The following is a 72,089-nucleotide window of genomic DNA, read 5'->3' as shown; positions in this document are numbered from 1 at the left end:
AAAACGAATGCTTTAGGAAGTGGACTTAAAACCCCACACCACCTTGAAGATTGTGTGCTCTGCTGAGCGTCTGGGTCCCCCCCCCCCTCACCCTCACGCCTCGGCTCCACCTAAACACGCTTACAGTGATTGTGGTGATGTGGCGACCGCTGCGTGAACTGAGAAAAAAGACATCTTGTTATTTTCTGTATTCCGCTCGTCTTTTATGACTTTATTATTGTTATTTTTAATGTTATTTGCCATAGTTTTAACTTTCGGGTTTTGGTGAAGCTTTGGTTTGATGGCGGATGGATGTTACTGGTTAGCATTTTATTTCCATGACTTTCATTTGGTTTATTTGTTGTTGTTGTTGTTTTTAAATGTGCTTTTTTTTTTTTCCTCTTCGCTATTGTCCAAATGAGCAATCAGGGATGGGTTGAGAAGAAACGGGCAAAGGGAGTTTATTATAGTTACAAACATGTAGCAGCTTTTATTTCCTTTTTTTTAATTGAGATTCCATTAATGTTGGATTTTGATGACGTTTCCTCTCGTGTGGATTTTCTTTAATTCTCCCTTTCTGGTACTTTTCAGCACCCAAAAAGCGTCGAAAGCAGCACCTAGTATTTTGTTTGACATAAAAAGGTATAACTATATATAAATACACATATATATGAACATATAGATATATGAATATTTGTAGCGTATGGCTAAATGCGATTGTGGCTGGTCCCATTTTTGCAGCAGCACCATGAATGAAAGAGACACGAAAAAGGAGCAGAAATCATTTTTGGAGTGAGGAAGCTGACGTCGGTGTCTACTCTGTATTATCCCATCGTCTAGTAATGAAACAGCGAAGGTCACTGCTACATATTAATATAAATACACATACTATGATTACATATCCGTCAATTCTATGATATTGTTCGTAGTATGTAGAGATTGATCGGAACATGGTTTTGATATATATGTATTTGCTGTCATGCACATATGTGTATATGCATAATCCTGTGTGTGTATATGCATAGTGTGTGTGTGTGTGTGTGGTCACGCATTACACAGCGGCATACTTGATCGATGCTACTTCGTTTGCACGTTGCTGAGGCAGGTGCTTCGTCTCGGTTTGGAGGCGAAAATATTTTTTTTTTTACGGCATCCAAAGACGTGAAAGTTTTGCTTTGATTTCTCCAGATTTCGTTTTCCTCTCAGCTTTTGGACCGATCTTTGAATGCAAGGCGGTCTCAGATTCCTCGCTGCTATCCACAAGCTCCCACTCTTGTCCTGACGTGTGTCTGAACCGTGTTGGATTTACTTTTTTTACTTTTTTTTTGCCTCTAAACCGAATGAATTTCGTGCCTCTTCAAAACATGAACGCCCCCCCCCCCCTTCTTTATTTTCTTTCTGTTGTGCAGTGCATAACTTGGAAAACCTTCGTGTGAACCGATGCGTCTTCCCTTGTTCCGGTTCAACGCGGCCCTCAAAATCCTCAGACAACTCTGCCCTTTTTTTTTGTCTATATATACATATATATATATTTTCTACAATAACATTTAGAGGTGCACAAATAAACGGATATTGAAGATATTATTTCTCAAAGTAAACATAGAGGAAAAGGCTGTAACATTGTGAGATGCCCGGGGCTTTTCTTTTTTTTTTTTTTTTTTGTTTCTTTTTACCCGCTGAGAACTGGCCGCACGTTGTTGGTTTAAACTTTAAAGGATGGCAGTTTAAAAAATCAGCAGTGATTGATTACTTTGCCGGCAAGGTCAGTCAGATCACACCGACCTTTTACTCAAAGAAAAATACAAAAAAAAAACACAAAAAAAAAAACAAAGCCGCTGACAATGCAAACCCTTAATAGATAGCAATGATACCTACTTGAAAATTTAAATACAGAAACCGCTGAGATATTGGCCCGTGCTAGTTTTTGTACATAAAGTAACATATTTAAGGTTTTATACGTATTTCTACTGGGTTAGTTCTTTTACTTCCCCAACTTGAAGCACTTTTGTTCACTGTACCTCTGTCTGAGAGTGTGTGAATGTGAATGTGTGTGTGTGTGTGCACACCTGCATGGGTTTCAGCCCACATGCATGGCTGCACAAGAAAGTGAATGTTTACTTTCTCTCCTGTTTTTTTTTTCTTTCCTCTATTTCTGTTTGTTCCTGTTAAAGTTTTTTTTCTTTTCTGCAGCTCTCTGGTTTCACTGCTGCTTCTTCTCCTGCCGGTTTTGGTTTTTTGGAAGTGATCTATCCCCATTTTTTTTTGTTTTTTCTCTCCTGTTAGCTTGTTTAATTAGCCTGTGTGGTGAGGGCCCGTTTAGAGGGCCGGTGTTTAGGTCTCTGCTGAGCCGTGTAGACGTCGAGGGCGAGCTGGAATCTCCCACCGTGTCGCAGGGAAAGCCTTTATCGAGACCCGTTCACCACCACAGCTAGTGTCTCCTTTCAGGCGGCGGACATGTTGGAGGTCCTTCGCAGCAACGCTGGCTGTGTTTATCTGATTGTACTTCACAAACATGTTTACTTTTGTTCATAAATGACCTGTTAACTTCTGTCTTCTATTTAATGTGATGTGTTGGGTTGATGTTCCTTTTTGTTTTTGTATTGCCGTTTCCCCCTCAAAAAAACCTACAGCCAGTTGTTGGGCTTGGTCTTTTTTTTTTTAGCAGCTCTGTGCAGTTTAGTCTCTGGGGTGAAGAAATGTTCTACAAAAGGTGACACGTAAATCCACGCAAGCATAGTTTAACAGTTGTGTTCCTCCTTCAAGGTGCATTTAAGCAGTCTTTACTGAATTTAGGTGTTCCAATATGATGTGGCCTAATTTACTTAAAGTCTGTGATTTGTCTGGGAAACATTTAAGATAATATTCTGATCTGGTCTGTTTTGGTGGCTGTCACAGGGGCTCCATGGACGTATAAATCTTCATTCATGCCATGAATTTATCTTTTTCATGAGGAAAAAAAGGAAAAGTCGACAGTAGAAGCGGTTATGCTGAGTTGGAGAAGTTGAATGCACCGATGAAGGAGGAGGTGCAGCCGTCCTGTTGAATGTAGCAGCACTCACAGTATGAGACCAGTATCTTCAAAATTTAGTCTCCAACACAACTGTTTAAGTTTGGAAGATGATTTGCTTCTTCCCACTATTCATACCAGCTTAAATTGGAACCAGCTTAATCCCCCCCCCCCCCCCCCCCCCCCGTTACTCTTAAGCAGCCAGTTTGTCCGAAGGGTCCTCCGGGATGCCGCCAGCAGTTTGTCGATCTAACCGAAGAGCTCGGAGGAGTGGAGCCAAACAAAAAGCAGCTGCCAGCGTCACCACTGTGTACCAAATGAGAACCAGGTTCTGTTGAGCGTGTCGGCTCCAGGAGATTCATCGTCTATACCAAATTTAAAGGCTGGAAAGCGTGTCGCTTGTAGCGCCGCCGTCCTGCAGAATGTTTAGACTCCTAACGGTTGAAGGTCGTAGGTATTTGCTGCTGAAAACTGTTTACTTTTCATCGTTTTTCTGTTTTTCTGTGACGCTGGCCGCCCGCTTTTTGTTTTTAGCTCCGTCACCTGAAAGGATGTCGATGAAAGGCGGGGATGTGTGTAGCGGGGAAACGACTGCACACGATCTTTTCTTAGGACTGTTAAAACTCCAGTTTAAGGTCTACAGCATGTTGTATTTATAATGGCTTTATGTCGTGCCTGTTTTTATTATTTGTTTTCCCCTCTAAATTTAAAGACAAGTATATGCTTTTATTTGACTACATTGCTTTGCATTCTGTCTTAGTGAAGCCATTTCACGTCTGTTTTCACTCTAATGTAAACTATCAGATATCACAATAAATTTTCAATGGCATTAAATGGTGGACTTCAGTGGGCTTTTCTTCATTATTTTTTTTTTTTTAAGTTTCAGTTCAATTTCACTTCATATACAAACGTGTTATTAAATGTTTCCTTTGATGACTTCCGCCTCAGGGCAGCTGTGGCCACAGTGTAGCTCACCACCGTCAGCCTGTGAGCGTGTGCATGAATGAATGAATGAATTAATTAATTCATTAATTAATGTAGTGTGAAGCGCTTTGTGGTCCTCCGGACATCAAAATGCGCCATTTTCTTTGCTCTACACTCTGAATGCCAATAATCAGGGGAAACAAAAACATGTACAGAGAAAAGAAGTGACAGGAAATCTGATGGCACACCAGTGATGCACACATATCTGAAATATGTCCCTCTATTCTCCTCTTAGCTGGTTTTATCTCCTACTTTTCAAAAGCATTATACAAGCTCTAAACTGACTACTTTACAGTGTATCAAAGTGTCATATTTTCAGGGTTGTCCCATGAAAAGATAAAATATATTTACAAATATCTGAGGGGTGTACTTTCTGCTGGAAGGATCCTTGGCCTGCATGCCACAGCGGGTTTGACATGACAGCATTTGATAAAAGTACATGTCGTACATTGGTTGTACAGCCTAGAGTTGCTGTGGTAGTGCATGTCCAGATAAACATTCTCTGCACAGCCTTCTCTTTTCCATCTTTCTTGTGACGCTGATTCCCACACAGCCTCATGTTTTGATGTCCTTGAGGTGGCTGGCTTTACTTCAAGTACAAAAACAGTCTGCCAGCTTCCAGTTAATCTCACGCTCTCTGCCTTTTTTTCCCCCCTGCAACATTTTTCCCATACAGGTGATGAAGTCCCACATTTTCAATCCATCACTGCTACCTTGACAAAATATCTGGTGAAGAAATCTGGACAGAAACGGTCTCATCGATGCTAAAAGCAGCTTTTTAATCATTCACTCCTGTTATTGTGTTTTTTGGAACTCCTCAGATGGAGAACCAAGTATCTTGGTTTCTTCATTAGGAGTACATTAAAGCTAAGGTTGTCGATTTTTCCGTAAGTTTCCCTTTTTCGATCACTATGCATGCGCAGAGCTGTCTTGATCTGCTCTTCCACTCTTCAGGAGGATCGCTTGGAAAAAAATCTCCCAGATCCACTCTGGTCTTATTTCTTTCCACTGATTCCTTCCTTTTCTTCTCATAAACATGAATGAGGTTCGCTTCTTGTGACTCTCAGCCATGGTCAAAGTCTACGGTGAGAGCAGCAGGGCTACAATGAACGGCTAGCACCAAAGCTAACAGCTAAGCTAATGGCTAAGCTAACTAATACTTAAACACTAGAAATGCTGCATGCGCAGCCAGGAAGCAGAAACTAGGAAGGAACGAGCACGGACACTGGTGTTATGTGAGCACATCAGAATGATGGCATGTGGAACAACCAATAGATAAGATAATAACCCCAGAACTTTAGGCAGCAGGAACAAAACTCTGACAAATCCCTGCCATTTGGACCGAACTGCAGGGAATGTTTTTTACTGGCCTGCAGCTCCCACAGAGATGCATTTTTTTCCATCCTACTTTTTCTGAATTCATAGTGTATTGACTACTTTCAGGATGCAAGGACCCCGTATGATAAAAAAAAAGTGTTTCTGAACAGGATTACCAACTATAGATTTAAACTGACAGGAGATGACAGGAAGTCTGTTGTGATTAAAAGTAAGAGTGGAGCCAAGCACCAAAGCTCCAAATTTCCACATCCATCGTACGTTCTGACCCTCACTTACCGTCCTGAGTAATGGATCGTGTCCAAAAGAATAAGATCCTGGATTCAACCGGCTGAGCCGAGCTGGCTGAGCATCCTCCACAGAGCGGCTGGACTCGCAGACGAGGTGAGGGACTCGGTCATTAAGGGGCAGCTTGGAGTTGACCAGCTGCTTCTCCACGCTGAAAGGAGTCAGCTGAGGTGGTTTGGGAATCTAATCAGATTCTAGCTGCCTTCCTTTGGAGGTTTTCTTTTCTTTTTCTTCCTCTTTTCAGGAGATACTGGGAAACACTCAGGAGTCAATGGAGATATTATTAAGTCTTCTGGGATGGTAACTCCTATGGATCCTGGAGAAACTAAATATTTTGAAATTTTTTTGTGTCATTAGAGGTCCTCATCTGCCAGGAGGAGGACCAGCATCTAATATCCCAGTCTGGGAGTCTGACCCTGCAGCTGCATGGAGGTCTGTCAGGCTCTGATACACGGGGCACCTGCTCCACCCACACAGCGTCTCAAATTAAATCACATTTGTCAGATGAACAACAGCGTGTGTGCTGGCAACGGTTGCTCACAGGTTTGTCATCATGTTCCCTTTGTCAGCTCATTCTGAAACTAAAAATAAGATACAAACTGATCAGGTAATGGCATCATTAAAGCAGGAGAACGTCACATTTTAAACTTTTCAGTTACTGGAGCGAATCAAACAAAATGCAATGAGTCCTGAATCTGATTTACTGGGAAATTAGAAAAGAAGGTTTGTGTGGCGGCATTCTGGGATTTTTTTGTATCTGTAAAGATACCACAGAAATAAAGTTTTATTTACTTACTGCCTGTATAACATTGCGGCCTGCAAAGACGGATTTGATGTTTAGGACCGATAGAGGCTACAGCAGTCTGAGAGCAGAGTGGGTGCTTTTTACTTTTGCTGCATGCATATTTCAGCGTGTCGGGGCCAGTGTGGAGAAGATCTAACCTTTACTCTGTGAGGGCCCGTGTGCAGAGAGGGGATAAGTTAGTTGCTGGTGTTGTATAGACAGGAAGCAGTTATTCTCACAGTCCTGCTGACCTACTTCTGTGATGATGCTCCTCAGTGAAAGGGGCTCTCAGCTCCTGTGGTGGTGGGTTCGGTTCGGTTTGGCTCGGCTCGGGTGTCCAGGGCGGCCCGTACTGTCTAATTTCTTTAGCTCACACTCTATTAACACAGACAGCTTCACAGCATGAGGCAGGAAGCAGGCCGACAGGGAGAAGTGTTGGAGTGTGAGCGAGGCACGAGGAGTGTGCGGTAAACTGAGAAACCGACGAGGGCTTCCGTACAAACTGGCCTCGTTGCAGGAATTATCAGCAGCAACTCGTCTCACACCTTCAGTATATTCCCCCTTAAACGAAATAATTCAATTCAATTTTATTTATATAGCACAAATTCACGCCACATGTCATCTCAAGGCACTTTACAAAGTTAAATTCAATCAAATCACACAGATTGGTAAAAAAGTTTCCTAAGGAAACCCATAGCACGATCGATCATGGGAAAAATAAGCACAACAAAAAATTATAATAGCAATTGATAAATTAGGGGAAGAAACATGTAAGAAAATATTCCACATTTCATTTGTGCAATAATTTCTGATGTTGCTTGCATGTTGGGAAAACTTTAAGATATGACTAACTTGTGACAGTTACAATTTTAACAAATAAAATTTGTCATTTGTTGCTTTTTTTTAAGTTGAACCAAATATTTATGTTTAAAGTTAAGTTTTACATTTTTCTCACTAAATTACATGGTTGCTTTCCCATAATTCAGAATGTGAACGCTTTTATTGTCATCACACAAGTGGACGATGAAGTTATGGCAGCTGCTACTGCTAGCTGCATCTAAAGAGAGTACAGAAGAAACAAATATGGAAAAATTATAAAAGCTACAAAAACTATAAATATTGCACAAAGGAGAAAAAAGTATTTCACATACATCTAAACAGAGTTTGGGGAGGGGGGGGGGGGGGGGTCTGCCAGCCCACGAATAAAAACTGTTCTTCCGTTAATTGGTCCGACGTTTGAGTGACAAGTCTCGTTTCCTCATAGGAGCAAAGAGCGAAATTTCATTATTTTCCATAAAAAAAATAGTTTTGTGAAGAAATAAAGGTATCTTTAGATGGACCACGGTGTGTCAAACACCAGCCCTCTGTGTTGTTCTCCAGGCTGTTGTTTATGTAGCCGGGCTGGTCATGCGTGCACGTACGTGCATGTGAACAGCTGCCACTCAGGGCTTAGCCACGCCCTCCCCTTAAAATGCTACTGCAGCCGCCGCGTTCACCTGCAGACGATCAGGATCCATTATTACCAGAAAAAGCAACGGTCTTTGGCAAAGAAGTTCTCAGATAAGAAAAGACACAAAACGAGGATTAACATTGGCCTCGTGTTTCCAAGGTGGAGAACATTTTGAGAGCAGAAGCAGCTCCAATTTGGCTCAGGGCTAACTTTTGAAGTCAAATGCTATTTTTTGTTGGAGTTACAGTCTCAACACATAGACTTGTGTTGCTATGGTGATTCAATTTAAAGTAATGGTAATATTGTGTCATGTGGATTAATTCTTGGGAATTTGACCAGCAATGGGCTGGGCGTTATTGTTGTGAGGCGACTAGCCGGTAGCCCAGCTAACACAGTTAGCATTGTTTAATGGAGCCCGGGGGTGGCCACCATGACCCTCGCGTACATTCAGGGCATTCTCTTTTTGACAAAATTTTTTTAAAACTGAAGCAGGTAAATGCTCCGGTGCTTAGGGTTTGGAGGTAGAGAGAGGCATGGCCTGCCACACATCTTGTTTTGGTCTACCTAGTGGTGAAATTTCACTGGCTGCCCCTTTAAGGGGAGCGGGCTGAATAGTGATCAGAGTGGCCTTGCTGATCTCAGAGCAGTTGTGCAGCTCAGTCAGGGAGGTTTGGAGGAGAACCGATTATTTTTGCTGGCCTGGTTTGTGACCCGGGACGGTTTGGAGACAAAGTTGTACCACAATAAAATGTTGAAAGTGATGACAGATTCAACGGGTTATTACAGATTCAACGGGTTATTACCAAACTTATGTTTATAACATGTTCACGATACTGAATCATAGTTTTCCCAGCAGATGGAGATATTAATGGAGTCTGTGTATCTTAAAGACTCCATCTGCTGGGCCTGGATGCCGAGGGGCTGAAAGAGAGATGACCCGGCATCTTTAGCTTTGCTCTTGCAGCACAACTTTTTAGTTTTTGTGACATTTAATTCCATGAAACTGTCACAAAAACCTTTGGCCAAATTGTCAACGGCCTGATGGTACCGGGACAGAGGATGAGAGCCGGTCCTGTGAGCTGCCAGGAGCGTGTAGTCTGCGTACGTGTAGCAAAGTGAGATTTTCAGCTGCTTCCCTTCACTCCCATTAGTTGTTTGTACAACACTATGAATTCAAATGGGAGAAATGGGAGCGCTGATACACAGCTGTGCACATCAGAGTAATATTGTTGATCAGAAGTTATGTTCTTTTGTTCAGATTTCTTTTTTTTTTTTTTTAAAAAGGTAAATCATGGAGCACTTTTCCGTCCCTGGGGACGGTGTTGCTCTGTTGGACCCTCTCAGACAGCATTTCTCCTCGCAGGACAAATCGTCGTATAAACGTCGGGTTCTTGCTGTCACCACTTTCTTCACAGGTGGACACGGCGTTAGGCAGCCATGCTCAGGTTTGGTGTTCAGCATGTAGCGATATTTCTCTTCCCTTCAGAGCCACAAACCCAAACACGACTGAAAGGGAAAAAGCAGTTAAACAATTTAAATCTTTGAAATTACAACAGGTTTGTAACGTAGGTAAGTAAACTGACAGAAATAGATTCAGGGTAAGCAGTTGGAAAGAAGAGTCTAATCTGGATGTAATTTGGTGCTCAGAGTGTTTTGAGGCGTGAGGCTTTTTTGCACCTATTCTGCAGGAGATCCTGTAGCCTCGGACTTGTTGCTCGCCTTACTCCGTCATGCCCTCCACCTTTTCTGGCCTTCCTCCCTGCCGCCCCCCCCAGCTTGAAGTGGCCGCCCGGGGTTGCAGGCCTCTCAGCAGGCTCCCTTTAAGGCCGCTGCTATTTCCAGCCCCATGATGTCATCTGAGGGAGGGGCGGCCCTCATGCCCAGAGCGGTGAGTCACAACCAGCGAGACGCTGAGTGAGGCAGAGCATCCAAACATCCATGGCTCAGTGCTGACTGCCACCAGAGAGATGGTTAAAAAGGGAAGTGTCCACCGACATAACCGCCTAACTGGGCTTTTATTTGCCTCTTAACACATGGAGGTTCCTCCTTTACCCCCTGACGATTTAAAGGTGTTTGAAATATTTTTCTTCATCTTCTGTATTGATTCATGACAACACTACTAGTCACCCGCAGGATTATTTTTATTATCTTAGGAAGTGCTCAGAAACTTTTTGAAATATATCTGTAATCTTTCCTTTCTATTATTAGATGCTGTATGATTCCTGCAAGAACCACTGTTTTCATATCAAACTCTTTTTTTTTTTTTTGCTTTGTGCGTGTATGTGTCCTGTCTGGCAATGTAGCATTAAGATTTGTTTTCTTAATGTCAAAAAGAGCCGAACAGATCTTGTTTTCACAAGTGGAGCCTTACTGCTTTCTCCATAGTTGCTCCGCTTGATTTAGCGCTATATATGCAAGAAGCTTTTTAGATTTTACGCTGGGACTATTTCATGTTAAATAGACACAGAAACAGGAAGGTAAAAGAGGAAAAAAGGAGAGAAACAGATTAGACAAGAGGGAAAAAAAGGTGAAAGAGAAAGAGGAGAGAAAATGGAGAGAGCCATATAACATCCTCAGTGTGATTCTACACCTGCAAAGAGAGATATAAAAAGAACAGAACCAACTATAAGGTATTACAAGTACAAAAAAACCAACGCCTTGATACCATCACTGAAGAATAGATATTTATATATTTATGTCAAATTCTAGGAAAGGTTTTTTGTTGTTTCAAGCATTCTCTTATTACATTTATTTTTATTAAAAGGCTCGTCTTTTACTTGATTTAGAGTATTATTTATTAACTGATTAATGTTAACATATTTATCACAGGATTTTTGGGGAACTAAGTTCTATTTATTATTATTTATAGACTTAATACTATTAAAAGAATGAATAAAACTCTCCAAAATTAAATTATTAGGTTTGTTTGTTTTAAATTATGCTCTTTACTAAGAATGTTGAAGGTTCAATTCTTAATATTCGTAGTAGTAGTAGTTATATTTAATCCAGGTGTGTGAAGAGTTGCTAAAACGATAAATTCTTATGTTATTTATTTAACCTTTAACCAAGTGAGATGTCTCACTAGTTTTCATTTACAACCCCTCATTTATTATTAGTTTTATAAATGATTTTATGATTCTTTTGAACGATATCTGTTTATGATGTTTTTAATTAAAAGTTTTTTTTCATGATTGTATGGGAAATATGTGTTTATACCTGTTTTAGGTGTACCCTAACCATGTTTAAGGTCAGATTTACAGGTGTGTGTCTGGAAAAACGTAATCATAACATCAGACTGCAACAGTTTTCTTTGGTTGTGTTGTTGTTATTTCCTTTCTGAGATGTTGAATTATTATTTTTCTGTCCAGGGTAACAAACGTGTTTCATTTGGCATCTGCCTCCAAGCACCATTTGTTGTGATGAAAACAGGCAAACGGACAGAGGAACTGGAGGAGATGTTGTTTTTCTCCCGTCTCCCTGTGTGATGTCATCCCCCCCCCCCCCCCCCCCTCCTGAATCCAGACTCTGCCCACACAAAGTCGTGGCAGCGCTCAGCATCCACTGTCACCATGGCTCCTGCTCCGCATCACGGCTCCCCCCCTCAGCCGGAACCAGCGGCCGGTCATTGGTCAGCGCGTCACAGTGGCAGAGCCTCGGTCCAATGGGAGCGGCGGGGAGTGACGTCACTGAGAGGATGAGACTGAAAGGGAGACGTTAAAGCAGAGCATCAGAGATCTTCTGTTGATGCATCAACTTAATGTGGGAGGACGTCAGCCGATAGCGGGCTCTGAGATGGCCTTAAGAAAAACCTCCCTGCACACACACACACACACACACACACACACACACACACACACACACACACACACACACACACACACACATATATATATCATTTTTAATTCCTTGCAGCCTTTCATCTCAAACCCAAAACAGCAGAATTCAATGAGGAGTTCTGTTTATTTCCAACCCTTTAATGTTGTCCCTTGAAAGCAATTAAATTTCCTCATTTGTCCAAAATGTTGCTACTGAGAAACAAAAAGAAAAAAAAAAGAACATTTCGACTGTTTGTTTCTGACTTAAAGTTTATGTGGTTTTTGTGATTTATTTATTTGTACACTAGGTCAAATGTAGAGTTTATTAAATTGGGATTTTAAAGCTCATAAGTGAAAGCTAATGTTTTTAAAGATACACACGTCTGCAATTATTTTATGCCTGTGTATCTCTGGGGCCTCATAGTGCACATCATTTTTTATCAGATGTATCCTTCCGGTCTGATTAGCCCCTTTCACTACCACACCACTATTGTGTTGCAATAGTACTTTTCCACATTTTAACCTGTTACAATCACAAGGTTGCATGGATTTTATGGCACAACAATGCAAAAGTCTTTAATTGTCAAGTGGATATGAAGAAAAGATATGAGTTCAAAATTATTTGTCTAAAAAAGTGTGGTGGCATGCATTTAAATTTAGCCTAGAAGGGAATACTTTCCAGCTCTCTACAATCTTTACATATTAAAACTGAAAATGTTGCCCATTCTTTTTTCCAAGCTCTGTCAGATTGGAAGGAGAGTCTGTTTAAACAGTGATGGTCAAATTTTACCTCAGACGCACAATAAGACTCACGTCTGGACTTTGACTAGGCCATTTCACTCTGGACACAGCTCAGTACTGATCCAAGGCAAACAAATCAACACAGAAATGGTCGATGGGGGACAGAATCGCCATTTCTTCGACAGTTAACTAGTCACCAGATGAAAAGTAGAGACAAACTTGAAATCGTGCATAAAGATCCCTTTTTGCAGTATACGCTGCAAGCTTGTGAGCAGTGTTGATTTACTGAAAAGAGGGGGTTGCACAAAATCACTGCGTGTGAAAAATCTGACAGGGACAATTTTTGAATGACCTTTACACTTTGTGCATTTATTCAGCGGGGGGAAAGTCCCAATAAAAGCACCGCTCCTATCAAAACTCTAGAAGCACCTCAATTCAGTGTCTTCACTTTGTAACGTCATGAATATTTCAGATGAAAAAGCCTCTCAGCCCAGATGAATGCGGTGGCTGTGCAGCGGTGCAGAGAGGAAGGGAGTGTTGGGAGGCACGGATGGATCGCCCGCTTCCCCAGGATGACCGATTCATTTCCTGACCCATGAAAAGTTACCAATGATCTGCTCCACGTTACAGCGTCAACACTCTGAGACGGTTGCTGCATGCAGGGAGGGAAATGGTAATTTAGAGCAACAAAATATTTAAAAACACGAGGCGTGAACAGCGGTGGTGACAGCTGACCTTCCCCCCGGGAGCTGGAGACAGAGAGCCATGAAGGTTTGTTTGGTTTCTGAAAGGAAAATCTTAAAAACTCTAAATATCAGGGATGATGGTTGGAGCAGGCACAGCACTGAGAGAGGCTATAGGCCTCAACGAGGTAGTCCTGGGTTCAAATCCCATTCTCCAGCCATGCCTTCTCTTTTCTCTGTCTAATAGATACCAAAATCCATTCAAATCTTTCTGTGTCTCTGCTCTGTCCTCTCTGACCCCCCAGGAGGAGTGAATGCTGCTTGGAGAGACTTGATGCAACCTGCTGGGTTTCCTTAGAGAGGAAACTTTCTCACCAACCTGGAGGATCTGATGGAAGCTGACTTTAGAAAGAGACTTGAGATGATGTGTTTCATGAATTGGAGCTATATAAATAAAACTGAATTGAAATCTGGTTAAAACATTAAATAATCTAAATTAATGCCTCACGTGGGATCAAATCGTGATCCTCGATACGACACACAGCCACACTGAGCTGCTCGTATGACCTGCCCAAGCCCAAACTATTTGTTACGCTAAAAACGTGAAATTTTGCCAAGAAATCATTCACTTTACACAAAGTCTAAACTTCCGGATGCCAGAAGACGGATGGTTCGATTACACGAGCATATCAGAGTTCTGGGTCCGGTTTTAGCTCCCCGTAGAAGAATAATCCTGATCAGCTTTTCAGAAAAGCTGCAGCGGCTTCTTTTACACAGGATTATGGGTAATTTCTGTGACTTTTGTTTTTATTTATGAGCCCTTTTGTTATGCGAAACATAATATTTAAATAAGACTGTCTCCAGTTACTGGTATCAATAAATAAAACCTTAGAAACACAGGTGGGAACAAAGGTGTAGGTCACAGGTGTCCAAAGTCCACAGTAAGTTCTTTTGTGAGATAAAAAGTCTGGACATCCTTTGCGTTTAGGACAAAAAGGCTCCTTGGTTTAAATGTCCATGTGAGCGACTTGCAGTGTAAGAGAACCGTCTTCTGTCTCGGATCAACCATGCAGCACCTACAAGCAGCTCAATTATTCATTCAGGTTGAGAGTTTGGCATCTCGGGGGCCGCTCTGCCAATTGGCCGGCAGGAAAAACAAAGTTTACCACCAGGCCAGAGCTCAGTTTTAGCGTTTCACGCGTGAAAAGGGTCACCGTGTCTGTCAGGAAGATCAGAGAGCTTCCTGTGGATGCCAGCGACACTTAAGGATGCGTTGATTCAGCTGAAGCAACAGCTGCAGAATCAGGAGGCTGGAATGGAGCATCAGGGTCCATGACCAGGCTACCAGTAAACGAGGCGCTATGAGACAGCAGGGAGCCTTCAGACGCAGCAGCCTGTGTGGAGGACCTGCAGAGCAGCGATCCCAGGTAGACACGTTTGTTTGGGAAATATTTACAGGAATCTGCTCTCCAGGAAAAAAAACACTTGTTGCACCACAACCGGACAGATTCGGTCTGCAAAGAAGAAAATATAAACCAGGAGCTTCATAAAACAACAACCTTGAGATGCTTCAGTGGTTCCTTCCTGAAAAACAAACAGCAGGCCTGTAAACGTTTCCAGCAGTGTTGGTGAAAAAAAGGCCGGCACATTTCAATTTGCTCCGACAGAGAGTGTCACTTTTTTATGGCTGTATTTTTTTTTTAAACAAATGTCACTCCTCTCTCTTAAGGAAAAAAAAAAAACTTTTTATTCCCCCAAAGAATAAACAGGTTAAGGTTGATATTAACACATGGGGGAAAAAAAAAAAAAAAAAAAAAAAAAAAAAATTGAACTTTACTCAGAAATCTAGTTTTCCTACGTTTTGAAAAATTATAAACCCCAACTCCACTCACCGCAGAAGAAAGGCATCTTTAGAAAAAAATTTAAAAAAATGGAAGAAAAAGAAGACGGCTGAGGCATGAAAACATGGATACAGTGAGATTTAAAAGTGCTCTTACTTTTTTCGCTTGAAGCACAAACATCAATGTGGAATAATATGTGGTAAGAAACACAAAGATCTTAATTGTGAAGTGGAAGAAAGTGGGCAGTGGAAGGCAGATGAGCGTTCACACTGAGCCTGGTTCTGGTTCTGCTGGAGGTTCTCCTCCCTGTTAAAGGGGAGTTTTCCTCTCCACTGTCGCTTCATGCATGCTCAGTATGAGGGATTGCTGCAAAGCCATCAACAATGCAGACGACTGTCCACTGTGGCTCTACGCTCTTTCAGGAGGAGTGAATGCTGCTTGGAGAGACTTGATGCAACCTGCTGGGTTTCCTTAGAGAGGAAACTTTCTCACCAACCTGGAGGACAGGTTTGTTTTTGGAAATATTTCCACAGTGTTCAGAGGAATGAGCTCAACAGGAAAAAAAATACACTTGTTATAACCTTTGCTTGTAAATAATTTTTTGTTCTCAGCTGAGTAATGATCAGATTGAAAGTGTACCAAAAATAATATATTGGCTGACTTGTTCTGGGTCGCTTCTCGATTGGTTAAAGGCAGGACAAGATGGATCCTTGTGCGTTAATGAACGCACACATATGGAGACGATCCAGTTTACAGGCAAGGTTATCATTATCTCACCTTCTGGACAGTTTTACAGGAGTCCATTTTAAAAAGAAAAGCCCCACGCTGAATACGGATGAGAACCTGGGATGGGAGCAATGCAGCTTAAAACTGAAATGGTTGAATTCCTCCGAAGTGGGAAAAGTTGGTTGTTGGAGAAAGTTTCCCCCGGCTAACGTGAGAGTAATTATTTCCTTCTGAAGGGTTTTTATCGTTTAAATCTGCCTGATTAAATGAGAATAATCAGATGGCTCCTTTAAGAGAAAATCCAAAAACAAGACAATAGTGATGAAAAAGTAACTTTATTGCATATTTTCACAAGATACCAACACAAACCGAGTCTACTTGATACAAAACAGGAGGAAATTAAAAGTTTGACTTGTTATATACAGAATCCTGAAAGCGTCGGAGCTACCAGGAGCTGAAGTCTCCAAAGTTCGTCTTTCCTTTGGACTTCTTGGTGGACGTTCCGCTGGTGGACGGCCCGCTTTCATCCTGAGCAGCTGGACGTTTCCTGGAGGAGAGCAACAACAACAAAAACCTCTGGTGTCATTTCTGAGGACAAGCGCAGCAGAACATTTTGGATTTGTCTTAACATTGCAACCAGTAACTGATCTGAAATGACAGCACTGTGTCGTTTTACACAAGCAGAAGCGACATTAATAACGCATCATCATGTATCAGTTTGTTCTGTTTTATCGATGAGGAGAAAATGAGTTGAACTGCAAGAAAACAAAACTGCAGTAGAAAGGTAAATAAGCATTTCTACAAACTAAAAATGTCAGACATTCATCTGAAGCTTAAAAGCTTTGGATTGCATTAAGTTCTGGATCAAAATGCATGAGGAGAATCTGTATTACTCTTCATTATGGGTTATTTAGCACAAAATTAGTCATAATTGTTTTAAAGACCTCTTTTCCTCTTACAAAAACAAAACTTTAATCCAAATTTGACCAACATGGAGCAAAGATCTTTGACTTGCAGCTCATCCAGCCTGACGCCCGTTCTGCTAAAAATGAGAGGATTGTTGGGTGTGTGCGTACTTACGCCGTGGCCGGGTTGATGTACTTCCCCACACCTTGTTTAAAGGTTTTGGGCGCCTGCTCCTCCTTGGCCTTCTTCAGGGCCACGCTGGCCTGCTGCTTCTCCTCCTCCTGTTTCTGCAGCTCCTTTTCTCTCTCGGCTGCAATCTGAAGAGCACAGGTCATGTAAACCCTCTAATTTAGATATTTAGACGTTAAGAAGCTGTGAAAACTTCAAACAGCTCTAAAGCAGACACTCATTGTAAATAATGACAGAAATAATTTATACTAACGAACCATCTGGAAAGCACTCTGTGAAAAACCGGCCGCTGAATCACTAAAATAAACACGTTTTGGAGTGGCCTAGTCAAAGTCCGGATTAAAATTCAATTAATAAATTAAAACCAGCAGCAGATTCCTGCACAATGATGTTTTGTTGGTAGTTATTGCAAATGTTTGATAAAAACTGATGTGTTTTTACACACAGGCGGGTTGGTTTTCATGGCTGTTTTCATTTAATGAATTAAGTCATTATCTGAAAATTGTATAATTAACATTGCATATTTAGTCAGGGAACATTTTTATAACAATGTTTGATCATCTGATGGTATTTCCTCGGTGGCGTGAAGCCAGACGCTAAATGCACAGATGGAGCCTCATCAGAACAGTTTACTGAACACTTGTTCAGTTAAAGACCGCCATTGTTTCCACTTAGATGCATTAACAGGTATTTATCCTCTAATTATTCAATTGAATAATTAAACTGAATAATTATTATTCAGTTGGATTTAAATTTTCTAGCTTTAACAAGGAACCTGCAGATTTACTTTTGTTTTATGGTCATATGTTCGTCTGCTGAGTTAAAAAGATGTTTTACACAAAATTGTTAAAGGCAACACACTGAAAGGCATAAGAAATTATCAGCTCTCATTAGAGGAAGTTACACCTAGGCAAAACAATTTACAGGTGCTATTCTTAAGCTCTGCTGTTTATGACAAGAGCCAATGTGTGTTGATTACTTTCATCACAAGTTTCCCAATGTGTGTTTTTGCCTTAATAGTCCCTATAAAACAATCCGAATCGGCCGGTCAGACTTTAAAGAAAACCAGAAATCAGGCAGTAAAGGCTGACTGGCCTGATTTCTGGAGTTGTAACATTTCAGGGGGCTTGAAGGTTTTTTCTGCCCCACAAGGCGGCCGTGGCTGAAGAGCGAGACCCAGAGCTCCTCCTGGGAGGATCTGAGGTTGTTCCAGCGTGATGGAGCGTCTCATGAGGCAGACGTGCTGAAGAGCCTTAAAGATTTGACCTCTAGTCACAGCGGAGCAACAAGCCGGTCACCATCGGTCAGAATTTGGTCCAGATGTTGATATCCAGCAGGTCACAGAGAACCGCAGAGGTTCTGAAGATATTTACTGTCCACATGAATCAGTTGTCTAGTTTCTGGGCGTGTCGTCTGTGTGGATAAATGATTGTGAAGTCTGAGGAGGGATTCGTACCTGAATGTCCGCCTCTTCGTACGGGTCCACGAACACGGTGGTACTGATGACCTTGATCTCCGACTGCAAACAGAAACAGACGAGCCGTTAGCGACGGCATCTGGACTATTCCACCTTTCTGCTAATCATCGTTAAAGTTAATTAGCAGGTAAAGGAAACTCCTCAGGAAAGTCCACAGATTTATTTAGACAAGCAGTTTGCACATTTTCAACAGATCCTACTCACTCACACATCTCTTTAATCAGAATCATTTTTAGAACTGTACAGTATTTTTTCACATGTAGTAAATTTCACCCTTACTGTAATGTCATGTTTTTTTTTTTTACATTTCTGTATGCGTCAGTTTTCAGCTGGCTTAGTTGAATTTAGACAAACAATATTTCTACATTTTCTTTTTGCTTTTTTCCAGACCAACTTTAATCTGGATATTAATAATGAAAACATGTTCTGCTTTGCAAAGCCACCAAGTTTAGCTTTTAGGCGACATTTGCAGCTCATCCTTCACTGCTGCTTCATTTCACGTCTTTATACCCAAACTTTACCTCCATGTCTGGGTGGAAATGGAGCCGAGGCTCAGCAGCGAACTCCTTTAAGGTCAGGGATTTGTGGAAAAGTAGCTGGAAACTCACCAACTGTAACCGTCTCTGGACAAGCAGGTCAGCCGCAGTTCAACACTGATAAATTAAACATTTTGACAAACCTGGGAAGGAGGTTTTTTTTTTTTTTTGCTTCTCACACCCGCGAGTCCAGCAGCACGTTTCTAAAAGATAACAAGCGATCTAAAAATCACTTTTAAAACATAATTTGGCACCTTTGGTTTGTCATTTTTGGGATCACTCTCCACTTGCTCCATGGCTGTGAGCGTCTCAAACCCACCAACAACCCTGGAAACGACAAAACACAAAGACACGTTCAGGTTCTGGAGGTTCCCCATCTCCCTCCAGAGCACATGTGACAAACCTAAGGCCCGCGGGCCGAATCTGGCCCGTTAAGGCAATTTATCCGGCCCTTAAGAGCCAACTAAGGCATATCATGTCATAAAGTAGAGGCATATATCCTTTTAAATTGTATAAAGTGGCTGAAACTATGCCTCCTGTAGTGAATGTTGATTTATTTTTTTTACTGTGTAGTAACAGCATCCTGCCACTAGCTGTCGGTTTTCCCACAACACATTAAAAACAACCCAGAAATGTCCAAAAAGAGAAGAAGTGATGCAGAATTATGAGAAATTAAAGTGTAACTCACCCCAATAAACTTTTTTTTTTTTTTTTTGCAGATAAACAGTATTATCTGGGCCTAATGGTGCTACTTTTATGTTACTGTGCATGTTTTATGCTTTTATGTGAACTGAAATTAAATTATGAAATCAAATGTTATCTATTCAGGTGCAACCGCCCCTTTAATGACCTCATGATGCCAAAGTGATGTAGAAATGAGTCTGACAGCGTTGCTCCAGAGGAACTGAGTAAAGGAGAGATTCTGTCACAGCAACTGTTTACGTTTGGCCTGCTGCTTGATTTCACTGTTTTCTGCAGTCAATACAAGAAGCCGACGTGTTAAATCACGAGGTTTAAATCCCTGTGAGGTTAACAGTAACAGAGCTGAACTCTAGCCGACTCTAAGCTGATCCAACGCTGATGCAGGGTGAGGCAATTCCAATTTTACTTCCTGCTCACACTCCTGAGAGGAGCGCTAACAGTCGGGGATGTTGTACACTTCTTTTTCTGGGCGATGGGTAGGAGGCAGGAGCAGGACACGTTTTATACCAGGAATCCACATTTTTACAGTTCTGGTCAGAAGTTTACATACCCTCATCATGAGCAAAAACATCCAATTAACCTGCCTTGTTATAATTATAATTTCATGTGTGACTAAGACCGTCGTCTCAGGATTTGTCAGCTTCAACCGTCTGATTGGAGGTTAAGACTTAGACAAACTTTATGCATACAAAACCAAATCATTGCTTACAGCTTACGACAATGTAATAAAATTGCAATTGAAATAAAATAATAATATTACAATATAAAGTGCAGCAGAGATAAGGATGCAACAGTGCAGGAAATTTTTTTTAAAAAGTGTGCAGAAGAATGTTCAACCGTGTTTGTAGTGCAAAGATAATGGTGCAAAAAGGGCATTAATTTGAAAACTTCAATGTTGGCAGTGCAAAAATAATACGGTGCAAAAATGCAGTAAACGTTCAGTTGTGTACTTTTAAATTTAAATGGATTATAAAAGTTCAGCAACGTTGGCAGTGCAAATAATGATGAAAAATGGCCATAAAGTTCAGTTCTGTGCCATAAAGTTCAGTTCTGTGCACGTGTGGTCCAGTTCGGTTAAGGTGTACGTTAAGTAGGCGGTCCGCCATCTTTATTACTCCAGCTACTTTGAGTAGCATCAGTGTTTTGCACACTGAAAAACAGCCCAGAGCATAACGCTAGCACCGCCATGCTGGACGGCTGCTACTGTTTGTCTTAATGTTTGAAAGTCACATTTAACCATTTTCCTTGGTGCCAACAGTAAAGCTCGTTTAAAGTTGCCTTCTTTCTAACGGTCCTTTAGTCTTTTTAAGGAAAGTCCACCAAGCTTTAATAACGCTGAGGCCAAAGCTGCTTTAGTCAAACCAAAACCAGTTCTGATTATTTCCTGGGATCACAGTTTTGTTGACAGATCCAGGGTTTGCCAAATTTCAGTCATCTGACGCAAACTGTGAGATGATTCATAAGTTTAGGAACAAGACATGTTCAGAAATGTATCGGTTATTAAAAGGTGTGCAAAATATTTTTCACTGCAGATTGTTAAACAGGTATTTTATGCTTTGTTTTTTTTCACCTTGATTATTGCTCTTGTCAAATACATCATCAATTAATGTAAAAAAAAAAAAAAACTACCAGTAATTCAGAATAAAGCTGCATGTGTCGCTCTCATGTGGGTTTAGATCAAATGTTGGCAAAATGCACGACAGCCTTTTATGATTAAAAGTTGTAAAGGTGTATTCAGTAAAGCTATTTTTATGTTATAACAAATAAAACACCTTTCACTTTATATACAAAACTATCCTTTAGTATTGATGCATATCATTATGCAATGAGACACGTAGGAGGTACTTTTAATTTACCTAGAGTTAAAACCAAATCAATTCAAATGTTCAGTTAGGTACAGGGCAATGTGTGAATGGAAATCGCTCCCAAATACGATCAAACAACAAAACAATCTGTACGGTTTCAAAACTTCACTCAATAAATATTACCTTCAGAAAAATGTAGATAGCTAATGTTAATTTAATTAAGGAGATACTGTTGTAGGGTTCTTGTTCTTATTCTTTGATATAGATATATTTGGAGAAGCATTTTATTTTAATTATGTTTATTATTATTTTTTATCATAATTTTGGTGATCAATGGCGTAAATTGTAATATATGTATTAAATGTGTAAAAGTCCTGTGCGCATAGTGTGTAATGTGATGTAATAAGTTGTATTGTATCACATGGAAGATTGGAGGACCCCAGGAAAAATAGCTTTTAGCTTATGCTGAAACTAACAGGAATCCAAATAAAAAAACTTCTGCTGTGTGAGGACGTGCAGTGAGAGACAGGAGAGCGACGTGAAAGACGGATAAAATGAGACATGACCGTTCAGACTTTAAAAAATATCCGATACGCATCTGAATTAGCACCATGTGTGGAAGTGGTACTTTTTTGGGGTGAAATGATCGGACTTAGGTCGTTCACACTGCCAAGAAGAAGACTGATATGGGGAAAAAAAATAATAAAATAAAATAAAGAAATATGGATTTGGGACGCATTTCCCTGCAGTTTGACTGGGACCCAAACAATTTTAATTACTACCATTTCTAGTGGGACCTGTTGTAAGATTGTCAAAGTTCCAAACTGCTGAGATATACTAAAATAACTAAAATGTCAAATAAACTCTTTATACTTAATAAAAAAAAATTAAGTGGTTACAGAACTGCCCTCACCAACTGGGTTTTAGTTGCATAATCCCAGTTGTTGAGAGTTAAGAATGTCTCTAAGAAAAGTACCAATGTGCTATTTTGTTTGAATATTTGTAGGATTTGGAAACAATTTTTACATATATTCTGCTTTTTTTGTTTTGTTTATTTCCTGCGTTATTTGTTGTTGCTTTATTTGCTGTATATTTTTTATCCACATTGTTGGTTACTTGTTTGTATTAGGTGTGTTGGATGTCTGGAGAACCTCAACAGAAATAAGCTGTTAGCTTTCCTCTGCTTTTATCCTCGCTGAAGGTACTAAAGTTGGAGCTCAATTGTGCTTTCATCAAATAAATTAAAGTCAGTAGTTACTGAGGGTGTATGTGTATATTTGAGTCTGTGTATATTGCTTTGACTCCAGGTAAACTCAAGAACATATACACAAAAATTTAAACTAGTTTTGTCCCCCACCCTGGAAAGAGAAAAGATCAGAGCATTCACTAAAAGGCCAAAATTAACACGATATTCATCTTCATAATGAAGGTACACCTCCGACCAGCACTGCAGAGAAAAACTGAATGCACAGGAGAAAAAAAAAAAAAGAAGTGATAAATTGCATGGAAACTGAAAAGAAGAGCTTGTCCAAACATTTCATCCTATTACGTGTCAGTTTTTCTAAGCTGCAATGAATAATTCACCATTTAAGGAATTAATGTACATTTCTTTATAATCTTCAGACAATAACATGAGCATCAAATGAAAAACAAAAGTATATTATATATTTATAGATACACACACACACACACAGCACATAGGGACAGCAGGTTTAAGGTGTAAAAAGCAGGGAAAGTAATCAGGGAGTGTGTGAAACGCCGAGGGGCCAGGAGGCCATCTGGAAGTGACTCCCCAGGTGTGGAGCACTTTCACAAAACTGCTCTCAGTTTGCTCCTTTCGCTGCTAACTCTCTATCCAGGCGCTCCCACAGGAGCCTCCTGTTACCATGAGGGGAGTGAAAACAAAATATAAACACAGCGCTCATAAATAGCCGAGCGCTAGTGACAGGCTAAAGCTTCTCTTCGTCCACATGTTAGGACGGTTAGACGAGCTCTTTCACTTCCCGACTCGCTGCGTCTTTAATTAGCCACCAAAGATTTGCCTTTTTCTGTTTTTCATGCAAAGGATTTGCTTTAACTGATGGACTGGATGCCAAACCTTTCTGCCTTAGTTCAGTTTTTTTTTGTAGGCAGGGTTCTGTCGTGTAGTTATGGGTAGTCAATATCCTACAAGCTCGGTTCTTAAAGAAAGAACATTGTTTTAAACCGGAGAGGAAAGCTAAACTGAGCTCTGACTAGATATTAACTCAACTTTGCAGGTAGATTTTCTTTCTGAGGTTTTCTAAAAAAATAAAATAAAAAACAAATAAGTCTATTTTTTTAAGTGGGGATTCTGTGGAGTGGTTATGAGCAAACAGTATCCAAACAAATAACTGACATGGACGACTCAGAACCAATCCAGAGAACCTCACTTCCAAAAACCTTTCTGCAAAAATGTTTAAATAATGGAAACATCTTACATGTTAAGGTTCCAAGCTGTCGACTGTAGTTTCATAATTTAGCAAGTTTTTTTTTTTTAATCAAACACGGGGAAATCTACTACGGATGAGCAAAAGTAAAAATATTTAATTATTCTACAATTATTTTTTTTTAGAGAAATTATTTGTAAAAATCCATTAAAAAAGTTAGAATATTTGTTTTAGCAAATCTGCTCATACTATAATATCACACAGGATCCTATTTTAACAAGACACTGCAGATTGTTACAAATAGACAAAAAAAAACAACATAAAAAAAACCTTTTCTTTAAAGATAGATGCAGTTTTCAAGCAGAGGCTTTTAGGAGAACAACTTACTCGAAAACAATATAGAGTATACAATATACAGTATATTTTTAGCCAAAAGTCGACATAAGACGTCCTGCAAAGAAAAATTACTTTATGAACTAATTTCACTCAGCAGAGAGCGGCTTGCATCTGCTAACATTTTATCTATTTAGACATGGAGTCAGACTAAAAGAAATCTCATTACAGATTGTCTGCTGCTCTGCTTATGGAAAGGAATCAAACAGGTACTGAGGGGTAATATCAGCCAGAAAAAAGAAAATAAAGACCTATTTGCATCAGACTGACATGTGTGTCAGAACTGTTATCTTTAAAAGCCGACTGACTTGGCGGTCGCAAAATCTGTAGTAAAATCTGAGTAATAGGCATGAAAAAGAAGAGTTTATGGGTATAAAATAGAAAGCTCACCTTCCAAACACCGTGTGCTTCCTGTCAAGGTACGGGCAAGAGCGAAACGTGATGAAACTGAGAAAAGAAGATAAAACAGAAATGAAACATGAGATTAGTGCAAAACGTGAGACACTAGTTGATTTTCTGGATCATCTTCAGATTTACCTAAATGTCCCAACTATATAGGCTCAATATGTAGAAGTTTGGTAAATAGTGAAATTTATGAATATTTACTGCACCTCCTCTGGGATTCTTGCAATGGCTTGTTTGTGCATTTTGTCAATAAAAAAAATAATTATATTATTATTAAATATTCTAGTCATATTTAATAAATATGACTAGATATTAGCTCAACTCTACAGTTAATTTTTTTGTTGTTGCCATTTTCTAGTAAGTTCATTTTTTTAAAGTGGGGGTTCTGTAGAGTACTTATGAGCAATCAGTATCCGAACAAATAAGATACTGACTACTCAGTATCAGAATTTGTGGATATTTCATAGAACTTTTTTTTACTCAATCTAGCAAATAATGCTTACATCTTGCAGGCAAAAGATAAAAACTTTCAAAATGAACAGCTCAGTAAACCATAAAAACCTTAAAGAGATGTTTTATTTTCTTAAAAGAGTCAGGCTTTAGCCCATAAACATAAAAAATAAAAATATTTATATTATGTATAATTCTTATATTATGACCTGGTCTGCTCTGTGTGGAGTTTTAAATCAAACAAGAGAAGGAGGGAAAAATAAAAAAAGGTAAATAAGCTAAATATGAGTTTAAAAATGCATTTCTTACAACTGGGATTTGTTGGTGTTGGGACCGGAGTTAGCCATGCTGAGAACCCCCCGGCCGGTGTGAGACAAGTTGGGCCGAAACTCGTCTTTGAAAGGTTTTCCCCAGAAGGACTCGCCACCTGGGAACATGCCGGGTGGATGAAGGAAGGAGAAGACAAAGATAGGAGATGAGATTTGGAAATAACTCTGAGAACAGTTTTATTTGACCATTACAACAGATTCTGACAAACAGCTCAAAATGTGTCAGGAAAGTTGTTGTGTTCATTCAAGCGTTGAAGAGTTACACCTCAGCTCAACGTTTGCTTGAAAGATCAGACTGCCGTGTGGTTTTTAACACTCCTCTCAAACCACGTGACATTTTTCCTCCACTAGGTGAAACTTCAATATTTATTCACAGCACAAACACATTATAAGACGTCACAGCCAGAAAAACAGGAAAGCCCACCGACGCAGATGAGACAAGATGAGTTCTGATTTCATCTGAACTGCATCATCAGCCGTGTTCGTTGGGAGAAATTAAAGCCGCCATCCCATAAATCCAGTGGGAAGGAGCTTTCACCTGCCATTACAGTCGGGAGAAACACTGCACCTTTCTGCAGATATATCAACCCCCAGCGACGCAGGTTTCAATTTGCTCATGCCGTCCTGACCAATTTAATCACCTGCAAGTAAACGAGTTTATGTTCTGCTATCTGCAGCCTTATGAATCATTATGTTGGAGAAAAACACACATGTACTTGTTCTCCATCTGGAAACCTTCACTTCTGCTCATTTATTTTTAAAGATTAGAGAATATATATTCACATTGGTTAACCTGTCCAGAGAAAAATAAATAATAAGTAGCTGCGTTAACACGTCTGTTAAAGACTTAATGAACAAAGTATGAAGCACAGAAAAGTCTGATATAACAGTAGCACAGAAACAAAGCAGTCCCTAATCTTCAACGCGCTGAGAATTAGCAAAAGGTTAGTTTTCATTAATTGTTTGGGGGTGCCCAAGCTCAGTCCGGATGACTACCATCCTGCAATGTTTATGACCCGTATACACAAAGATAAACGAGGTAAATTTACATTAACAATTAAGGAAATATGTGCGTCCACACAGGAAAACACAGAACAACTGAAACAGCTGTAGGTGTTATGCCGGGCCTGTTGGTGGCGCTGTGACACGGTCAAAGAACACCGGGCATGTGGAGACAACTCATGAAGTAAACAGCACCATGACGGGGGAATGAGACACATCTACATGTTCAGCGTGATCTTTATGTGGTTTGGCAGAAGGCACGCCCTGTAGAGGGGGCTCATTAGACAGGAAGTGTCTGAAGACGCAACCATCAGCCATAATGAAGCGGCAACGCAGGGCGACGCCATCTTTGTTGTTTGTCAGAGGCTCGTGGGAGTGAAGGGGCGTTCACATTAAGCCTGAATGTGTCAGACTTATATAATATCCCTATGCCAAGCGAGGCCACAGAGGCAATTCTAGAGCTTAAAGCTAGCTTTATACTCTCTGCATAGACCAGGGGGTGAGTTTATTGGCCAAGTTTATATGGACAAATAAGGATTTTGATCTGCATAAAAGCCTGTAACACAGTCAGTTTTTATTTGGTCAAGCAAAAAAACAAAACAAAAAGTGAACCTTTATTTAAAAAAGATCCCTATGGGCTTTACAGACATGCTGCCCTCCCATATAAGTCATTCTGTATGCTACTACATCTCTAGCCCTTTTATTTCTTTTTAGCTGTCAAACACACCAACATGATCGTTTACATTACTGCGCACAGCCATTTTGGAAGTGTAATGGAACAGTTTCTTCTCTTTTTATTGCATTTCCACTGGTTTTGTTGAGTACTGCCCCCTGTGGTTTTAGTTAATACTGCATCTACGTCTGAGTCAAGTATAAACGTCCACAGCGCTTAATGCACTGAGCATTAGGTTGCAGGACAGTAGATAGGTCTCTAGGACTGGAGTTGGGTAACACTGTTTTAGACGTACAGCCCTCAGCTAAAATTAGAGAACAAAATTAGTATTCCTTTTGTGCGTGGACTCAAAAATAAAGAACAGAGATCAAATTAAATATCTAACCTTTAAATCAGCTGCAGAGAATAGGCAAGGCCAGTTTATTTATAAAGCACTTTTCAGTAAAAAAAATGATTCAAAGAGCTGAATACAGAACCTGCTTGTAATACTGATCTAAAACTAAATTAAAATAACTAAAACAACAAAGACGTCAGAAAATTGCATCACCATGTAAAAACATGGCCAATTCATTCCAACACTTAGCAACTCGCTTAACGTCACTATTGGTCATTTGGGTTTGATCGAGGATCGTAATGCGTCACGTTTTCTAAAACTCGACTGGGAAACAGGGATTAATATCACAACTACTGCAAATAGATTATAAGATATCTTCAGATAATACAGTACAATTAACCAATGTTAGATTAATTCACTGAAACAACTAATAGACAAGAAGCTGAAATGTTATGGTTAAAGACATGGGTACAAAAATGACCCGATTATATGTAAAAAATGTAAAGTTGGAATAAAGTGGAACAAAATATGGGTTCAAACTGACATGAAAATAGAGAAATAGTCCTGAAAATTGAGCCATTGAACGGTGATTTAAATATAAATCTGTCTGCCTCTTCAATTGTCCGCTCACTCTGCAGCTGGAATACCTAAAATGTTCCCACTGTGGCACAATAAATGATATTTCTATTCCATTATATACCTTCTGCAAAGTGAGATTAGCAAGGCAAGACCCAATATTCCTGAGTCACCATGACTTTTTTTGGTAACTAAAGGGGATGAACAGAAATGTGTAAAGTTGTAGTTTAAACTTTCTACCAGGCAGTGGCAAATAATCTGTATTTATTCTCTTTATTACACGTCCAGAGACGTATGATGCACTGTTGTTTAATGAAAACGGTGTTCACTGTTGGCACAAAGAGCCACGTTGAGAGCCTTGGGCTGGGAATCATTATCCAGACTGACTTCATTATTAAGGATCGTCATGATGAGAATACAGGAACACGCTCTGCAGGAGATTATTGGCTCCCGACCGGGACAGAGGATCTGCTTCCCTGTGGCGTGGTCTCACCAGCTGGTGTACATGAAATCAGCCTACATGCGAATCTATAGCTACAAATATCCATATACACTCTGTATTTATTTACACCAGCATAAAACACACAAATAAGTGCTGGGAGACTTCTGCAGCCAACAGGCTTTCCTGGTGACCTTCCTGCATAATTTATCAACAAAGTGACATTTTAACAGACTATGACAGGGTCATGAAATGAAGAAGAGGGAGAGGAAATAACATATAAAGTGTTATGCTTATGGACTGTTTATGATTGTTCCCTGAGACGCGTCTGCTGATGAACATGAAAACGTGTCAGCATGTGCTTCTTGTTCCAAGCTTGGATGTTGAGTCACGCGCTTCATTTACATGTCGGAGTTAAAAACTCGTCTGTTTCTCCAAAGCATCTGGTCCTGCAGGGTTTCACGTGAATAAGGCTCTACTGCGCCGACGCTACAGCAAATGGTTTGTAAGTAACTTTTCTTCCAATTTGTGCAACAAAGAGGGGTTCACAGTAAAGGTGTTTCAGAAACTGTCCTTGATATTCACACTAAATAATCTGCCTAAGAAGAACAGAGCAGTCCCTGCATATGTGTGATCTGATTGTTCTGAAGGAGACTCAAGGAGACTACAGCTCTTCCTCAAGTATTCATAAAGACACTCTTTACTAATCGATTTACTTCTATAGGCAATGCATTGCACTTTTTTTTTTTTTTTTTTACTGTTTTGTTTTTGGAGGGGGGGGTGTATCATTGTAAGAAATGGGCAGGTCACAAACACACCAAACCTTTCAGATCTGCGTGTGTAACGGAAATTAGACCAGAAAACATTAATTATAATTATTAATTATTATGTGTTGGTCTAAAATACTTCCCAGCTGCTGGGGCTGGTTGGGTCAAAGTCAGACAATTTCACCAACGGCTTATGCAACGCTTCCTAAATGTTTTCTACATATATGAAGCCTTTAGGCTTAAAAGTTTCTTTTGTGACAAAGCTTCTAGTCAGAGTGGCTCATGTTACCCTGAGCTACCTCTATAGTTATGCTGCTATAGGCTTAGGCTGCTGGAGGACATCAGGGTCTATTTCTCTCTCTCTGCTGAGTTCTCCTACTGCTCTCCAATCTGCATTGTTTGTTGTTATTTCAGCTTTTAACTTTTTGTTCTCTTTACGTATTAAGTATTACATATGTCGGTGTCACCTCATGACCACTGAATTCATTTGTCCAAAACTATCATTAATGAATGGTTAGAATTTGTTCAAGCTTACTAGGAAAAGACAGATGGTCCCAAAAACTTAACGTTAAAGGTCAGGATCACCAGAGCACCTAGGTGTCGTTACGGACTCAATGCAATTTACTACCAAATAAATCAGTTTTCTGTCATCTTAAAAACATTGCAAGGAATATATAGTTCCTGTCAAAATGGAACAACGATCTAGTGCATGCTTCTAGTTTCTGAAATTTAGATTATTGTTAGAGGACATAACCTGCGTCTGTAAAATGACATGATCCATTTTTCAACATCAGGAACAAGGATCGTATCACAGTAATCTAAAGTCTCTGCTCAGGCTCCCTGTAAATGAAACACTTTATTTTTTTGGTAAAGTAGAGGATGGCTTTAACCCTAAATACATGTCAGCGTTGTACGTAGACGCCTCAGGCCATCAGAGACCTCTTCAGTCAGTTTTCCCAGGAGCAAAAGTAAACAAAGGAAGGCAGCATTAGTCGTTACGGTCCTCAGCTCTAGAAAAAAAACGCCTAAAACCTGAGATGTGCAGAAACTATTAACTTCCTTAAATCACAACTGATTTAAAGATTAATTGAATCTCTTGGCTATTTGAATTTCATTTGCACTGTTTTTTCTTATGTCATTCTTTTAATAATGGGGATTTTTTTATCTCTATTCCACCATATATACGATTTTGAATTACGATGTCTATAAAATGTTTATGAGCGCAGCAGTAAAAGATGTTTATTAAGTCAGGTGAAGGTTTATTAATGTTTGTTAAGTCAGGTGAAGGATATGGATAAGGTCGAAACTGAAACATCAAAATGTCTGTGCAACAACATGAGCCTTTTCCTGTTATTTTACAAAGTCTATAAGCTCAGGCTTTTGTTTTTTTACATAGTTGTCTCGATGTTTTAGCTGGCATTGGTTTGTCATCATAAGTGCGTAAATAAAACCAGTGAATACTTTCACCGGTGTGTTTCTGGCCAGAAGTCACACCCCTACACGGTCGTACCTGATGCAACATGTTCTGGTTCTGAGCAGTGGGGTCTGTTTAAAAGCACTTTCGTGTCTTTTCTTAGTTAAATTAAGAGACTTGTCCTGTTTTTCATTTTTTTAATTGTGAAAATGACCTGAATCTTCCTCAATAAGATAAAAAAAATAACGAGGAAATCTGTTCGTCTGAGCACATCAGGTTGTCCTTTAGAGAATTGAAAATGTTGTCATCGGTTTTTTTTTTAATCCTGACTGAATCACCCAGAAAACAGGTGAGCTCATCACATCTGGAGTGACGTATTATTAATGTTTCTGTGCAGCACATCCTTTCTATAAACGTCAGAAAAACAATCTGAATTTTCTCTTTAACCACATTACAAAGATATGACCTGGATCATTTTACACTGAATAACGATAACTTAAAAATACAGTTTTGACAAAATTAACACTTATTGGGGAAACACAAAAGGGAACATGTTCACGACTATACTGGCAGTAAATCCACCTCACCTGAGCACAAAAACTTTAATATATGGATTTATCAGCTTTTAACTTTTTGTTCTCTGTAATGTTCTCTCCATAGAAGGTATACCTGGTCTGGTATTCTGTTAACTGTGACATCATCAGGGAAAGCAGATCATCCTCTATTACCATCTACCATAGTAAGTACACCTGGGTCAATGTGAGCTTCTGAGCTTTCTGTGTCTCTGCTCTGTCTTCTCTAACATAGAAAGTACTCCTGGGTCAATGTGAGCTTCTGTGCTTTCTGTGTCTCTGCTCTGTCTTCTCTAACATAGAAAGTACTCCTGGGTCAATGTGAGCTTCTGAGCTTTCTGTGTCTCTGCTCTGTCTTCTCTAACATAGAAAGTACTCCTGGGTCAATGTGAGCTTCTGTGCTTTCTGTGTCTCTGCTCTGTCTTCTCTAACATAGAAAGTACTCCTGGGTCAATGTGAGCTTCTGTGCTTTCTGTGTCTCTGCTCTGTCTTCTCTAACATAGAAAGTACTCCTGGGTCAATGTGAGCTTCTGAGCTTTCTGTGTCTCTGCTCTGTCTTCTCTAACATAGAAAGTACTCCTGGGTCAATGTGAGCTTCTGAGCTTTCTGTGTCTCTGCTCTGTCTTCTCTAAGCCCCAGTGGGTGGAGACAGATGAGCGTTCACACTGAGCCTGGTTCTGGTTCTGCTGGAGGTTCTCCTCCCTGTTAAAGGGGAGTTTTCCTCTCCACTGTCGCTTCATGCATGCTCAGTATGAGGGATTGCTGCAAAGCCATCAACAATGCAGACGACTGTCCACTGTGGCTCTACGCTCTTTCAGGAGGAGTGAATGCTGCTTGGAGAGACTTGATGCAACCTGCTGGGTTTCCTTAGAGAGGAAACTTTCTCACCAACCTGGAGGATCTGATGGAGTCTGACTTTGGAAAGAGACTTGGGATGACGTGCATCAGGAACTGGAGCTATATAAATATAATTTAATTGAATTTATCCCAACTGGACTGAATTATTGTCTTAAAAAACACGGTTTATATAAAGAAAAGTTGGATTCTTAGACCTCCCCAAAACATTGCTAAAATCTTTTCTGGTGTCATTTTTGTGACGCTGAGACAGTATCGCCTCTTCTGCTGAGATGAATCTATGGTTAAGACAACTAATGTCAGCAGGTCAAAACTCAGGGACAGATCACAAAAAATCTAATCGCTGACAGTTGGATCCAATTAATTTTTTCCCTAAAGAACCCGTATTACATTATGTTTCCACTGTCCCCGTTTGGGGCCAGAGGATTTTTATCGCTGATTAAAATCAAGTAAACCGTGTGACCTCCTGCTGCCAGGCAGTTAATGTAGCTACGTATAACTTTTATGGCGTAGGCAGATTATATCAAATCAGCTTCCAATTGGCTATACAAAGAATCCCCCCCCCCCCTTGTGTGGTGGTTGTGGGGTTGGTGAGGCGAAATGTTTGAAGTGGTGGCAGAGCGAAGCAACCAGCAGCACCAAATTAAAAGCACAACACCTCAAATAAATCAAACACTCAAACAGCTTTGGGTGGGATGGAAACAGAAAGGTCAGTCATTAAATCGGATGGAGCCCGCCAACGAGAAGTCCTCTGTGGGAAACCACAGCCTACACAGGAACACTGATTATATTACCTACCCCTCAAACACAAACACATGTTCGCTTCTTCTATTCGCACTGATCCTCCCCGTTCATCACAGACAGTGAAAGGACTTCTTTAAGAAGCGAGAGATCTGTCAGCCCCGAGTGTGTCGGCACAAAGTTCATAGACGTTATCTTTAGTTTAAGAAAACAAGCGAACAAGTAACGTCTATGTTAACATATATAAAGGAATACTATGCCCAGGCCAAAATCCACAACAGTGCATGTTGTGGGACCGCTAGTCCTCGTTTAACAAGCCGGTTAAAGCTCAGCTGTCGGGCTGTGTGCACATATTGTTCAGCGCAGACGAGGAGGAGGATTTTACCCACAGGCCAGAAATTCTGCACCTTCATAAATCTGCCACGACGAACGCATTCAGCAAGTCCAGAGACACAAAGCCCACTTTGTCGCTGCAGACCGACGGCAGGAAACGAACTGTATGTGGTCTAGCAGTCAATTACACTCGGCTGCCTTTTGAAGGGCTTCTTTAAAAAACAGGAAAATTACACCACATGCTGAATGATTGGTTGTTCACTCCGCCCCCGTTCTGTGGTCAACCCGCAGGCCTGCTCTATTCACATCATCACTCCCATTTTCTTTTAATGCATGTACTCCCATATTCATTCCAGCAGTATTTTTAGAAACACTCCTGACTTTGCTGTTTTGACGCAAGGTTCCAAAAAAAGAAAGAAACTATTAAATATTCAACAGAAAACTTATATAACTTTTATTTTAGTTAGAGAGCAGGGCTCATCTTACCTGTGCCTGTACCAGTAGGGTCCCCTCCTTGAATCTGGAGACAAAAACAAACTATTAGGGTTACCTGCACATGCTGATCAAACAGCTTTGATAAATACGATGACATCCTAAATAAAACTCCATATTGGTGTCATTGTTTAGAATGAATCTACAATTACAGATTTTCCTCTGTACAAGATAAATTAAACTTATACAAATTCAACTTAGACAAATTAGGCTTTCATAATGTTAGTTTTAGGGTTTTACAAATCATTTACAGATTTTGCACTAAAGAGAGGAAAACAGACGTTCATCTAACCTGCAGTCAGGGTCCATGTAATCATTAATAGCAGAGTGGGGCTTTACCAGGGAAAAGGCCCGTATTGTTCATTGTCAGCTCAACATGCCCAACCTACTTCTGCAGATCTGTGGATTTCTTTAGACTTTTTTTTTTTTTTAAAGAACTGGCCATTATTGGCCACATGTGCTGCTGTGGAGAAACGTTTGAAGCAATAGCCTCAGTAATGTTTCTTTTTACCCTGAGGCAAAATCTTTGCAGGTCAGCGTGGACTTGTTTGCAACTTTGCCGTTAGCCATGCGCCTTAATGATACAGTGTGTAACCGATTTGGTTTTTAATTAACAAAAATCCACCATTGCTTTTATAAATACATATTCTGGCAAAGTCTGATAACATCACATCAAAAATAAAAGCGTTCTCATGACTTAGAATTAGTCGTTTATAAATACATAGGTCCACTGGGAGGCGGCATGTTGCCTCGCTGTTTCTGATTTCAGAGGCCAAACTGTCAGCCATACACGTTTTAACTGTTTTCTATATGAAGACACGCCGTCTGTGGAGGAGGAGTATAAACAAGCAAAGACAACAGTAGATCATTCTATTTGCTGTTTTCTGTTGAAATGGAGGACCATCCATACTCTTTGCCCAGCGAGAGGGAAGAGAAAATAACCAAGAAAAGAAAAAGTAGTGAAAGCAGGGAAAAAACTAGAGTCTATATCGGCGCAGCTATTATTACCAGGTGGAGATAATTCATGAGGGAATGGTGATTTAAAACGGATGCAGAGGTTGCAGCTTTCTGCTGGACATCCGGTCAGTTAATTCAATATAACAGTGAAGTTTATTTTTGCTGTTATGTTAGAAACAGGACAGCGTGGTCCAGCTATTCTGGCCTCCAGGCAGGCAGAGATGGTTCAGTTGTTCGGCTCCCTCTCCCTCTAGTATGTGTGTCCGCGTAGAGGTGGAGGAACATTAGCCGTTCACAGTCTGTAGTGCAGCAGCAACACCGGGTCTCTACTTGTGTTTATAGTCACTTATATTAGAGCCCAACTAAGCGAATGCTTGTAATTCATTTAGCGCACAACTAGATGGTGCGCCAGTGTGAAAATCTTACACACTGGTGCTTTAATTGGTTTATAACACGAGCAAAATTCTTTATACAAATATTCAAATGCTTTTTGCACAGATTATACCTTAGTATTTTGTTCTTTACGGAGCAACCAGTACAACAAGCTGATATCATCTGGTTGATTATTTGGCTGCAATAGGCTGTAGTTTGTCCCCTAACAGACGGCATCTAGGCGACAGAGCTGCAGGAAGGTTGTGCGTCCCACATTTTGGTCGATCGTACAGATCCAGCACCAGCGGCACTCGCCAAACAGGAAGAGCAGCAAAGTAGAGCCAGAAAGTATGTTCAGTTTTACAATATGCACAGTTGAATTCAAACACAAGGGGAGTAAATATTGATAAATGTTAGAGCTGTAAACACAACTAAACACTTACAGGTATGAGGACAGACTTTGTAGTTAGAGCGGTATTAAGGATTAGGGCCGGACAATAATTCAATAACAATAAATCAGTCCATACACATGGATAAAAGAAAAAGTTTCAGTAAAAAGTTCAATAGAAGAGCAGTTTTCCTAACATATGCCTTCTAACCTATCGTGTAGATTTATACTACACTCTCTACATCCTCCCAGCCAATCACAGACCCAGGAACGTGCCGTCACCAAGCTCCGCCCCCTTCAAAGAGTTCAGAGAGAACAGATTCTTTTTTTCTTTTTTAAAAACTTACAGTTTTGGTAAACTGTTGGTTAAATAAAGGGCTGAGTTTGAATTCAGTGTTTGTTCTTTATCTAAAACTAGACAATTAAGCAACAACAAAAAAAGGCCAGGGCTGCGCTTATGTTTTCAGATTTTTCATAATTATCGCTAGAAGAAATTATCAATATGCTTTTTTTCTATACCGTCCAGCCCTATTAGGGATGTACATACTTCAGTCAGATTTTATCTTCAGTGCCATCTACTGTTTAAAATAAGGACCGCAGCATCTCAACTGTGCCTCATCTAAAGTTTAAAAGCCTAAGAGACTTTTCTTTTGGGCCTAATGTCTGCAGGGACGGCTGCTGCATAAAGGTACGACCCCGGCAGAGCACCTTTGCTCAGAGTGACGGTTTCCACACCATCGATCATCTGTGGCGTTTTCCATACAGGTGTATTTTTAATACAAGGGAAGAAAGTCAGACCCCATTTTAAGCCAGCTGACAAGCAGTGTGCAGCAACTGCAGAGCGGTAGAAAAGATGAAAAGAAAATGCTAATATGAAACCACAACTTTCTTTAAACTTTAGTTGGTACACCTGAATACCAACACCTGCCCAAAGCTAATTAAGCTATCAATTAATGTCACGTTGGATTTTCAGTGATCTGTGTTTTCTTCTTCGTTATTTGGGTCTTCCAGTCATTGCTCCTAATAAAAAAGGACAGAAAAATAAGTTTTAACATTTGAGTTTCCTACTCGATGCGCCCTGTCGACATTTACCAAAGTTTGTTTGCAGGAAAATGTGGAATACTCCCTTTGAGTTTGGGCGGGTACCTTTATGCCCCCAAACTGTGGCAATGGGTTGAGCTTCATGGTTTGTGGGTTCGACTCCAGGTCCCCCTTGTCACATGTCGATGTGCCCCTGGGCAAGGCACTTAACCCCCAGTTGCCTACCGAGCTGCGTATCGGTGAATGAATGTGTGCGTCAGTGAGAGCGACTGGGTGAATGTGGCTCTAGTGAGCAACGCTTTGAGTGGTCAGCATGACTGGAAAAGCGCTCTACAAGGTCAGTGCATTTAACATTTCAAGCATTCTGCATTATGTTTTCTCTGCAGGCTTTAATGCTGAATTCAACTGTGATCTGGTCAATGACCCACATTCACAGGAGGAATAACGTCAGAGGAGTAAACACGGACGCTACACCCGTCAATCCTGAAGTTATTGTGCAATCAAGCCGACTAAAGTTCAACGCCTGCCACTTCCCGCTTCCTTAGGCACACAACCGAGTCAGTAACGCTCAATGACGTGAAAGCCGGATGAAAGGAGACATCACCGTTCAGGCTCAGGTCCCTCTCAAAGTCCTCAGACATGTATGTGATTAAAGATTCTTTTTATATATTCAAATTGGAGAGGTCTTCATTTAGAGCAAAGAAGAACCAAAGTAAAATTCCTGAAGGTGGCTTGGTATTTATTTCAGGACAGTTTCGACAGGTGCTGTCCCAAATCAGATATGGAGGGACGATGTGGGCCACTTTGCAGTATGCAGCGAGTCAAGGTGACAGTAGGGTGGACAGAAGGCTGGAGCCTCGTCTCCTGTAATGCGGGTGCTGCTCCGGTCTGTCGTAGTGCAGTGAGAACAGAGTCAAAAATCGATTTACTGGGCCGGCCATGTTCTGGTCCTCATTTGTGATCGTAAAATATGGATCATGACTGAAAAACATGATCCGCTTCCCCCACAATGCTTTCTCAGAATCATGGTGAGAGATGGTTGGGACATCTGATCTAGAGGCCTTTTGGGCATGTTCCAGTAGAAGCACATCCCGACCAGCAGGGGGGGGGCAACACGTTGTGGTGAGAAGGTATTTTCTTCCTGACAGATTGATGCAGCTTCAGCTTTTTTTGTCACATTTAAACGTTTACGGTCACCAAATATCTTTAATAGCAGAGAAAGATAACCTGAGTAAATGCCAAAAGCAGCTTTCTTATGACGGCTTCATCCTCAAGGCTGCTCATGCATTTCAGATCTTCTAATTTTGAGCTAAAAACCATCAAATACCCCAAAAGAAGCTGCTTAGTATACTTAAAAATCCCCACCTACTGGTGTTTTACAACAAAGAACCAGGCTTCAGTCCACCACAATGTGACGCTTTGAAAACATTTGTCTGTGTGGCCTCTGGACTCATGAATAAACTATTGGCGGCGTGGATGAAAAGCACCAGGCACGAGGAAAAAAGCCCAGATGTCCACTTGAGAGACATCTGAATTTTAGGAGCGGCAGCTTTGAACGGCCGATCAGAGGAAATCAATTTCAGTTTCTGGGTCTGAGTCGCTTCAGATGGAGAATGAGCGAAAAAAAAAAAAGGCAATCCTAAAATCGACAAAACAAAAATACTACATTAAACACCCAAGATTGAACAGTGGTGAAAACCTGTTTTCACTCGAAGGTCGTCAGTTTGGAGTGGAGTTTCCTCTGTAGAGGTACCGTATTCTTCGGACTATAAGGAGCATTAAATATTCTTCCTATTGTCTAATATCCCTCCTCCACATCCACAGCTCTCTATCCGTCTCTGTGGGGAGGACAGAGTAGCTGGACTACACTGCCCTGTTTCTAACATAAGGCCAAAATAAACTTTTAAATTTAATTAACTTACTAGGTTTATTGTTGCTAGCACGTACTCCAGGCTGCCTTACATGAATGCACTTCTAGTTTAGACATTACAGTCAGGCAGTCTGGTAGACAGCTCAGGGGTCCTCAGGTAGTGACACAGTGTACCGTAATGCTCCTAATATCCATTGAGCTTTGTTGCTAACCAAAGTCATACTTACACATTTTAACAGATTATTGAGCACATTGTACCACATAAAATCAGCCAGTAAGCACAACGTTGATGATAGATAAGGCTCACGATCAATTCAAGGATAAAGTGCGCCTTATAGTCCAAAACATACGGTACATCATTTCATTAAGGCTTAGTGGACTTTGCTTAAGCTCACCACACTATTTTACGCAGGTTGTGGTTTTGACTTTGACCAGGTCATTTCAAAGCCGTGAACATATTTGTTTTTAGCCATTCTGTTGTAGATTAGCTGCTGTGTTCGGGATCATCGTCATGTCGATGACCCCGTGGTTTTTAAATCTGAGCGCTTCCAGAGAAAATGTGCGCTGCTGTGCTGTAGTGGGCCAGTAGAGAAGCAACAAAACATTACAGCTTTACCCAAAAAAAGGTTGTGTCCACATGTCACAAGGTTTATTCTTATTTTTTTGGTGGCCCTTTTGGCCTTTATTGATAGTAGGCTGACAGGAAATAGGGTTGAGAGAGAAAGAGAAACACGCGGCAAATGTCCACAGGCTGCGACTGACGCCTCCCTTCTTGGGTCGCTCTACCTCTGCGCCGCCACAGCGCCCAAAGGTTTCTTTTTAGAAAGGTAGCTTTGAAAGCATACAGTCCAGAAACAGAATGTTCTTAAGTGGCTGAGTGGTTGGGACAATAAGTAATAATAAAGAAAGTGTCCTGAAAATGAGAGATAACTAATATATATCCAACTTTCAGCTAAAGAATGACGAAAATATTTTTGCTTAATTTATGCAGCTCTAAGTGGAAACCATAAAACATGTTCTAAAATAACTAGATTCTTATGAAGTGTGTGAAACAACGTTTGGCGGGGCCGTAAAAAGACTTACCATGAAGTTCCGGATGGACCTGTGGAAGACCGTCCCGTCATAGTAGCCTTTTTTACACAGACGGACGAAGTTCTCCCCAGCTTTGGGAACCTGGAAGAAACAATGTCCATCAGTGAGAATTTATCCACTCTAATCGACTCTCTGCTGGCCAATAAAAGCAGCCGGTTCATAATGTTGATGCAGTTAAGTCAGTTAAGAGCTATGAAATAAGCGGGAACCGTAAAAATGGATCTAAACAGCACTGATAGAAACGGCTGCTCGGTTCCCTTCACGTGTAAAATTAAAGACGTTTGTCTGCTTTCTACCACCTAGAAATAAAAAAGCAACAAAAAATATTTCTGGTGTTGCTTTATTTTTTCTTTCAATATTTATCAACATAAATAGGTCCCATTTTATCACATATTAATGTTAATAGGCTAATATTTTGTGAAAATGGACCTGAAGCCTTGGAAGGTTTATATTGTCGACCATTAAATTTATCTAGTTGTATCATTTTTTGTCCTCTTTCACCTTTTCCTTCCCCCCGCCTCTTCTACCTTCTTATTTTAGAGTCCATATAACATGAAATATTCACAGCATAAATTATAATAAAGCTTCTTGCATATATAAATCAAGTGTAGCACTACAGCGAAAGCGATAAGGCTCCACTTGTGAAAGTAAATCTGTTGGGCTCTTTTTGGCATTAAGACAATTCTTATTGCTACATTGCCAGCATTCAAAGCACTGTAAAATGAATAAATAAATAAAATAAAAAAAATTGTTCTTCCAAACATCCAGATGTTCTTGACAACTTTAAGGTTTCTTAAAATTTTCCTTAATACTTGTTCAACTCTTCTGAAAGTCTTTCACCATTTTCATAAATCCAAGCTACATATTTCTGATCATAACTTGTCCAGTTTGTGAAAGCCACTTATATCACAGATAACTTAAAAAATAAACAGTCTAAATTAGTTTTTGTTGGGTTTTTTTTGTATTTTGTCCGGGCCGGTTTCAGACACAAATTAGTATTTTAGCACCAGATAAATGAGGTCTAAACATCCACATGCTCATGAACGAGGTCCCGTATCTGGATGACTTTCAGATGCTGTTCATCTGCTAAAGAAATGATGTTTAGGGTCTAAAACATCTAATTTTGCTCTCCACCAGTCAACAAACGCACATAATGAGACGTGGTCAGCAACAAGGACCGGCCTTTAAAAAGTGGCACAAACCTTCAGATTCACTGAGAACTTTTTTTTTTATTTAATCAAAACCACTTTAAAATGATATAAAAGAGTCCAGCTGCTTGTAAAGAGTGTTTTAAAACTTTTGCGACGTGTCGTATTTTGATCAAATCAAGACGCACTGTCCCATCTTCCACCCTGTCGCTGCTGAACTAAAGCGATGAGAACGTCGTGCAGAGTTGGGGATGAAGTTGAGTTCATGCGTTGCCTGAAGCAGCGTCGCATGTCTGCGTGACAAAGCCTGGTGAGAAGCTGCGTTCTGCTGGTGGAGAAAATACAGAGACGTCTGGAGTACTGGGTCATAAAAGCCTCCAGGCTTCCGTGTGAATCACGAGCGACGCAGACAGAAGCTGGTTCTGACTGAGCGGCTCTGAAACGACGCAGCGTTTGTTCTGCTGAGAACGAGGCGCGGCCCGGACTCTGATGCTGAACATTTCCTCGGGTTATTAACGTCAGGAACCTTGAGGAACGTTTCTCTTTTTGCCTTTTGGCAACAACAGATGACAGTTTCCTAGAATCACCAAATGCTCTCGTCCAATTTCTTGAAATGTGTTTCTGGGTTTATTTCTATTGACATCAAAACAATTCTCACTGGACCTCGGTGCTCTGTGCCGTTTACTCACCATTATTTTCATGAATCAGCAGGTTGTCAATGCACCAGAGCTTTCTATGTTAATGCAAAAAGAAATGTCTACAGTGCAAACAGGGAACTAAGAATAAGTAAAATCTTCTTGAAATGAGTGTATTTGCCCTTGATTTTGGCAAATTAGGATTAAGATTATCTACCAATGGAATATGATGTTTGCACTTAAAATGGGAATAAGTGCAGTATATCTTATTTTAGGGATAAAAATACTCATTCCATAAGTAGATCTTATTTATCTGCTCAGATTAAGGTCATATACACACATTTCAAGAAAGTTTTACTTACTTTTAGCTCCCTTTTTGCAGTGTCCTACTTTATTAATAACGCTTACCTGTGGAATTGAAATGGGCCAAATGCAGAGTGTGACTGAGTTTAGGCCATTTTGCAAAGAGGAACAGACGAATATTTCACGCTCTAGATTTGCAAAGCTGGTAGACAATTTGCTGGATGATGCATTTTAACATAATTATCGTGATAAATCCTGACATTGTCAGAGCTTTTACAAATAATATGATACTAGAATAATAATGCAAGTATATCCTCTCCAAATACCACCTCAGGACACCGGTGTACCGTACTGAAACCTTTTGTTATCCAGTCTCAGAGAGAGGAGAGGGAAACATAAGGGGGGGGAGCAAGCACGCACGGATACGCAAATTATCAATGTTATTTTAATTAGCCATCTGATTACAATTGATTATGTAATTAATTGATTTATCGTTCATCGTTACAGACCTATTTAGGAGTCCAGCAGCTTTAATCGCAGATAATTGTGATCCTGAAAAGTATTTGCGTAAGCCTTGGTTGCTTCGAACAACAAGGAATTTCTCTTTGGCTCCACTTTAGCTCTCAATGAAGACAGTTTAAGTACAATATACAAAATATATTTCTCCTTTTCTTTATTGTAAACATTACAAAAAGGTGCTGACATGGGTCGTCTGACTGTTAAGTGATCATCAGATTGACAGCCTGGGAGGGTTCTGGTTTTAGTAATCAGCGCTCAGCAGCGCTGACCTGAAGGGAAAAGTCCAAACCGTGTGTGTGCAGGATGTGTGGGGTCTCCAGAGATGTTAGCCGCCCTTTTCCTGAACCTAGACTACGTCCTGGATGACGGGACAATCAGCCGCGAGGATCCTCTCTGCAGACCTGATAGATCGCTGTAGTTTGGACCCGTCCTGTGTTGTGGACGATCCAAACCACCCGTGGCTGGACCAACACCGACTAACTATTAGAATTTTCAACGAAAGATGAGAAAAATACTTTATATTTTTTTGGTAATCACATAAGTTTTATTTCATGAAGAGCGCCCTAAAAATGTAACGGGTCAATATTGTTGCTTGATATCTCGTGTGGCTGAGCCTGCTGTCCTTCACACTTCACCCAGCCTGGGAAAAGTCAGGGACGGCGCTCCATAAAGGCGCAGGCAGCTTTGGGCTCTGGGTCTGTGTGACAGAGACGCTGCCGCTCATTAACAGCAGGAGGAAAACAGAAATCTGCAAATCACACGTGAAAACCACCGGGGAGGAGGGTGGGGTGGAGGAGAATGTGGGGCAAATACTGCAGGTCGCCTCTAACCCTGATTGTTCTGACAACTCAGAGACCAATAACAACGCAGCACATGGTCGGCTCGGTTAGCGGGGCAGAAATCATTCATGGAGTCTATTTCAGACTCCTTGAAGGTAGGTAGGGCACAACATAACACATAACACAACATACTTGATGTTGCTAAGTCAACGGCGGACTTCCTGTTTGCGGTAAGGCGTATTGTATCACTTCCTGTTGTTGCTGTGTGAACGACGGAGCTCTGCTCCAGGCTCTCTCGCTTTTTATCTTTAAACCTCTTTGTTGTAACATCTGTTTCCAAACATAAGCACTTTTAAAACATTGTCTGTGGCTGCTCATCACGTTTGGGAACTCCTCGTGTTTCACACGGTTTGTTCTTTGGCGTGATAATAGGGCGTTAGCCTAGCTTTAGCCTAGCGTTAGCCTAGCGCTAGCCAAGCCTTAGCCTCATAATGGCTTCTCCGTCCCTGACTAAGTCTCCTATCTCCTGCTCTCTGTGTCAGATGTTCAGTTATTCCTCTGCCTCCTTTAGTGATGATGGTACATGTAATAAATGTAGTGTTTTTGTAGCTTTGGAGGCGAGGGTGTCAGAATTGGAGACCCGGCTCCGTGCTGTTGAAAAACCAGCTGATAGCCGCTCTTTTGCTAGCGCGGAGCCGCATAGAGTAACTTCACGTAGCGAACCTAAAGCAGTAGCACCCGAGCAGCCTGGTAACCAGGCTGGCTGGGTGACAGTTCGTAGGAAGCATAGCTCTAGATTTCAGCCCCCAGATCACCACCAACCCATCTGCGTTTCTAATAAATTTTCCCCTCTGAGCGACAATCTCGCCGAGGAGCCGACCTTAATTATTGGCAGCTCCATAATAAGAAATGTGGCACCAAAGAAACCAGGGACCATAGTTAAATGCCTACCAGGGGCCAGAACAGGCGACATAGAATCCTACCTAAAACTACTGGCTAAGGATAAGCGTAAATACCGCAAAATTGTTATTCACGCTGGCGGTAATGACACCCGGTCACGCCGATCAGAGGTCACCAAAGTTGGTGTTGCTTCGGTTTGTGAGTTTGCTAAAACTATGTCGGACTCTGTAATTTTCTCTGGTCCCCTGCCTGATCTGACCAGTGATGACATGTTTAGCCGCATGTCATCATTCAACCGCTGGTTGTCTAGGTGGTGTCCAGAAAACGACGTGGGCTACATTGATAACTGGAGAACTTTCTGGGGAAAACCTGGTCTGATCCGGAGAGACGGCATCCATCCTACTTTGGAGGGTGCAGCTCTTCTTTCTAGAAATCTGGCCGGATTTATTAGTCCTCCTAAATGCTGACAACCCAGGGTCCAGACCAGGAAGCAGAGCCGTAGTTTAACACACCTCTCTGCAGCTTCTGTACTGTTACCCATCCATTATCCTATTGAGACGGTGTCTTTCCCACGGCCAAAACTTAACAGATCAAAAACTTATCTAAAAGGAACAAATCTTAACCTAATAAAAATCAATATGGTTCACCTTGAACCTAAAAATAAAATAATAAAATGTGGTCTATTAAATATAAGGTCTCTCCCTCCAAAGACTTTGTTAGTTAATGAATTGATTTCTGATAATCAGATTGATTTGTTTTGTCTCACAGAAACCTGGCTACAAGAGGACTACGTTAGTATAAATGAGTCAACCCCCTCCAGTTATTCAAATTTCCACATTCCCAGATCTGTGGGAAGAGGAGGAGGAGTGGCAACTATCTTTCAGTCTGATTTATTAATTAGTCCCAGGCCAACTAATAATTACAGTTCTTTTGAACATTTAACCCTCAGTTTCCCTCATCCAAACTGCAAAGCAATAAAACCTCTTCTGTTTGTTGTTTTGTATCGTCCACCAGGCCCTTACACTCAGTTTTTGGATGAGTTGTCAGATTTCTTATCTGATTTGGTGTTAAATACTGATAAGGTTATTATAGTGGGTGATTTTAACATCCATGTTGACACTGAATGTGATAACCTTAGTGTAGCCTTTAAAACTATCCTAGATTCAATTGGTTTTGCTCAAAATGTGCATGAACCGACGCACTCTCGGCTCCATACTTTAGACCTTGTGCTGACATATGGCATTGTTTGTTTAGAATTAACAGTATTTCCTCACAACCCTGTCCTGTCTGATCATTTTTTAATAACATTTGAGTTTAATCTAACTGAATTCTCCACCCCCAAAAGAGGGTTCCATTATAGTAGATTTTTATCGGATAATGCTGTATCAAAACTTAAAGAGTCTGTTCCCTTCTTAATATCCTCAGTATTGCAGAAATGCCCTGTAGATGGCAGCATTGCTGTTTCTTCCCATTCACAAATCGATACCTTTGCTAACAATGTGACTTCCTCATTGCGTTCTGCATTAGACAATGTAGCTCCCTTGAAAAAGAAGGTGATTATTCACAGGAAGCTGGCTCCTTGGTTTAATTCAGAGCTGCGTTCCTTGAAGCACAATGTTAGGAAATTGGAGAGAAAATGGCGCTCTACACACCAAGAGGAATCCTACTTAATCTGGAGGGACAGACTATTGTTGTATAACAAGACCCTCCGCAGAGTTAAAGCAGCATATTTTTCATCATTAATTGAAGAGAATAAAAATAATCCTAGATTTCTCTTTAGTACAGTTGCCAAACTTACCCAGAGCCACAGCTCTGTTGATCCATCCATTCCCTTAGCTCTCAGTAGTAATGATTTTATGGGATTCTTCATAAATAAAATTGATGCCATTAAAAATAAAATAATTGGCATCCTCCCAAACATGATTACCTCGTCCTCAGTAAGTGAGGCAGCATTGGAGGAATCTTTAGAATCTGCGCAGTGTCTGAACTGTTTAGAAGCAGTAGAGCTTTCTGAGCTATCTAAAATTTTAGCTTCATCTAAACCTTCTACCTGTATGTTAGACCCAATCCCAACCAAGTTGTTTAAGGACATATTCCCTTTGATCAGTGGCACTATTTTAGACATGATTAATCTATCCTTAGTAAATGGATATGTACCACAGGTTTTGAAAGTAGCTGTTATTAAACCTTTACTTAAGAAACCTTCTCTTGATCAAGATGAGTTAGTAAATTACAGACCTATATCTAATCTTCTTTTCTTATCTAAAATTCTTGAGAAAGTAGTTGCTAATCAACTTTGTGAACATTTACAAAGTAATGACCTACTTGAGGAGTTTCAGTCAGGCTTCAGAGCTCATCATAGCACTGAAACAGCTCTGGTGAAGGTCACTAATGATATTCTCATGGCCTCAGATAATGGACTTGTGTCTATACTTGTCCTGTTAGATCTCAGTGCTGCGTTTGATACAGTTGATCACAATATTCTCCTACAAAGACTTGAGCATACTGTAGGGATTAATGGGGAAAGCATTAGGCTGGTTTAAATCTCATCTGTCAGACAGATTCCAATTTGTTCATGTTAATAATAAATCTTCCTCAAACTCTAGGGTCACCTGTGGAGTACCACAGGGTTCAGTCCTTGGACCAATTCTCTTTACTATATATATGCTTCCGATTGGCAAAATTATCAGACAGCATGGGATTAATTTCCACTGTTATGCTGATGATACTCAGCTATATTTATCCATAAATCCTGATGAATCCAATCAATTACTTCGACTGCAGTCATGTCTTGATCACATCAAAAGCTGGATGACTTTAAATTTCCTGCATCTAAATTCTGACAAGACCGAAGTTTTAATCTTTGGGCCAGAGTCCTCAAAAAATAAACTTCTTAACGAATCACTTAATCTGGGTGGCATTAGCCTGGCCTCTGGTAATAAAGTAAAAAATCTTGGTGTTATTTTTGACCAAGACATGTCATTTAAATCCCATATTAAACAGGTTTCCAGAGTTTCCTTTTTTCACCTCCGGAATATCGCCAAAATTAGAAACATTCTGTCCAGGAGTGATGCTGAAAAACTGGTCCATGCATTTGTTACTTCAAGGCTGGACTATTGTAATTCTTTACTATCAGGAAGTCCACAAAATGCAGTTCGAAGTCTTCAGCTGATCCAAAATGCTGCAGCAAGAGTTCTGATGAAAATCAACAAGAGGGATCATATTTCTCCAATTTTAGCTTCCCTTCATTGGCTTCCTGTTAAATCAAGAATAGAATTTAAAATTCTTCTTCTAACGTATAAAGCCCTTCATAATCAAACTCCATCATATATCAGAGCTCTGATTACCCCGTATGTTCCTAACAGAGCACTTCGCTCTCAGACCGCAGGTCTGCTGGTGGTTCCTAGAGTCTCTAAAAGTAGAATGGGAGGCAGATCCTTTAGCTATCAGGCTCCTCTCCTGTGGAACCAACTCCCAGTTTTGGTCCGTGAGGCAGACACCCTGTCTACTTTTAAGACTAGGCTTAAAACTTTTCTTTTTGACAAAAATTATAACTAGTGACTCATGTTACTCTCAGTTACCTTTATAGTTTTACTGCTATAGGCTTAGGTTACTGGAGTATATCAGGACCTAATTTTCTCACTATATTGAGTTCTACTGTTCTTCAATTATGCATTATGTGTTGTCATTTCTGCTTTAACTTTCTGTTCTCTCTCTTTTCTCTTCATAGTAGGTACACCTGGTCTGGCGTTCTGTTAACTGTGACATCATCCAGAGAAGACGGATCACCCGCTACTACCATCTAATGTAGAACAGATTACTAGATCAATGTGTGCTTCTGTGCTTTTTTGTTTCTCTTGTTGTGTCTCTGTTCTGTCTTCTGTAACCCCAGTCGGTCGAGGCAGATGACCGTTCATACTGAGCCCGGTTCTGCCGGAGGTTTTTTTTCCCCGTTAATGGGTGGTTTTTCTTCCCACTGTCGCTTCATGCTTGCTCAGTATGAGGGATTGCAGCAAAGCCATGTACAATGCAGATGACTCTTCCTGTGGCTCTACGGTTCCCCAGGAGTGAATGCTGCTTGTCGGGACTTTGATGCAATCAACTGGTTTCCTTATATAGGACATTTTTGACCAATCTGTATAATCTGACCCAATCTGTATAATATGATTGAACTTGACTTTGTAAAGTGCCTTGAGATGACATGTTTCATGATTTGGCGCTATATAAATAAAATTGAATTGAATTGAATAACACAATTTATTGCCTTTTCTTCCACCAAAGTCTAAACTTAGTGGCACAGAAGAAGATTGATTTTGGTGCTTTGGATGATTCACTTAAAAACGCAATTTAACCACCTGCTAACAGTCAAAACCTTGTGCTGAAAAGATATCAACAAATTCTTTGGTGCCATAGTTTGGATCTCCTGTTTTTTAGATCTAGCTGTGATAAAGTATTTGCATCTTTAATACTTCTAAGTTTTTTTTTATTCCTCACATTAATACATGTCAGATCAAACTAATTTTAATAAACAAATACAAAATACAGTTTTCAAATGGTTTAATTTAAGGGGAAAAAAGTATAAATGAACCATAATTAATGCATTTTGGGAAGCTTAATTACATTTTATAGATCACACACACGTCTATTTATTGCCAGAGCCGTAGAATCAGGAAATCACTAGAAGAGAACCTGCTTGACAACATAACTTCAGGTAGAGGATCTTATAAAGCAACCATGAAGATAAGCCGTCCAGCAATCCACAGGTTGTGGGTCAGATTCCAGCTGCCACATGTTGATGTGGGTGAATCTGGCTCTACTGTAAAAGTGCTTAGAGTGAATCAGTATGAAAGGAAAAGAGCTTCGTACTTTTTGCAGTATGGCGCCAACTGTATAAATGCACCGGTTTACACGATTTCACTGACTGAACATGCCGACAACCTTGAAGACAGGTTATGTTTTAATTGTTAATCTCCAGCATGCATAGCTGTTTACTCCCTAGATTCATGACGTTTTAGCCATTTGCAGCTGCAGGTGTTCTTGGATCAGTCTTTAGGAACTATAGGAGCTAAACTGCTGCAGCTCCTCCGTGTTGGATGGTTTTTACATGTGAACAGCCTTCTCAACTGGATTGAAGTCTGGACTTTGACTAGGCCATTTAAATGCTTCCTCTGAAACCCCTAAAGCCCTGCTTTATCAGGATGCTTCAGTTGTTGTCCTGCTGGAAGGTGAACCTCAGTCCTGGTCTCTAATCACAGGCAGACTGACACCGGTTCTGCTCCAGAACAACCCGATATTCAGCACCATACATTTTTTATTTGACTCGACCCAGTTTCCCTGTCCCTGCTGCTGAAAATCATCCCCACAGCACGATGCACCATGTTTCACTGTGGGGATGGTGTTACTGGATGAGGTGGGTTAGCGCCAAACAGCGTTTTCCTTCTGTGCCCAAAATTAACATTTTTGTCTCATCAGACCACCGTCTAACCTAAATTTGGAGGGTTGCCTACGTGCCTTTTAATAAACTCCAAACGGTTTGTGAGGGTAATTTGCGGAGGATAACATGTGCACATGCCACTTTTCAGTTCTACAGTTTTCACGAAATGATTTTCTTTATATTTTCCTCATTTCTATTCATCAACTTAGACTATTGTGTGCAGATCCACCATATAAAATAAGATAAAAAACATTTAAACTACTGGTTGGAAATATAGGTCAAAATCTAAGTGGAAGAACACATTTGCAGGGCACTGGCCCATATAACAGTAAATAGGTGGTCAACCCATTTCATTGAGTAACAAAAAAAAAAAAAAAGTCTATGGAACAGAAGCATAAATCAGCAGAGATGAAAACTAGCAACCCTGGACATTTTCCCACAGATAAAGTTTACAAGCACAAACCTGACAGCCGTTTAATAAATGAATGAGGTAATAAAGAAAAGCTCTTTACTTTAGATTAACCAACATTACCAAATGACAAAAGGAATATGCGCCTAAATCCATCTGATTCAGTTTGTGCATCTATTCAATCCACATTTAAATGGTGTTATGTAGCATTAAGTGGGAAAATCTTATCCGGTTTAGTGTATATATCTCAACTACAGCCAGGACAGAAGGGCTCAGTTTCAAAAGAAAAAATTTCCATCTTCAAGCCGGAATTACCGCTGATTACAGAGCCGGTGAAATAAAACTCTTATACTCCCTAAAGTCACAAAAACAAAAATGTTTCTTCATTTAACCATAACTGGACAGTATTTTTCTTATCTTTATGTTTTTATTTTGCCTTTACTGTGCAGTCTCTTATTCCCATCTTTATTTATCTTAGTGTGAATCTGCATTCCTCCATTTGCCTTTCACGTCGCTGCATAAACACCCGAGTTTCCCCACTGAGGGACAATAAAGCATATTTCTGTTCTGCGTATGCCTGATGTAGCAAATAATTTCATGCAATCTAAAAATAGTTAAAATCCTGCTCTTGTTATTTTACATTTTAACCGCAAACATCTTGATTATAGCGCATTTAAAGAGATAATGCTCAGCATCCGGAGGTAGTTTTCCCCGCAGCGGCCGTGTTTGTGGCAGAGGTCATATTTAGCAGGAGAGAAAAGGACAAAAGAAACAATGATGGTGAAAATTACTCTGTTGAACATGATGGCTGCACTTACAGTGGGATGTAATTAGAGCAACGCACTTAGTGGATGTACATTTTGAATAAAACAGCTGATAGAGTCATGGTAGATTGTATTTTTTACTTTTTCCTAAGATAAAAAACTTTTCAAACAATCTGCCTGGATATTTTTGTACTCTAATAGGAAAGTCTATTTTATTTTGTTGCATAAAATAAATGTAAATGCTGGCTGTAAAAAAGTAAATAAATCTAGATCAGCCATTTTATTTTTTGATGAAATGTAATTGCTTAGATCAATCAATGAATTAAACGATTAATGGACTGTCTTTTCAATGATGCATGGTTGTGTGAGTGTGTTTTCACCTTATCGCAGTGCAACTCCAGGTTGAGGTCTCCCTTGTTTGTGTGAAGACGGACGTAGCCTTTTTTCTTCACATACTGGTAGCGCACAGTGTCATCTGCGATCGCATCTGTAAAAATAATGAATTACAAATATTTTAACAAGTCAGAAAAGGTCAGTTTCTAACCAGAGTGCAAAACACCTAAAAATGTCCACGTCATAGGGCTGGTTGATATAGAGAAAAAAAAAAGCACATTGATGAATAGAAATATTGATCGATATAGATAATTATTTAAAAATTCAAAACATATTTTAAGTGCAGCCCTGGCCATTTTATGCTGTTGCTTAGCACCTATTTTTAGATACTGAACACAGAAACACTGAATTCAAACTCAACCTTTAAAAAAAACTACAAGTTAAAAAAAAAAGTGCTCTCTGAACTGTTTGAAGGGGGCGGGGCTTCCTGATTCTGTGTTGTGATTGGTTGGGAGGATGTAATGGCTGTAATATTAACCTACATGATAGGCTAGAATGCAAAAAAAGGAAAACTGTCCTATTGAACTTTTTGTTGACCCGTTTTTCTCATTATGATTGATATTAGTCTATCGATCGATATAAATCGTCTGAATTATCGTCCAGCTCCAACATGTCATGATGTTAACCCTACAGTAGGTCCAACACGTCCTGTAAGGACCAGGGTTTGGTCCTTACAGCCGCCATCAACTACCATTACTTTATCCATTTGCATTTAAATGTTAATTTTATACTAGTGTCAATATGTAGCATGACTACATCAAATTCAGTTAACAGCTAAAAATTTTTTTTTAATGCCAGCAATCCAATTTGAGATCGAATTGAAAATAATCGATTCTAAATCTGGAGAATCTTAATCCGAAACGATTCTTGAAATTTGAATCGACATCCAGCCCTAATCAAAGCTAAAGAAACATTTATGCATGTTACTTAAGAAAATCCTTCAGATTTTCACCAAGCATATTTTTTTACGTCAGCATTTCTAAAACCTTTCAGTTTTTTGTTGTTATTTTTATTTATTTTGTGGAAAGGAGAGACGAGTTCTTCTCTGAGACGCGGAGCTCTTCCCACTGTCTGAGCTGTCAACTTGAAACCTGGATTTGGATGGATAACCCTGGTGCCCCATCTGGAGCGCTGCCCTGTCCATTTACCAGAGCAAGATTGAGCACACTCTCTGCAGCATCATTTTAGAAAGACAGCCTGTGCTGCTTTGATTAGTGGCACCGCCGTACGCCCGTCCTTCCAGGCTTCTGCGTCACAGTTTCAGCCCAGACCGTCCACATCACACTTTCGTACCGTCCCATTTAGACTTTTCAATACGTGGCATGGCTTTTCAACAAGCAGCCATGATTCAGACACCAGGACTGAAAACTGAAACAGCTCCTGCATTACCAGATTGTTTCTATGCCAACACAGGACGGGTAACAGTGAATCACAGGTGTAGTAATAAAAAGCAGATATGAAACTTTTTTAAATAACAAAACAAAGACATCATCAGGTCTAATGAATGATTAAATCAGTTTTCAATTCAAAGATATGACAAAGAATTTAGTATAATGCAAATAAGGGAAACCTTTTGTTTAGAGTTCCTCTACATACACTTCCTTACGTAAAAAGAAATCTTTGCTGTGATCTTACTTTTAATTCCCTTTTTGCAGTACTTGCAAGTAAAATTTTCTTAGAATGAGTATTTCTTCTTAATTTAAACAGGCAAGTTTAAATGATCGGCCAATGGGATACGATTGTTGCACATAAAATAAGAAAACAACTCACCTTTATTAAGTGCAGTGTAATATCTATTATAAGTATATTATATATAGATATATATATATATATATAGATATATAGATATATATAATATATATATATATATATATATATATATATATATCGAGTATATATCTATCTATATATATATATATATATTATATATATATATATATATATAATATATATAACATATGCCCATTCCTATTTCTTTTTGTATCCTTTTTGATCCATTGTATATATGAAGATTCACTGTATATAACTGAATGCACCTTCCCTACTCTGCACCTTCTTGTATGAACCGATGTGGCAAGTGAATTTCTCCATTGTGAGATCAATAAAGACTATTTTATCTTAATCTTATCTTAGGGCAGTGCTTCTCAAATAGTGGGGCGCGCCCCCTAGGGGGGGCGCGGTGCAATACCTGGGGGGGCGCGTGTGACCCTGGGGAACAGGCTTTTTTTTTTTTTTTTTTTTTTGGCCGTACTAGTATAAAGTGTAATTGCGCATCCACTACAGTAGGGGCAGTGGCGCTCTCATTGTTACTTTTGTCACGTTTGCGACAGTGCAACATTTTACGACTTACAGGTTTGCCTTGGTTACCAGTGTTGAGTCAACAGAAAGTTCCGTCTGCGTTCTGTCTACAGCCTCCGTTATTCAACATAACAACCCCCAACATGAAAAAGTTTTTAACAGGGATGAAAAGGAAAGCGGAGAGAGACAAAGATAATGAGACAAAAGAAAGTCACCCGAAAGCTAAGACGAGGAAATATGACGAAGCGTATTTAGCGCTTGGCTTCACGGTGACTACAGTTGGAGAGGAGGAAAGACCGCTGTGTTTGGTCTCTAAAAATGCTCGCAGCGGACAGCATGAAGCCAAATAAATTAGCGCGTCACCTAAATACGTTACACCCCAATCACGCCGATAAGCCGTTAGAGTTTTTTCAGCGAAAACATGCTGAATATTGCCAACAGTTATCCCGCTTTGTGAAGGCTACTTCAGTAAACCATTGAGCGCTGTTAGCATCATATAAGGTGGCGTACCAAATTGCGCTCATTTTTATCAAAAAAAGAAAGAAAAAATGAGCACAAATTGTTTAATTCATTTTGGTTTTGTAGGTTCAAGTGTTTTATATATTGTGCTCCTCAGTTAATGTTGCTGAACTGAATATATATTAGTTATTATTTTTTTAGTTTTTGTAGTTTATTAATATAATTATTAAATATTTATTGATCTGATTTAATTTTGCAATGGTGCAATTAGTTGGTCAAACATGTTTACAGTTTAAACAAGGATTTATTTTTAATTTCAGGCATTGATGCATTTAAAATCTTTTCTGCTGCAGACTTAAAACACGATTTAATAAAGTTATTCTTTGTAAGTTTGACCATATGTCTTTCTTTTTTTCTTTAATGTTAATAAGGATAAAATGTTATGCAGGGATGGATAGTCAAGGTGGGGAGTGGGGGGCGCGAACAGTTTTCTTCTTGTTAGGGGGGGCGTAACAGAAAATAATTGAGAAGCACTGTCTTAGGGGTTAAAATACTCATTCCATTGGGAAATAATATTATTTACCTGCTCCAATCAAGGACAAATCCACTAATTTTAAGAATATTTTACTTAATTTTACCGATTGACATGCAACCAAATGGACAGATGATGAATGATGGACGGATTGAGGAATGAACAGATGGATGGACGGATGAATAGACTAACTGTGGAGGGATGGACGACTACCAGATGCACGGGTGATTTATAGATCGATGCAGAAAACTGATGGATGGCCAGAAGGACTGATGGATGGGCTGAGTGATGGACGAACAGGTGACAGACTGATAGATGAGAACATTTAGATAATGGTTCAGAAAATAAAGCCTTGAAAGAAAACCTTTTTTCCCCAGACTGTGAAGAAACCCCGTTAGTTTAATTTTTCGTACTCGACAGACTCAGGAGGGACACAGCCAGGCTTTCTTCTCCCCAGAAAGCTCCTCCAGCTCCTCTGTGAGAAACCAGAGACGTTCCCAGGCCAGGAGAGGGACAAAGTCTCTCCAGCGTGTCTGGACCTCGTCCTGGTGGGACATGGAAGATCTGCCAAAGGAGAGCCAACGCCTCTCGATGTGGAGGAGCAGTGGCTCTACTCCCCTCCCACCTCTATGAGAGGCCAGCCACCCTGCAGGGGAAGCTCATTCAGACGCTTGCATCTGAGATCTCGTTCTTTCAGTCTCGACCAAAGTTTCATGATCATGGCTGACAGTAGGAACATAGAACGATCGATAAATCTCTCTTCACCAGCGCGGCGTTCGCAACAATTCATCTGTAGTTCTTCTGCTACATTCTCCCCAAGAAACCTAAACTTCTCTACCTGAGGCGGTATTTCACTTAAATAAAAGCATCTTATCGATGATTTCTTGACTTGTTCTTTTCTGCATTTTCCTGAACAGTCACGCTTTATTCTTCGTCTCAGATTATGAAACGTCTCCAGTCTTTTTTTTTTTTTTTTAAGAAAGCTGAACTAGGCCACACAAAAAACAAACGGCAGACTCTTCTGAAGACTGCTGAGCTTACTATGCTCTTGTGTAACAGTGAGTCTGTCTGGCGGAGCCATTCAGCCGCTGACAGGGTGAGAACACAGTAAACGAGCAGCTCCTGAAGTTAGATGAGAGCCCTGTGAGCATGAAGCTGCACTTTGCTGCAGCTAGATCACACATGACTAAGCAGTCCCTGCGGATGAATAAAGGATAAAGCTTCCAAAATAACGAGACGCTGCTTTTTATTGCTGCGGTGAGGGAATCTGAGGCTGAGAAGCTCCACTTGCCTGCTTCGTGTGTCGTTGCAGGCGTCATGGCCGTGGACGTGAAGGAGGCAGAAACTCGGCCTGTGGAGTAGTGGGCCTGGAGGACCAGATAAATAAAAAACAAAAAAACATTAGGATTAAAAAAAGAAATAGTTCAATCTAACCTGTCAACTTTGATGTTTCTTGCTTCTGCCACTTGGTGGCGCTCCGTCTCACAGTAACGCCACGGTGAGACATGAGCAACAGCGTCACATCGACTCTATTAGGCCTTAAAATGCAGAAAAAAACAATTTTGTGACACAACAGCCAAACGTCTGACGTGTATCAGCGCTCCTCTTGGCGGTGGGCTTAGCCTCACACACACCTCTAGGTCTTTTAAATGTAAACATGGCTTTAAATCAGGTGTTTAATTATAATGAAGTAAAAACTGGAAAAAAAAATATTAGCTTTTATTGCAAAGCCAAAGATATAGTAAATCTTCTGGAGAGATGATGTACTAATGTACATTTATTACAGTGGTATAAAAAAAGATTAGTGAGTTAAGATGTTCAACACATTTGAATTAGATTAATTAGAACTTACATTTGTTGTCAACTGGTGACAAATAAACAACATGTAAGATTTATTTTTGTAAATCAATAGAAGAAAAAAAAAAATCCTCCGGGTCTGTTTTAAAACAAATCCCGAGTACAAAACTTGAAAATCTCCATGGTAAACTGTAAAGATAGAAAAATACTGTTAAACATTTCAGCAAATTAAACCTTTGTGTTGTTCTGTTGATTGCTGACACTTATGAATCTTATAAAGTATTTAACAAGGTGTAAAGGATTAAACATGCATCGGTTATATCAGGTCAGAATGAACCAAACTTTGTTATGCAGCTTTAAGAGTCGCCTTCTTCTCTCCAGTACATCTCTGTCAGACGCAGGTTGCCAGGTCTCCTGATCATCAAGCACCAAGACACACAGTGGCGTCCTCTGCAGCTCGTTCACGATTTATGACCAAAGAATTAAGCCTCAATTAAATTAGTAAGTACCGGCTACTTAGATTATATCAGAGTTGGTAAAATAATGATGTAAGAGTGAATGAGTTGTTGAAATCAGCCGGGTAACTGAGTGGAGGTATAATTGCGTCTGAAAAGGCGAAGTCTAGACTGCAGATGATGTTTAGCAATCTTCTGCTCCAATTCTTCTGAAGGCTGAGGCTTCACCTTGTTTTGTTTTTTTTTCCCCCCCTGACCTATATTCACTGTTTTCTCAGAAGCCGTCAGACCATCACCTCAAATATAAACCCCAGACAGAGAGTACACAAAGAGGCTCTGCCTTTAAAAAGAAAACCTTTATAAAAACAGAGCAGCGGAAAGCAAAAGCTAACATGAAACGTGGTCCATAATATACAAGTTATGATTATTCTCAGGTGTAGATGCTTAACGGTAAAAAGTGAGCTCAGTTCTCACAGCGCAGTCAGATTTTTTCCTTTAAAAAAATAAAATTACATTTTAAATAACACAGATGTAAAACGAAGGAAGAGTTAATTTTGAAGAATTAAGGACGTTATTTGTTAAATATATTATGCAAACTCACATCTGGATGTTTTTCTTAGTGACTAAATGCCAGAACTGTTATTTAAAAATAAAATAAAGGCCGTTTGGCTCCCTCTTGTGTACAAAGTAGATATTACATGTCTCACTAACAAATATCTGCCCCAGTCTGTGAAACCATTTCATCTCGCATCGTCCACCTATCCTTGCAGCGTCCTGGTTATGGTTACAGTCCTCAAAGCTTTATAAAACAGGCCTCTGGTGACTGAATGAGTTCACCTGAATCAGGTGTTGTAGAAACAGATCACATAGCTGTAACCACCTGCCCTCTGCCACTTCATTTACCGTCTGTTCTTTCTCGTCACAGTAGCTACATCATGGCCTGCTGCTCCGTTTTAGCAGTGACAGCTACGGCTGCAGATGATACATCTGGCCCCGTCTTTCAGTGTTTAGCCCCGGTTCCCTCCTACATGACTGAGTTCTCCTTAATCCTCTAGACCTGAAAACAGAGTCAGAGCTGATCTGCTTGACTCTGTTTCTTTCAGAGATAAAACCACTAAAGGAGCCGCTATCGCCATTAGCTTTTTATTTTATCAGTCCTCTTTTGTGAGTGTGTCTCTGCTCTGTCTTCCCAAACTCCTGGTCTGTGGTGGCAGACGGCCGTTCACGCTGGTTCTGGATCTGCAGGAGGCTGTTAAAGGGGAGTTTTCCTCTCCACTGTCGCTTCATGCATGCTCAGTATGAGGGATTGCTGCAAAGCCATCAACAATGCAGACGACTGTCCACTGTGGCTCTACGCTCTTTCAGGAGGAGTGAATGCTGCTTGGAGAGACTTGATGCAACCTGCTGGGTTTCCTTAGAAACTTTTTAACCAATTTGAAAGATAAACTAAATGTGACTGTATTATCTGATAACCAAGATTATATTAGAATATATGCAACCAGGTTGGAAACTGTCGATAGTATTGGGTTGATTTTTATTTTTCTGTAAACTGCCATAAAAAGATATTTATAATGAATTGGTGCTAAATAAATAGGGCTGGGCGATACATTTTAGCGACTCGTTTGAATTTGCAATTTATGAAGATTTAATTTATGGAAAAAAATCATGATTGTTTTTTTGTTTGCCAATGCCCCCCTTGGCCCTCCATGTATCCATCCATCGTCCTGAAAGGGGGAATTGTTTTGGTAAAAACTTGCAATGTTTAGGAAAATATAATGTGGAAATACTCTAAAGAGGAAACTTTGTTACCCTACATGTATTTGACTGTGGCGCACAGCAATAACAAAATAAAAGCCCCCACACCTTTAGAATCATTTAAAAAGATGATATAGCATAGCTACTGTATATTTGCACACTTTTTATAATCATAGTCAGAGTTTAAAATGAATTGAATATCACAAAATGTTAAAATTTTAACTTTATTCTGAAAAACCAACCCCTCCGGCTCTTCTCTGTCACACTGCAGAGCTGCTAGTGTCTGAAGCTGGGCGGCTCTCAGCAGTGAAGGAAAACTAAAGTCCAGAGTTTCCTACATAGCGACTTTTCAGACGTGACTAGAAACAAATCTAGTTACTTTTCTTGTGTTTTTGGTGAAATAGCAGCTTCACTTGAAAGCAGCAATCTGTCTACAGTCAACTGCTAGAGCTGTCTGGGGTCTCCCTATTCCCTCAGCGCTGTCTCACAGGCAGCATTGTGGGAGTTTTGAGAAAAGGCAAGTTATTGCACTATTAATCACAATAGGGACACTAATCTTTGTTCAAGAGGAACTTTTCATTTAATTTTCGCTTTATTTTAAGGTTTGCACTTCAAGCCCGATAGGGAAATTAATCTTAGTTTGTTAATATTTTTTGTGTCAAATAAAAAAAAGTTTATTTGAATGATTTCCTTGTTGTTTCTAGCAGCTTGATATGCATTACATTGTAAATTAAACTGTTCAAATGCACATAACTCACCTCCTGTCTTGTCAACGAGCATTTGTGAAAGGTACCTGTTAGGATTAGGTTAAAAAGCATTCTGACTTTGACAAAATCCTGGTCTTGTTAAAGCACATCATCTAACACCCCCCTCACCAGCGTTCAGATGCAGCTCAGCACGACTATAATGTTTTAATATGTATGGCAGGAGACTTAACTTTATATAGTTATTGATAACCAGTGTCAGTCCCCTACAGATGCAGGTGGAGCCACATCTGGAGTAATATCACTTTGCATAGAAGAGAAAACAGATTGCAGGCGATGCCATTTTAACTGATTAAATGTCCCTCGTACAGGACTGGTTTTATTGATTTAGGCTCTGCTTTTAATTCAGCTCAGCTACATATCCTTCTTAAAACAACTGATGCAGCCTATTTTTAATTAGGTGGCATCATTCTTTCCTCTCTTTTAGGCCCCAGTCAGTGAAATTGAGCTCGGTCTTCTCTGAAGTCACCTCACCAACTTCATATCAACCCAGAGGAGACCGTGGAGATGTTGGCAGATCCCAGGTCAGCTGGGGATAAACTTCCTGGCGGCCGCGCACGGGCACGACATCCAGCAGGTTAAATACTTCAAATTCCTGGGCGTTTACATCAATAACAACCTCAGCTGGTCAACATCAGTGTCTGTGATTTCTCCGCAGACTCAGGTTGTTTGATGCTTGACTGGGTATTCTGATGTTTTTGTCACACGACAACCGAATCAGTTTTAATGGTACGGCGTTGTACGCTGGTTTGGTAACGTAACCGTAAAATCAAAAGCTCAGATTTTAACTCCGTGTAACGACAAGAGGCAAGAAGACAAGAGGCATTATGGGTACGACGGCTCCTTGAACTCAACTGTTCGAGCAGACCGTCCTCAGACAGGCAGACTGTGTTTTAACGGATCCCCCTACAAGTTCTGCACTCTTGGCATGTCTTAGTAAACTCAGGAAGAACCAGCGCTCATTTCTGTAAGCATAACCAGTACAAGCACTTATTCTTTGTACTAGTTAATTAGTTAAACTTATTAATGAACAAGGCGTGAGATGAATAACTCTGGAGGACTGCAAAGCGACCTACATACGTTCCCATTGCCTCGGTGTGAGTGTGCGTCTGTGAGGGACTGAACCTCGCCTCTCGCCTGAAGACCTCTGGAGATAAGCACCCGCCACCATGGATGTTAGCGATGTGCTTTTTTTACTAAACTATTATTAAATTATCTTTGTGATGTTATGGAAGAGTGCAGCGTCACTCCTCTGCCCAACGTAAATTTCTCCTAAGGCAGGCATGTAGACTTTTGACAACAGCCGATAAGAACACCCAGAAAGCAACACTCCTGCACGGCGGTCTCGTAGGCAAATGTCACAATTCCTGTTTACATAAAAAAAAAAAAATAAATAAATAAAATAAAAAATATAAGGTCATGCTTGTCCTGGAGGTCTCAGTTTGCAGCAGCGTTCACTCCTGAACAGCAGACCGTATTTGGAAAACTCAGACCAAATATCTTTAAGATTAAAAAATAAATTAATTAGATATATAAAAAAAAAAAAAGAGTCTGAGAGGAAAGAAAAGTATTCGCCAGCTGCCAGTATTCCTCTTCAGTGTCTTTGGCTGCAGAGCTGCACGTCTAATTGTTACAGGTATCGTCCGGCGCTCATGTCAACATAAAATTATTAGAACTGCAGTTATTTTCTACAGTTCCTAATGAGGAGAAAACTCAGCGATGAAGGACGAACAGCGCTGCAACAAACGTCCTATAAACTTTATTCTGCAGGCATTTAAAGTGCTTTAAATTCTTCTTTTGCTCCCAACTTTGGCTCAAATCTGGTGCAAAATGGGAAAACTGCAATAAATAAATAAATAAATAAATAAAAATAATTCTGGGTTAAACTAGAAGTCATACTACACAGCTGTGTTTTGAGGAATATAAATGGAATAAAGCATTTGGATAATGTAGAGAAGAAGGGGGACTACATAGTTTTTTATGTCCATGTATGTTTTGGGTTTGACTTAATACCCGTTAAATTTTAAATAATTTTTGTTGTTACTTACAGCATTTAATTTGTCGGTCTTCTTGGCTGCGGGCTCCTTCATGGTGGAGGCCAGCAGCTGATCTCCTTTGTATTCTTTATAAAGTTCAGCCAAGGTCTCTCTCGTTTCCAGGTTGGTGCTCTTCAGGTGGTACGCTGGATCCTGTTTGGCCTTTTCTTCATCTAAACGCAGACAGAATCAGAGAAACAGTCCAGACACATCAAAGTTTGTTCTTCACTGGACACACACATTTGTATTTATTGGCTGAAGTCTTTGGTGTCTCTCCCTAACTGCAGCAGTAAATGCATTCATGCTGAACTTTTCACAGTACCGATACAACCAAATGTTTTTCTGCCTAAAAACTTGGACAGAAAGGGTTAATGAACGAATTACTGGAGCTTTTAACTTGGACTTTGATATTCAAATTACAAATTTAGATAAAAAAAATCATCCAGAATTTTTCAAGAAAAGTAACTGACATTTCTGAAAAACTGTGAAAGTTGCGCTAATAAACAGTTAGCGTGCACTTCTGACAGTTTGCATCTCATTAAATTAATGCCGCACACAATGTGCTACACAACCTGTGATAGTGAACATGTTGCTCCAGCGTTGAAACACGTAAAAAGCTGAGAAATGCATCAATATTAGCTGGTATAGTAGTTATTCACTGTACACAAGTAGCAGATCCTACATACCAGGTTCTGTTGTAATTGAATAAATTTCAAACCAGGATTATTCTATCAATTTATTATTGTCTTAATCTTAAAAGCAAATTAACAAAAGGTCTATGTCGTTTTTTTATTTCTCCAGAAGAATGACAACTAACGTTTTTGTGTTTATTAAAAGTTTACAGGGGTCTCTAAAGTTTATTTTTGCGGCCCTTGACTACAATCCAACAATGATGAAGAAAATGAAGTTTTGTTTGAAGTCCGGTGGTTGATGCAGATTTAACTGGAAAAGAAAATGTTAGTGTGCAATTTTGACTAATACAAGGCCTTTGGGAAAAAAAAAAAAGACAAACGAAAACCCTTTTTAAAATGGAAAGTTTAAGGTTGCAACACAAAGTATTCATTTTTTTTACCTCAACCACGTTTTCTTTCTTTTCATTTAATTTAATTGTGAGTCAGAGCGCAAACATCCACTGAAAACCAGATTTGCTCTGGGCGTTCACTCAAGTGGGCTCAAAGAAAGAGTGACCCATATCCTGTTCTTGTTGATGAAAATTTACACACAAAAATATCCAGACAAGGTCAATAAAACTGAAAATAATGCAAACAACTGTATTCTTTAAAAAAAAAAAAAAAAAAAAAAAAAAAAAAAAAAAAAAAAAAACAGGCAAACCTGCGAGATCAATTTCATGTTTTACATCTAAAATTATTCAATGATCCATTATTTGGGAGAAATGTGACCAATTTGCTTCTTTCATTTAAATATTGTGTTTAAATATTGTCCAGCAGGTAAAACTGAAAATAAAAATTCCGTAAATCATTTATCTTAAGTAAAAATGCATGTGGCCAATGGGCAGAAGATAAATAAAGGAGTTAGTCTGGCTGTAATGAGTCTGTATACTGGGTGGATATTAACTGGTCTACAGATTTACCCGAGTAACATTTGACAAAAACAAAGTTACTAATGAACAATAAGTTTTAGTTCTCCTCGAGTTCAACTTCTGGTTCTCTACAGACCTCTGATCTGATCAAAGCCCAACTGACCTGGATCCAGCACTTTCAGGTTGTTCTTCACGTGGAAAAAGCTGGACACATTGAACTTGTCCAGGTTGGTCGGGTCCTTTGAAGACAAATAAAGAGGTCTTAAATTTCTCAGAATAATAATAATAATAATAATAATAATAATAATAATAAAAAAGGAGCCTTTCCAAAACTGCAAGTCAATAAATAAAACTAAAGCCACCCACCTGGAGCATTATGATATCCTTTCTAGTGAAAGGTTCGTCAGTCAGCAGGTCTTTGTAGCTTTTAGTCTTGATGTTTAGTTGCTCCACCGCCTGCAGACAAAAGCCATAGAAAAAAATATATATAAATTAGATGCCAAAACTCAACTTTGTTTGCTGTTGTTCTTTTTCTTGTTATATTTGTAACTACAGTCAAATGCTAACATGTCTTTGTTTCAGTTCATTAGCTTGCATTAACAGATTAAAAAAGAAACAGGTGTGGAAAAAGCAATGTGCGTAAACTGCAGCTCTTTTCACAAAATACCGCCTGATGTCACATGTTGGTTTTAAGATTACGGCTGATCCTCTGCTGCTTTTTAAACTGAAACCAGAAAGAAAGGAGCCGTGCAGCAACGGCCACCAACCTCGTAGGAAAACACATTTCCAGTGACCTTGTTGGCAACGATGTGAGAGTTATTTGTGAAGACGTTGTACAGGACAGGGCAGTGATACTTTCCTGGAACAGAAGACAACAAAAAACAATAAGCAGCTGACAGAGAGCAGTTACTCTAAATATCATCTTTTTTTTTTATTATTTGACCTTTATTTATACCGGATCATCATCACTGAGAAACAAATTCTCATTTTCAAGAGAGACCTGCTCCAACAGGATATGATGCAGATCAGTACTACAAGACATTGTAATTATTTGTCATCTTAAACATTTTGACACCATTTTAAAAGCCTGATTAAGAACAAAAGCAGGAACCCACTGCCATTTTCTCTACATTTTTGACCTGTTTTTATTTTTATCCTGTGACATCACTTCCAGGTTGCTGGTACAGATGGGTGGGCTGACTTCCCTAACTCTGTACGGAAAGACGGAGGATTATTAGATCTAAAGTCTGTAACACGTCTATGTCACATTATCTATAAACTCAATGGACAGAATAAACCCTCTGCGACTTTTCTTAAATGTGAATAAAAAAATAAATAAAACAGTTTTAAAGGCAATATTAAACATACTTTTCATCAAAAGAAATGTTGCCGTTTCATAGGGCTGGGCAATACGGACCCTAAATAACAGCTCTATATTTTTAGACTGAAAGACGATACACAATCTTTATCTCGATATGTTTTCCTTTTCATAAAGTTATAAAAAGGCATCTGATTCAAAGCTTTATCCCAAATGTCTCACAGGCTCGTTTTCAACAAACAGCTGTAGATAGATATGAGAAATGACTTGAAGAAAAAAAAAATTATATAAATAAACTTTTCAATAATTTATTTAATATGACAAACCATTTTTCAGGTTTTTTTTATGTGTCCTAATTAAAAGGACACATAAAAATGAATCTAATATGAATCAATATATGTCAAAGTTGGATTCCAATAAAATTTGAAATTCTTTGGCAACGGCTTTGTTTGGTTAACTTTTCATGTAATGCAACATTCAACACTTTTTGGGTTAATAAATATGGCTAGAATGACAAAAGTGGAATTCAGAGAAACAAAACAAAAACGTTCTGTTTTTCCCCCATTAATGGTTCTAAGTTTTGGATCTGGGAAACGTAAGCTTACTCTTGTCACTAACAAGCTTTCTACATTTGTCAATAAATCATTAAAATATATTTACCATCGTTGTTCTTGGCAAAGTTGAGTTTAATGAGAGATTTTGCTTCCAGTTTCTGCAAAACAACAACAAAAAGCCTTGAATCCTCAAACTGATCTTAAAATTGGAACAGCCCATGAAGCATTCAGCTCTAAATTAATGTTTGGAGAGAAAAAAAAACATAAGCTAATGACACCCTACCTCCTAGTTTCATGTGTTCTGACTGAAATAACTTCACAGTTACGCCTCCTGCAGCCACCCTCCAGACTCTGCCATCGGTCTGAGGAAGGTTTGTCTCATTTCTCCCTTTCAGCAGAAATGTTTGATGGGTTTCTCAGTTTCAGCCCATTTCCAGTCACCCCAACAGCATCTCTCCATGAGATCAAGAGGCGGGCTTTGACTCGGCATGGGAATTCCCATTTCCTAATTCTCAGCGAGCCTTTGGTGCTTTACTAGGATGCTTTTGAGTCATACTCCAGGGTGTAGTTGTGCTCCAGGGTAATTTTACAGATGCTCACATTTTCCTCACCACCCTTTGATTTAAAGCAGAACTGATGGTGAGCTGCTCAGGTCCTGATGCAACAACACATCCCTAAACCGTCACGCTTCCACCTTCATGTCTCACAGATAGTGTGAGGCTCTTCTCCAGTGCAGATGTAATTTATCCCACACATGAATCCTCCGCCCTCAGATTCAGACTCACCTGTTTTAAGAACATTATTCCAGAAGTCTTTGTCTAGATTCTGTCTGAAACACGCCAGTCTGGGTTTTGTGGCTCTTTTTAAGTGCAAAAGGTTTCCTCCTTTCTCCAGAGTTAGACTGGTGCCGCTTGTCTGTGCAGGTTTTGTGACGATATTTTAGAGTTTTTGAAGACTTCTTTCAGCATCTTGCGGTCTGCTTTGGGGGATACTTTGCCTGGATGACCACACCTGGACATTTAGTTTTAATTTCATCCACTTATGACGGTTTTCAGGTCCTAACTTATTACTAAAATCAGATTTAGCATTGTTACGGAAATATTTAAGATTTTAATTTTCAAGTTATGATACAAAGATTTTAGAGTATCGTTAAATTTTTTTATTTCATTTGACAAAATGTGGGTTTCCCTCAGATACTAAACTCCACAGTTATTTATATAATTTTAAAGGTTTTGTGGCACTAGTGGGCTTCATTTATGGACAGCGGGACAGAAAGAAGAGAGAAACATGCGGTAAACGGCCCAGAGCCAGGATACGATCCAGGGAGAGCTGAACTGAGGACAGTAGCTCGGCTCATTCTTCATCTAAGCCCATCTTCTTTTCTCACACCAACTACCTTCATGTCTTCTTTCTCTCCACACATTAATCTCCTCTTTGGTCTTCTAGCAGCAGCAGCAGCCTGCCAATGACCTACTGGCTTAAATCAGGTCCTAAAGGACCAGGATTATAGTCACCATCTGATTAGCATCAGGATGCCAACTACTTTTTTTTTTTTTTTTTTTTAAATAACAAATTTAGAACATAAGCTTTTAGTGTAAAGACAATTTCAACAACAAACAAAACAAAAACCAGTTAATATTTTCTTACTTCTCCAGATATCGGATTGGTTCCATACTTCTTGATCCAGGGAACAATGCTCCTAAAAACCATCAGAGAGGACAGCAGAGAAAAATAGATGTTTGTTTTTATCGTCAGCGATTCCATTGCAAAAGCAATGAAGTAGAGATTAAATCAGAATGTGTAACAATATGGTTGTTATTATAAACAAAGATATGAAAAATGTGTTCCCACCAGCAAAAGATGTTTAGAAAGTCTTACAATAATATAATTTAGTGCAGCCGCTTAACCTCACCCTAAAAATGTTAGAATAAGCCAACATTTAATTACATCAGCGGGGGAAAATGCCACATTAAAATACATATTAATACAATATTGTTTCGCAACAATTGCCACTAAATAAATGTAACTTTGTAATTTATACTTTTTGGGGTTGATAAGCATAGAAGACATTATATAGGGAAATGGCACTGCCTCAGTGCGGCAGCCATCTTGGATGGGTCTCTCACTCGCCCCCAGTGCATTTATTTGCACCAAGGAAGTTGTTTGCCCAAATAAAATAATCATAACTCCCTCAATTTTTACCTGATTTTCACATGGCTTGTTTTGTTACAAACGAGATGTGGTTATGATATGCGACGTTGTTACAACCCCTCCCCCCTACATTTTACTGCTGAAATATGTTTTTTAAACAACGCATTTCATACATTTCTGCTCTTTAACAGATGGACATATGGCATATTAATGTATAAATACGTGATTTTATACTGAAATATTTTGTTTTCTGCTCTTAAACAAAGAAACATGAGGTATTACACATTAATAAATGTATAAATATATTGTACATTTTTATAAAGAAACAAGTTTGATTGTTCATTTAAATTTACTTCACTTCCTGATCCTTCTTAAAAAAAAGTTCCCAGATTTATCCTCTTCCCACTGGAGGTGGACGAGGTTGATATTACATTTTATCACGATATACTGCGGTACTATCTTGATAAGGATAAAAGTGATGATAAAAGACTATTACCAGCTTCTTGTAGTCTTTTTAGGCAACTTTGTGACTGATTTCACATCAATTATAGCCCCATAAATACAAATAGTGTCCTTAAAAAACACATTTAATGATGCAACATATTAAGAACAGAAATACATTTCGTCAGTTACATAAAGAAATTTGATTTTTAATCACTAAACTGTAGACAGTAAAGGCATTTAATTATATTTTTTAATTCATTGATGCTCTGAAGAAACCAACAGTGGAGAAAATAGCTAAAATAATAAGCCTGACAATTTCAGACATTACTAATTGGAATTTATCATCGTCCAGATAAACCCAAATTCTTATTATGATCAAATGTTTCATGTACGATAAAGGCCCAGCCCACCTCCCACTGCCACATAATGAGCAGGACAGTAAGTAAGAAACCTGCAGCCAAGAGTTCATCCTTTCAACTAATTTTATTGAAATTTGCAGTAATTTGCAATCAGTGTAAGTTACTCACAGCAGGTCAAACACCACGCCGTCCTCAGTGCAGACTGGATACTCAAACGGTTGCAGGGACAAGCTGAAAACCATTAAAAATACAATAAAATTCGGATAATATAGAGTTAAATAAGAACAGACTGGCAGCCCCCTTTATCGTTTACTCTGGAGTGGTTGCCCAGTTGTTAGAGAGCAGGGTGCCTGCGGGTAAATTTGTGGTTTGGTAACGTTCAGACAGCAGAATGACTGCGGTCGCATTTAGTAGTAAAAAAAACAAAAACAAAAAACGATTTGAGCAAAAAATTAGAATTGAGCTTGACGACCTGCAGTGTGAACGTAGCTTAAGTCCTCGTCTAAAAGCAGCAGATCTAACGGCCGGCAGAGGAAGGGTGGAGTAAATCAGAGCGGTATGGTAGAGCAAGACTTAAAGCTATAGTTGGTAATCCTGTACAGAAACACTTTTTGTTATACTGGGTGAAATAGTCCTTCCAACCTCAGAGAAGTCAATACATTCTATATTGAGAAAAGGGAACAAAAAAATAAATTAGATCTCTGTGAGAGCTGCAAGACTGTAAAAACTGACCAATCCCTGCCCCTCGGTCCGAATGGCAGAGATTGGTCAGAGATTTAGTCCTGCCATCACAAAAAAAGAGAAGGGTGACGCAATAACTAAACCATTATTTAAATTGTTAAGGCATGTTTTACAAAGCCAGAGTGTTCAACTGTTATATGAACAAGTCTGTCAACTTTTCAGACAGAAACTTCTGGCAAATCAGTAAGAAATCAAACTATTTTCAAAGAGTAGATAAACAGCATAGACCTTTTTCCCCTTTTCTTACCTGCAGTGGTCAAATGGAAGCCGTTTAAAGTTTGATTGAGGAATTTCTGAAAAATAAAGCCAAAATTGAAAATCAGCGCAAATTGACATTTAGGTAAAAATAACCATCCCAGATGAAAAGGTAATGTCCTGGTGTGGTAATAGGCGTCTTTGGTTTAATTGAAGAATATATCAAACAAAAAACTCTGATTCTAATCACTTTAGTTTTAACAGTATATTATTTACATAATAGTCTGATGTTTTCTTTCTAGTAATCACACCGTGAGTCACATTCATTTCTAACTGCAACAACACTGTTCCAAAAAGGAGGAACAAAGTCATTACATCCTCAATGCACAAGACAAAAGTATCATTAGGAAGTCATAAAAAGCCTGAAGCACAACACACACAAAAACAAAAAAAATATTTTTTTTAAACTGTCACAAATCTAAACAAATCCTCTCTGTAAATGTTTGAAGGAAGAATAAGTAATGACACCTCATGGTTAAAATCATAACAACACATCACCACAGTACACAGGCCGCCCTTATCAAGGTGTTTAATGAGATTCATATAAATACAGACTGTGGAAGAACCACAGTGCTGGTTCTGTTGGACCTCAGTGCAGCATTGATACTGTCGATCATTCTGTTAGAGCGCCTGGAGAACTGGGTCGCCTTTCTGCTACAGCTCTGCACTGGTTTAAATCTTACTTAAAGGACTTTTTGTGTCAGCAGGTACCGTATTCTTCAGACCATAAGGAGCATTAAATATTCTTTCCAACTGTGTAATATCTCTCCTCCACGTCCACAGCTCTCTATCGTCTCTGTCAGGAGGACAGAGTAGCTGGACTACACTGCCCTGTTTATAACATAAGGCCAAAATAAACCTAACTTTTATATTTAATTAACTTACTAGGTTTATTGTTGCTAGCATGTACTCCAGGCATGGGCTGCCTAAATGTTCCCACATATTCAGGCGTACTGTGAGCTTAGAGAACTCCACGCTGACTCTCTGTGGAGGTTTTACTCTTCATAGTCCAGCGTACTGTTGCCTACATTTCTAGTGGAAAATTCCTACAATTCCCAGACTTTCTGCCAGTGGGATGAAGCGGTGGAACGGATGGTAAAATGTGTGATTAGCTAGCTGAGCATCTAGAGCCGTTTCTTTTCCAGCAGCTCCACCTGTCAGTGAGAACAGAGAGGGACTGATGCTGCGTCCTGGAGAACGCCTGCTGGGAGCAGCTCAGTGGATCAGGATCAGTGGAACATATGAAACAGTTTGATGTAAAGACTTCTTGCCTCTGAGAGGTTTATAGTGTGACACCGCGTACACGGTTGTAAAAAGTGAGCTCTTCATGTACCTAGACATGTGGACCTACACGGAGTGAATTACGCCCGAGAATGCGGGCTGCGTTACATGAATGAACTTCTAGTTCAGATATTACAGTCAGGCAGTCTGATAGACAGCTCAGGGGTCCTCAGGATGTGACACAGTGTACCGTAATGCTCCTAATATCCATTAAGTGGAGTAGCTTTGTTGCTTATCAAAGTCATTCTTACGCATTTTAGCAGATTTTTGGGTGCATTCCACCACATAAAAACCGTCCAGTAGGCACAGCTTTAATAATGTATAAGTGCCAAGATATATATATATATATATATATACGACACACAGCTCTACATCACCATGTCACCAGGTGACTATGAACCAGTTCAGCCTCTGAGGAAATAGAAGAAATCAATGCAGGAGGAGACAAAATGTTCTTTAACTGAATAAAAACTAAACTGAAGGAATAATTTCTGGACCAATAGAGGAGAGATCCAGAGTTAGCTCACAGCTTCAGCTGCTTCAGCTAGGAACCACTGATCAGGCCTGAAACCTGGGAGTAGTGATGGACTCACACCTGAACCTCCATCTGAAGACAAAGTGGACCTTCTAGAACCTGGAGAACATTTACAGGATTAAAGGACTGATGTCTCAGCAGGATCTGGAGAAACTAATCCATGTTTATCTTTAGTAGAACTGATCACTGAGAACATGGACCCGGTTCTGAAGTCCTCACTAAGACTAAGAACGTAGAGAACATGGACCCGGTTCTGAAGTCCTCACTAAGACTAAGAACGTAGAGAACATGGACCCGGTTCTGAAGTCCTTCCACTAAGACTAAGAACGTAGAGAACATGGACCCGGTTCTGAAGTCCTCACTAAGACTAAGAACGTAGAGAACATGGACCCGGTTCTGAAGTCCTCACTAAGACTAAGAACGTAGAGAACATGGACCCGGTTCTGAAGTCCTTTCACTAAGACTAAGAACGTAGAGAACATGGACCCGGTTCTGAAGTTCTCACTAAGACTAAGAACGTAGAGAACATGGACCCGGTTCTGAAGTCCTTCCACTAAGACTAAGAACGTAGAGAACATGGACCCGGTTCTGAAGTCCTCACTAAGACTAAGAACGTAGAGAACATGGACCCGGTTCTGAAGTCCTCACTAAGACTAAGAACGTAGAGAACATGGACCCGGTTCTGAAGTCCTCACTAAGACTAAGAACGTAGAGAACATGGACCCGGTTCTGAAGTCCTTCCATGGCTCCCTGGTTCTCAGAGAATAGACTTTAAAATCCTTCTGTTAGTCTATAAATCCCTGAATTAGCACCTAAATCCATCACAGACTTGTTATCAGGGCATCAACCCTCCAGACCACTCAGGTCTTCTGGCTCCAGCCTGCTCTGCAGAACCAGAACCAGAACCAGAACCAGAACCAGACATGGAGAAGCAGCATTTAGTTCCTATGCTCCACTGATCTGGAACAAACTCCCAGAAAACTGTAAAAGTGCTGAAAGCCTGAGTTCCTTTAAATCAAAGTTAAAAACACATTTGTTTAGGATTGTCTTGTTCTAGTTAAACTGTTTTACTGAAACATCATTAGTTCAAGTTTGTAGTCCAACTGTTTTTAATATTTGCTTTTAGTTTCCATCTTCCCATGTTTTATTTATTAATTTTTTACATTTTATTCCAACTTACTTTAATTCTGTTTTTATTTTCCTGTTTTAATAAATTAAAGCACCTTGTGCTGTCTTTGTACTGAAATGTGTTATATAAATAAATCTGCCTTGGAAAATACATTCCACGGAGACCCACCGTGAAACTACCTGGTCAGTAGTTACTCGTTTTGTTTTTCTGACTGATTCCTTTAGGACTGTCCCTTAGTTACGTCCTTCTACTTCCGAGGTCGCGTCAACAAACGTTTAAACTGTCTTACATTAAGGTTGACATATGACACTACAAATTAACACTAAAAACGTGCATCTGATAAATGTCACAGATTACAAGTATAACAAAAGTAATAACGATTATTTGAAAATAAAATATTAACTTAATTGAAACTCACCTGCTCGTTTTCCTCCATAAAAGTTGGTATATTCTGCACATGTGATGTACCTGTAATGTTAAAACACGCAAATAAGCCAAAAAGGTAAGAAAGATAAACAAGAAACGCCACAAATAAGCTAACGTATGTTAGCTAGCTAGTCTGCTAACGGTTAAGGTAAAAACAAAAAACGTTTTAATGACGTCAGAGACGTTTTAGTCTTACATTTTATCCTTTTGGTGCTGTCGCTTCCCCATCTTTACTGTGCGGGCAAGTCTCACCGATCAAATACAATAAAAAAAATCAAACTTTAACAACTAAACATGCAAGTGTCAGCCTTCTGTGGAGTTCTTGTTTATGTTCTTCTTCGTCTTCTTATAAGTTGTCTTCTTCGGGGGTTTTAAGGCAGTTGACATCCAATTTTTGCACTACCGCCACCTGCTGGATTCGATATGCATCACACTTGTATTATTTATTAATGAGACCAATGAGCTTTAGTTTTGTACAAAGTTAAATTAATGTTTTATGATTGTAAAGCAGCCAGTTACTATATTTTATAAATAATATGGTATGAAGTGCTGCTTTTTGAAAAACTAGGTGAAAAGAATATGAGACACAACATTTTGTTTGGCAGAAAGTTGTTCCATCGTACACCCAAGCATATCCTAAATATGTATTTACTGTAGTTTGTCTAAATATTTAATTTCTATTTTTACCCCAATATGTATTATTCATATTATTTGCAATACCATTTCAATAAAAACCCAAAAAAGAAATCACTTAAAATCATTTACTGTTTTTTAACTGTGGAATCAAGAAAATGTCAACAGTTTAAAGTTATTCTCATCCTCCCT

The 72,089-nt window shown here is 39.6% G+C and overlaps 2 protein-coding genes across 4 annotated transcripts in view; one reads left to right on the top strand and one right to left on the bottom strand.

The window, feature by feature from the left end:
• Positions 1-111, top strand: part of LOC105928142 (protein yippee-like 1) — a 34,909-nt gene extending 34,798 nt beyond the window's left edge. For all 3 annotated transcript variants that reach the window (XM_012865271.3, XM_036144363.1, XM_012865270.3), the window contains exon 5: positions 1-111. This exon is cut by the window's left edge and continues 285 nt beyond it. The gene's annotated coding sequence lies outside the window, so the exon portion shown is untranslated.
• Positions 112-15,949: 15,838 nt separating this feature from the next.
• On the bottom strand, positions 15,950-71,624 carry ppil2 (peptidylprolyl isomerase (cyclophilin)-like 2). Its single transcript, XM_036144362.1, has 20 exons — positions 71,461-71,624; positions 71,257-71,306; positions 67,886-67,931; positions 67,066-67,128; positions 65,591-65,642; positions 64,050-64,101; positions 62,839-62,930; positions 62,438-62,527; positions 62,235-62,310; positions 60,544-60,704; positions 55,016-55,091; positions 50,423-50,529; positions 39,143-39,232; positions 33,426-33,459; positions 25,214-25,331; positions 24,440-24,496; positions 18,996-19,068; positions 18,185-18,247; positions 16,714-16,856; positions 15,950-16,180 (listed from the first exon to the last, which is right to left on the bottom strand). Exons 1-20 carry the CDS (start codon positions 71,490-71,492, stop codon positions 16,078-16,080), a joined length of 1,578 nt encoding a protein of 525 aa, XP_036000255.1. The 5' UTR covers positions 71,493-71,624; the 3' UTR covers positions 15,950-16,077.
• Positions 71,625-72,089: the final 465 nt, after the last annotated feature.

The sequence above is a fragment of the Fundulus heteroclitus genome, chromosome 12, assembly GCF_011125445.2.
Source record: "Fundulus heteroclitus isolate FHET01 chromosome 12, MU-UCD_Fhet_4.1, whole genome shotgun sequence".
NCBI classification, from domain to species: domain Eukaryota; kingdom Metazoa; phylum Chordata; class Actinopteri; order Cyprinodontiformes; family Fundulidae; genus Fundulus; species Fundulus heteroclitus.
Note: the sequence above shows the minus strand (reverse complement) of the source record. Positions and strands in the feature narration are given on the sequence as shown.

Bases quoted from the DNA above. Each gene is read 5' to 3' on its own strand.
- ppil2 (XM_036144362.1), bottom strand. From the start codon at position 71,492: ATGGGGAAGCGACAGCACCAAAAGGATAAAAT. The intron at 64,102-65,590 runs GTAAGAAAATAT...GTTGTTTTGCAG, and splicing joins CCAATCCGATATCTGGAGAA to AAACTGGAAGCAAAATCTCT. The intron at 60,705-62,234 runs GTCAGTTGGGCT...GTCTGCGTTTAG, and splicing joins CCTGAAAGTGCTGGATCCAG to ATGAAGAAAAGGCCAAACAG.